Below are 53,281 nucleotides of genomic sequence, written 5' to 3' on the forward strand. Positions count from 1 at the left end.
CATCGGTTCTTTTAGAACTAACGGAAGTCCTACTTGAATAATAAAGCTGAACTAAAGGATCATTAGACATATACAATACTGAACTGAAATTTTGAGGCACAAGGTTCTTGTTTAATCTAGGTTGATGTTATATAAGTGTAAAAACAAAAGGAAATACCTTTATGTTCGTTTTTCCAAACAATACAAATAACATCTTATATTTCATAAGTTTTTTTCTTGAACGACAATATTTCATAAGATTTTAAAAAAAATCCTTTTCATGATTAATTTTGGAGATAAGATAATCGAATTTTATATTTCCTTTCTTCTATTGGGAACCGACTCTCAGTGGCTAGGGCAGGCTCATCATAGTCTCTATAAATAGAGAACCTCTCAACTATCTATAGCTTACAAAAGCAAACAACGAGAAAGAAACACAGCGTCAAGGAGAAATCAAATATATTTTTAATCAAAGAAGAAGAAGAAGCTATGGGTCTCTCTAAGGCACGCAAGCTACTCTTAGTCCTCGTCATCACTTCTTACGTCTTTTCCGGGACTGCTCATGCATGGAGCTGGAGCTGGGGTTCTGGCCAATCCGGTTCGAGCTGGGGATGGGGTTGGGGCTCCGACAATAACTCTGGCTCAGGTTCAGGAGGTTCAAACTCGAACACAGGTGGTGGTTCAAGCTGGGGTTGGGGATGGAGCTCGAACGGAACAGACACAAACTGGGGTTGGGGTAGCAGTTCTGGCTCAAGTGGCACCGGGTCTACACATAAAAGCCACCACAACCACACGGCCCCATCAAACCACTCGAACGGCTCTGTCTCTACACACAACAATCACAGCTCTGGTTCAAACCAGACACGCGGTAGTAGTATTGGCTCTTCACACAAAAACCACACGGCTATAAGAAAGATTGAGGTTAATGTGTGGAAGAACGGATTCGACTACCAAGAATGGGCTTCAAAGCGTGCACCCTTCCACACCAACGATGTCCTTTCTTTCAAGTACAACGATAAAAGTCAATCCAAGATGAAGCACAACAACAAGAACGATGTCTACTTGCTTCCAGATTTGAAGAGCTACCAGAGATGCGATGTGAGCAGAGGCAAGAAGCTAGTCGCGAGAGGAGGCTCATCATCAGGGTTTAAGTTGCTTCTCCGCAAGACTCATGAGACTTACTTCTTCGCTAGTGGAGACCACAACGGCTGCAACCACAACATGAAGTTCTCTATCTCCCCGATTCCTCGCTCTTCTTCACGCACTAAACCCTAAATATCACTTCATTACTTTGTTTCCTTGTTAGATTCTGTTTAGTTTCCTTTTTTTTCTTTTGTTTCTTGTGCTTCAAGTAAATGATGGATTGATTTATTACAAATTTATTTGGAGATAATATGATTTATCTTATATATTTAAATAGAAATCATGACTTTTTTCATGTGTGATTTTTTAATTTGTACCATCACTTAGAAATCTTATTAAATATATTTTACTAAGACTTATAATACATAAAATCTTTAAAATACTTTAATCATAATATCTTTTAATATCTTTTAATTTTAATTTATAATTTTAAAAAATCTGTTTTAAAGGATTTTTACAAGATCTTCATTTTCGAAATTATATTTAAATATTTTCACTAATTTTGAAATTATTTTGAAATATTATTATACATTAATATATTCAGTTATCGTTTATAAAATGAAAAATAAAAAATTCTATAATATTTTATCTATTATATAATCATAATCAATCATATTAAAAGAAAATTATTATATTGAGCTAAATATAATAAAATTGTATTAAATTTATAAATTTATATATTTATATATTTTATTTTCGTAGGTATAAAATATTTATGTTGAGAAATAAAATCTAATACATTGGTAAGATGGGCTAACATTAGAAAACTATATAATACATGTATAAAAGATAACATGTCTTTCTTTAAAGCTAATAATATAAAATCTTTGTAACTTTTTTTAATCATAATATATTTTCATTTTAAATATAATATATATTTATATATTATATTTTAAAAATTCTAATAAATTTGTGTATAAATATTTTAACAATAACTTAATGTATTTTAAGTTATCGTTTATAAAATGAAAAATACATAAATTTTATCATATTTTATGTACTTTATAGTCATGATTATGTTCAAATACAATTATTATACTTAAATAAATATGATAAAAGTATATTCAATTGATAAATTTAAATTTTTTATTTTCATAAATATAAATTATTTATTTTAAAAATAAGATATGATGATAGAACAATTTAAATTAGCAAACTATATAATACATGTCTACAAATTAACACATCTTATACTTTTGTATATACAATAATATATTATCTAAAATGAATAACCATAAAAATATTGGTAAAAATAAATCCAGCTTCGAAAGACGGATCAAAATTTAGCATAAATTAAATACAAAATAATTTTCAAATATGTTTTCTCATGAATATATTAATTTTTTTAATAACTAAATGCAAATACAATAAGATAAATATATAATAAGAAGTGACAAATACATACGATTTTAACCAATTGATTAATTATAACATGTAAATTATAAAATTATTGTATTTGAAATAGTTATATAAACATTTAAGTATATGATTAACATTAAAAATATATACGACTTATGTTCTAAAACAATAATTTATGTATAGAAAAGTGAAAACAAACATTGTGCGGGTCAAAATCTAATTCTAATATTAATACACATACAAAAGAGGATCAACGAAAATATATAATTACATATCGACTAATAAAAAATCTTTTGAAGCCAATCCTTTTGCGGTTTACGCACGGGAAAATGGCTTATTCATGTCCGCATTATGAAACCAGGAAAAATACATACCGAAACAATATTAACGTGCCAAAACATTCTTAAACTAAATAAGAATTTGAATTGCATACCTAAACTCATAATAAATAGCTAAAACTCATAATAAATAGCTAAAATTTTCAGATTTTAGCTACTCAATAAGAACAAACTAAATAAGAATTTGAATTGCATTACCTAACTGTGTTTAGTATTTCAAAAACTGATGACCTAAGACTTCCTACTTTGTACTTTTGCTTTCTCTCACTAAAGACTTTTCAACAACTTATGATGATCATTGATTTAGAATAACACCATTTTAGGGGAAAAGTCATTCACGTTCATGTGGACAGATGGTAAAGACCTACACGTTTTGTTCTTTATAGGTTCCTCTTGTAATAATTATGGAGATAAGCTAATCATATTAACCTACATCACGCCATAGTAAACATTTTGTCTATTAAAATGCAAAAGTTCTTCTCTCTTTTTTACTCTCACTTAGATCTCTTTACAAAAATTAAATGAGTGATATAATCTTTTAGATGTTGTATCATAAAGTAAAAGCAAACGAAACAAGAAAGGCAGGGTACATTATTTCTTTGTTCAGAAGAAAAGCAAAAACAAAAGACAATGGAGATATTACTTAACAAAATACAAAGGGAGTGGTCCAATTTGGTGGTAGTTGGTGAAAATGCAATTGAAAGGTAAGGTACTAGAGAGAGAAGAATTGAACCACTTGGGACAAACTCATAGGGTTGGGGGGTATTCAATAAGTATCAATCAACTGATCCGACGGCAGATAGTGATTCCATCACCAACCGGGAGCATGCAAATCTCAATCCTAGGGTCAGCAGCAAGAGCCTTGTTAAGCTCAAGAACAAAGTCTCTGTAGTAACGAACGTACTTCCTCATCGGTGCATCAGGAGGAGCCACGACAGAACCGTTCCACAGAGTGTTGTCGTAGCCAATCACTCCTCCAACTTTCACAAGATCAATCAAACGCTTGTGGTAGTTGATATAGTTGTCCTTGTCAGCATCAACGAATATAAAGTCATATGTTCCATGGTTCTTCTCCTGCATCCAACCACACACAATCATAAATTATTTTCTTCCTTGTATGAAAAAGGAAACAAATCTGTTTTCACAATAAAAAAATCTCATCAAAATTATTAAAAATCAAGATACGGTTCTGGGTTGGTTCGATTCCAAATGTTTTGTACCTATAAAATATTAAGATATAAGAATGCTTACGTCAGCAACAAGTTGATCAAGAACAGGTAGAGCAGGGCCTTCCCTGAAATCGATCTTGTGAGCAACGCCGGCTTTCTCGATGATCGGCAAACCCAATTCGTAATTCTCTCTGTTAACATCCATAGCCAGAATCTGAGGGTGAAACAGAACAAAGTGTTTTAGTTCCAGTTCCGACAAAAGAAATTAGATTTGTAATAAAAACAGAGGAAGAAAGATGTTTTACTTTGCCGTCTTCGGGGAGAGCAAGAGCGGTGGCGAGGAGAGAGTAGCCAGTGTAAACACCGATCTCCATTGTGTTCTTGGCGTTAACGAGCTTGATTAGCATGTTGAGAAACTGTCCTTCATCTGCTGACGTGGTCATTATGTTCCAAGGGTGTTTTGCTGTCACTTCCCTGAGTTCCTTCATTGATTCTGGTTCTCTTGGATACACACTTGTCTCCAGAATATACTGCATGTTTTAATTGAGATTAGATTAGGCTACAGAATTTGAATCAAAACACATAACTTTGTAATGAAACGGACCTGGTAGAGATCGTCACTCTGTAAGAGGCTCTTGTGACCGACTTCTTGATGTCGGAGATTCTGAGATTGCTTGTCTTCTCCATTATTAGTAGATGTCTTCGTTGCCTCTGTTGTCGTCGCCATCTCTCTCTCTATTTGTTTTTTGGCTGAGATTGACGATTGTGGTTTTTGGTGATTCACACAGATGGCACGAGGGGTGTATATATAATGAAGTAAGAGAAAATGAAACCGGTTCGAACCGGGTTAGTTATATCCGGTATTCATGATAAAATCCCGGTCCGGGGTTGGTGAAACTCTCCTAACACGCAATTGGTCGGTCGCTGTCTTAATTGGGTCCCAGCCAGTGTGGGCCTTTTAGACGCATTTGGGGTGATAACGCCTCGTGCAATAAATTTTTGCTGATTATTGAAACTCCCCCAAGTTAATGCAGTAGTTTGTGACATTGTGTGGCGTGGTATGTGACAAGTGAATACGTTTTTTTTTGTATTTATGAGTCAATTACATGTTTGCTGCCAAAAACTGGTAGTATTTTACGTATTTATTATGTCTGGATTTTCATGCTGAAATTGGATGATGGCTATACAAATACAATGCTCCGAGGTGTGACGTAATGAGAGATATTTACACTGGATAGAGAGTGAGATGTATATTAAACAATTTAAATTTAAAGTAAGTTATTTTCTGTATATAATTAAATTATAAAGATATAAGAATAAGGTGAGACTTGGTGAGTAGAGAAGATGAAGACCAACCCGATGGAATAAAAAGGTGGATCCAACAACTCTGCTTGGTATGTGTGGTAGGTGAACGCACTTTGGTTGAAGAGGACTTCCTTAATAATCATCCTTCTTTCTCTTATGGACAAAAGCGAATTATTGAATATAGCACTACCAATGGAAAAAAAGAAAAAATCTTCTGAAATACAATAACGAGAAATTCGAATTGGTAGGTAGACACTTATGTTACATGGAAACATAAGCGGGTACGTGGAAGCGGAAGCGTATGAAAGTGTAGAGCGAAATTTTTTAAAAATTAGAAAACGGGTACGTGTTGGAAGCGTATCCATATATATATATATACATATGTAAGATTTTTTTTTAAATCTATAACTAAATATTATATGATTTAAATTTAAAATAAAACATTTATTCATTTATAATAATTTTGAAATGATTTTATATTACACTGTGAAAATACACATAAATTAAATTAAAATAAATTATTATATTTATTTTTAATTCTTTATAATTAATTGACATAATATAATTGAATATATGATTTATCTTTAATAAAAACCTCAATGCATAAAGATAATTTATAGTATTAATTTTAATATTTGTATATTTCTATTCTCTCTATTCAATACTATTAAAATTTAGATTTTATATAAATTAAAAACTATAATTTTATATTCTTATTGATATAAGACAATGTGTTTTTTTTTAAGAATGGAAGCGTGATTCCAAAACGGAATCGTAAGCTTCCAACGTGTTTTAAAAAAGAATATTTTAGAAACATTTTGGAAGCGAGATTCCGTAAGTTTCCATAAGCTTCTGATTCCGGTTCCAAAGCGGAAAGCCGGCGATCGATGAAGCTTCCGTGCAACGTCACTCGTATCTTCGAGTAAAAGAAGAAAAAAAGAATGTAAACACTTGTATCCGAGTGACATTTTGTTTTGAGTAATTTATCAATTTATACTTTTTCGCAGATTTTTCTCAAAAGTACATAAAATACATGAAAAGGAAATAACAGATTGAATGTTTTGTTAGGTAAAAAGGTTACACTTGGGAAAGTATCATCAAATTCACCTTTTACAATATTGTATTTTATAATGCACATATATTTGCTTATGTTATACAGTAATTTGTTTTCGGAAGAATTGAATATTGATTTTTTTTTTTCCGTCAAAGTTTTTAATATTAAAAAGATCGGGCCCAGCCCAGAAACCGATTACATAAAAGCCCAGAAAACATATACCAAACCGGCCCAATGATCCACAGTACCCGTTACACGGGCCAACGGCCCAAACCATCTCCGGTGTGACGACGACCGACTCGAGCGTCAAGGAGACTGGACGCCGGACACGTGGATGCATCTCCACCCATCAGAACTGCACGCGTCGCATCCGCCTCGACTTGGCCGTCTCCGCCTCGTCTCACCACCGGAATCACCTCACCACCACAAACTTCAAACGGAGCTCATAACTGAAGAGCCTCCGCCGAACCCATCCAATACTTTCCACTCTATCCACCCATCGGAGAGCCTCATCTCTTTTGGAAAACTCCTCCGACAAAGCGAAAGCTTGAAAACTTTAAACCTAAAGCGACAACCAAGAACCAGACAAACCCCACTCAAACCCAGAACTAAGAAACCATAACTAAAAAAAACCTAAAGCCGGCGGCGGGAAGCTGAGGAAGCCTTCACACCCCGGGGACTTGAGCCGACGACGGCGAAGCCAAAGACGCTTCCACCTCACGGTAACAAAAGCCGGCGACGACGGATCTGTGGAAGCCTCCATCTCCCGGGAACGAGATCCATACTACGCGCGTCCTCACCGCACCATCAACTCACCACCAACCGCGTCTTCACTCCAAGATCCGATACATCACGGATGATGATGAAACCACAGCTCAGACAAGGCGGTCACTGAAAGGAGAGGAGGATGGGACAAGAGCCGGACGAATAAACTGAAAGACGACGAGCTCCGGCGCCGGCACGCGCGTTTACGCGCCGACCGGACACCGAACCTCCAAGATCTACTTTTTCTCTCTCTTTTTCTCTCTCTCTTTTTGAAAATCTTTTAACGTAGTTTCCAACTCGTATCTATTTGAATATTGATTTTGTACTCTATTTATTAAATTTCTTTGTTTGCCGTTAAGAAAATGGATTGGTAAAATATCTAGTCAATTGGTTAAATGTTCACTTGTGCGGCTTTCTCCACCAGAGTTCATTTCATTAAAACGCGTTTTCCCCGCACAGTAAAGTTGGTTCTAGATCATGCTGTCATGCATAACAATTTTTTTATTGAACATTTAATCAAAATTTTCAAACCCTTCAGAGAATGTTTATAATGGAGAAAAATGGTTTAGTGTTGGTGGCAGTTCAAGAAATCCGGAAGTTGGTATATCATACAATGTTATTCTGCAAGTGATTAACAAAATTTTGATAGATAAAAACAAATAACAAAAACATTTTTTTAATAGATAATGTTAAGCATTGACAAATCTAAATTGTTTTCAGTAATTGTATGGATCAAGTATTGCAAAATATGTCAATGACACAGCGTTATTAACAAATGTATCATGTTCTTTCTCTTGTATACATGTCAATAGATTGTATGGTCAGTGAAGCAGATAAGTTAGTGAGCAGAAAGTGATGTTAATTGTTTGATGATCATAAAGTCATTTGTATATCGTTTGCCAGCTAGTTGATTCTCCGCAAAAAGAAAAACGTAATAATATAACACGCCCGGTGGGACTCGAACCCACAATCGTCTGATTAGAAGTCAGACGCCTTATCCATTGGGCCACGGGCGCCCTTCTAAACTTGGAAGCCAATGATAACTGAACAGACAATGTCCACTACCTGTTATTCTGTCAACTAACACTTAGAACCATTTTTCTCCCACTGGTCAGCTAGATTTTGTAGATAATATGGAACTGTAAGTTTCCTTTATTTAACCATATTATTCGAAAGTGGAAGCTGTTTTACATTCTAAAGACACCAAATCGAGTATCTTCTAGAGGACGGTTAGAAGCAGCAGAGAGACAAAGTCCCAAAACCTTTCTAGTATCAGATGGATCAATCACTCCATCATCCCAAAGCCTCGCCGTGGAGAAGTAAGGACTTGCCTCTCTCTCATAAGCATCCACCGTTTTCTTCTTGAACTCGTCTTCCTCTTCCTCTGTCCACTGCATATCACACAAACACACCCATATTCCATCATCTCTCCATCCATGTTGAGAAGCAAAACAGAGTTCAAGAATGTTTGATTTCAGTACCTTTATTCCTTGTCTCTTCTTGGTAGCCCTTTCAATCTGACTTAAAACACCTGCAGCCTGCAAAGATGATCAGATTATAAACTCATCTCGTTTCAGTTTAAACATTTTGGTTCGGTATGGTTTACCTGAGCGCCTCCCATGACGCCTATTCTGGCGTTTGGCCACATGAACAGAAAATCTGGACTATATGCACGGCCACACATGGCATAGTTTCCAGCACCAAAGCTTGCACCCGTTATAATTGTTATCTTTGGTACCTGAACCAAGAGCCAAGCTTAAGTTCTACTCCCTCCATTTTATTTTATGTCGTTTAAGGTTACTCACATATTAAGAAAATCATTAATTTTTCTACTATAATACTACATTGTTTTATTTAATTTTGTTAATTAATTAGTTAAAAAATAAGGATAAAAATGGTAAAAACTATCAAACATATGCATTGAAAATATAAAAGTGAAACTAATAATGAAACATATTTTGAAGTCTACAACAACACTTAAATTGAAACAGATGGAGTGGCATTTACTAAACAAAAAAGTTATCTCTGCAGACTCTATACAAGAACTACAAACATACCTTAGCACAAGATACTGCCATCACCATTTTGGCTCCAGATTTTGCAATGCCATTGGCTTCAGATCTTGAACCCACCTGTAAACAAGCAAAAGAGAGAAAGTAAAGATTAGATCTCCTACATGTTAGAGCACAAACAAAAAAAAGAAACACTTTAGTTACCATAAAGCCTGTGATGTTCTGGAGGAAAACAAGAGGAATTTTACGTTGAGAACACAATTCAATGAAGTGTGCTCCTTTCAATGCAGATTCGTTGAACAGTATGCCATTGTTTCCAATGATTCCTACCGTCTGACCATATATTCTAGCAAAACCAGTCACAAGCGTCTGCACAAAAACAAAAAAGTTCCAGTGAGAAAAGGAAGAAAAGGTAGTCTCAGAAGCTAATAAACGTTTATCTTACAGTGCCGTATTGTTTCTTGAACTCATCAAACTCACTCCCATCAACAATCCGAGCAATGATAGACCGGACATCAAATTGCTGCTTGTGGTCTACAGGAGCAATGGACCTAAGCTCGTTTATGTCATAAAGCGGTTCTTTGTATTCAAGTTTTTCACTACCAAATGTTCCTTTCGTCTCTCGTTTTGCAGCCATGTGCAGATTCTTGACAATGTTTCTTCCAATAGCGAGTCCATGTAGCTCGTCTGCAAGACTAGAGCAACTCCTTAAGGTCTAAACTCCAATATTCAAGAAATATCATAACTAAGACGCTTTGTAGAGATGATTGATTGTTGAACCATGCTAAACTCTAATAGATGATTGATTGTTGTTTATCAATACATACTACAGAAACATACCTTGAGCAAAATAATCCGACACACCAGACACATTACAATGAACTGAAGCGCCTCCTAGATCCTCAGCTGAGACTTCCTCTCCTGTGGCAGCCTGTTCATTCATTTTAGCTTTCATTGTAACTAACTAAAACAAGAAAAAGAGAGTTTAGTTTTTGAAATAACAAACCTTCACAAGAGGAGGTCCTGCCAAAAAAATAGTACCATTCCCTTTCACCATCACACTTTCATCAGCCATGGCAGGGATATAAGCACCACCAGCAGTGCAAGACCCCAACACAATGGCTACTTGTGGAATCCCATCCGATGACATCACAGACTCGTTGTAGAAAACCCTGCCGAAATTCTCCTTGTCAGGGAAAACCTCTGCCTGTTTCGGAAGGAAAGCGCCGCCGCTGTCAACAAGGTATATGCAAGGGAGCCTGCAGCGAGCAGCAATCTCTTGTGCCCTGAGATGTTTCTTGATAGTAATGGGATAATAAGTCCCTCCTTTCACTGTGGGATCATTAGCCATGAACATACAGAGATGGCCATGGATTGGTCCTATGCCTGTGATTATGCCGCCTGATGGTAAAGGCTCCTCGTACAGTTCATGTCCTGCAAGCTTCAAGCATATGATCCAACAAGCTTTAAATTCTACTCTTATACTATTCTCACTCAAGATTGCAAAGAACTGAGTCAAAACCTGAGAGAGCTCCAAGAAGGAAGAGCCAGGGTCAAGGAGGCGGTCGATTCTTTCTCTAGGCAAAAGCTTGTTTCTACTTGTGTTCCTCTTCACAGCCTCCTCTCCACCTCCAACCAACACCTAACAACACACTTACACTTGTAAGAAAGTCATCGTCTCTGCAAAACAATTAGACATCAAAGTGATTACCTTTTTGATGTGGGAGCGAAGGTCCGATAAGATCCCTTCCATGGCGACCGAGTTGCTGGAGAAAGCTTCCGAATTTCTGTCGACGCCGTCCGGGAGAACGCCGACGCAGAAACCCTTTTGTAGGCCAGGGAGAATTCGTAAAGGATCGGGCTTTGGATCCGTTCCGGGTCGGATCCCCCCCGGAGAAGCTCTTCTCCCCAAAAGCCTTAACATTTTCGTCTTTGGAGACTGATCTCTCTTTAAGACATATATATACAAACAGTGAAAGGTTACGTGTTTTTTTAGAAAGAGTAGTTGATTGTCTGTAATTCATATCCTTAAGAGATAAGATGAAGGAAAGCAAAAAAAGCTCAGATATTGTATCTTTATCTTCTATCCAACAAGACAAATGATGATACGACTGCGTTTCGTTTCGGCCTCACTAATAAGTATGGAAGCAACGCCTTATATCGATGTTGACGTTGTGTCTATTTTTCTACAAAGGTTTCTACTCTCGTTATATTCACCTTCTAATCTTCTATAGAGTATTAGTTGTTGTGTTAGTTGATGTTCTACAGCGAGCCGGGTGCAGAGGTCACTATGAAGCTAGAGATTGAATCATCCTCAGGGACTAGATTGCTTTCTGATGTTGATAATCTCGAACTGTGTGCTGAACAAGTTTTTTGATCTAGTGGCTTTGTTTGTAATTTCCTTTTTTTTTGGGAATTAGACTAGTACAAATCTTCTTCTGCTTTGTTGGCTGATTCATTAACTGGTTCTGTATTGTTCTCATGGGCTGATCTGAAATGAAAATTGTGAAGGGAGGCATGATACGAAATTGAATCTTATTGCAGGAGAAGATAGCAGCTGTATACCCTTCAGACACCGAGGGGCCTATAAGTGACCAAATGATCAAAGACGTGGAAGTTGTTATTGAATAAAAGGGGGGCCTCGCTTTTTCTCTTCTCTCTCTCTTCTCTTCTCCTCAAAAGCTCTCTGAACTTTGGCCTCGCTTCTTGGCTCCAGCGGTCGTCCTCGGCGCGCGTGACCGTCGGGAGCCTCCTCTCCTCCTCCTCCTCTTTTCTCTTTGCTCCGTTTTGCCTCTTTGCGTCTCTCCGTCGATATGTGTGATATTGTGGTCGGAGCTCTGTCAAGGATTCATCTAGATCTGCTCCGGGGGGGGGTTTAGATCCGAGGCTTGTGACTCTTGACTGGAGTATCAGCGAGGCGGTGGGGGTCTGGGGCGATTCGGAGTCGGCGTTTTGGTGTTCAGATCCGGATCTCAGTTTTGCCTTTGTAGATCTGTGGTGTGAACGGAGATTGCGGCGGGTGTTGTTGCGGCGGTCTGGCTCCGGGGCTTCTCGTGTTGTTTTCCGAAGTGTATCTTGCTTCGTTGTGGAGTGGGGTTCCAAGCTTTCCCAAGACGGAGACTTGGTGTCTCGTTTCTGTCAAAGATTATGTCTTGTGCTCAGGGGTGATGATGGCGGCTCTGCCATGTCAACGCGTGCACGTTGGATATTGTGGCTGTGTGGTCGTTGTATCTCCGTGGTTTGCGCTTGCAATCGAAGTTTGGAGGTTCAGGATCTGTCGTCTATGGCTGCTCTCTTCTCCCTCTCTGGTATTGCTTTCTCCTTGTTTCGTCGTCGTCACTTGCAGGTTCGTGTTGCTCGGGTCTTTGTGTCTGGAGCCTTTAGTATCGCATTGTTCGCTGTTCTCCGTCTATATGGCGTGGTGGTTACAGCACAGTGCGCAGGTATGAGCGGGTCCATGTTCTGTGTACCCGGAGTGAGTGTTCGGTTCGAGTTCCCGATTGGGTCAATTGGATTTCTCGGATCGTTGTGGCGACTTACTTGAGACCGGTCATCCCAGTGCGTGGTGGTTCTCTTGGACTTCTGCGTAGGCCGTTCTCCTCTTTCTGCAGGTGCTGATGTTCACGGTCTTTGCTTGCCTCTCTCTCAGCCGTTTTGGCCCGTGTCCTTTTGGGTTCGCGGTCCGGTGTGGCGGTCTCCGGAGTCGAGTCGGGTCTATGGCTTGTTTGGCTCTTGGTTTCTTGTTACATGAATAAAAGCTCGACTTGCCTTGCGCTGTGGTTGGCCTCGAGTTCTTGATGTCTGATCGAGTTGTCTCAGCTTTGGAGGTCGCCCGCGAGCTGTTCTTGGTTGAACCTGATCATAAAGAGCAGATCATCGGGAAAGCCAAAATTACTGGGTTCTGTCTCTCGATTTAACTGAGGTTTTTCCTTTTGCGGCAAGCGGGATGTTCTGACTCTGTCTAGTCCAGCGGTTAGATGTCTTTCTTGTTGTGTCTTTCCTGTGTTAGGTTAATCCGAGTATTGTTTTGTTTTTTTGTTTTGTTTTCCGATTCTTGTTTTCTCTGTAATTCTGTCAAAAAAAGAAAATTGATAATAATATCTTAATATTTTTACCAAAAAAAAAAAAAAGTTGTTATTGAATATAAACTTGATTACAAAGTGTGGGGCTCGCAGCTTTTACCAACTTTTCCTTAGCTACTTGTTAGCAAGCTGTTTGGACATGGTAGATCAAGAAGCGTTTCAGAAGAGCGTGTGCAAGACCATCAAGGGGCTGTGAAGAAGGCATTTTCATCTGGATAAAAAATTGTGGAATTTGCCTTATGACTCAAAACTTGATTTTAACTCCAAAAATATTTCAAACTTGAATCAAATGCAAAAATAATCCAAAAAGCTAGTAAAATTACAACCAGTTTTTTATGACCAAACAAAAAACCATAATTTATTTTTACGACCCCGTAAAGTCTTATGAGATTTTGTAAGTTTTCTGAAGTTTTGTAAGTCTTTTAGAAGTCTTCTCATATAATAGATCTTAAAAATATAAATTTGGTAAAAAATATGTTGATAGGAGAAAAATTGAAATCATGTAATTATAAATAGTTTTAAGTGATATAAATTAAAATATAATAAAATTGAAAGTTGTGAGTCATGATATTCTTTGGTTTAGGGTTTAACAACATATGTTAGTATTATATGTATTCTTAGGGTTAGATTTTGGAAACTTAACACTTTTTTGAAAAAAATTAAATTTTGACATATATGTGTTTAATTTTGTGTATATCCTAGACGATTTACCGGGAAGTCTTCTCTAAACTTTTTGAAAACAGAGAAAACCGGAAGACTTCTAGAGAAGTCATCTCTAAAAGACACACATAAAGTCAATTGTGAAACTAATAAATGCATTTCTTAGAAGACTTTCGTGTAAGTCTTCTGACAGACAGATCTGGAAAAAATTGATTTCATAGCTTTATTCAGTGAGATAACTTGTTTAGCTTCTCCAACCACACAATACTTCACCACCAAAGCAACCTACTTGTTAATGACCACAAATCATGAGCTTGAATGGTTCTATGAACCTTAAATTTTTTAAATCAAAATCTTGGATTTTTTGGATGAATATAGAAAAAAAGTGAAAGAAATATTGTTTTTAGTTCATAAGAAATGAGATAAAATGAGTCAAAATCGATTTTTAGGTGCATTAAGAGCTTCAAATGAGTTGTTCATGGTTGTTGGTGTATTGATGGCAATGACAATATTGTTAATACTTGAAGAAGATGAAGATGAGAGAGTAAAAAACTTGTTTTCGAAATAATAAAAATAATAATAATAATGGTATTTTCATAAATAATCTGAATTTTTGAGGTGAATAAGACAAACGGAAGTTTTAAAAAAATCATGGATTAGTTTTGTGTTTGAGTTTTGAGTTATAATGCAATAAGCCCTAGAAAACTAGAAGATGTATCCACAATTAATCTGAAACCAAAAATCTTGTGTTCAATGTTTTGTATCAAACTATCTTAACTATAGATTACTCTATTCTGTATCTGATTTTGTGTACCTAGTTGGAGATTACATATAATGATTATAAACTTTATGTTTCCATCAACCTATTCACTCTATTTAGTGTTTGTACTTACTAAAATGTTGATAAATAGTATCAGATTTTAATATACTTTTGGAGTATGTACTTATTTATGTATTTATCTCATTTATTTGTGTGTAACCTTAATTGTTAAACCAAATAAATGAAGATTGAGTTTTTTTTTTGCCAAGAGTTAATCAAATTCATAAAGTAGATTGATTAATTTATGAAAGAAACAAATAAATATATTACCTAGAGGTGGGCGCAAGACGGGTGCTTGCTTTTTTTACGTATATTTGATATTTGGCTTGCCTTGAACGAGTAATGAATTTTTCGACTTGTACTTGACTTGTCGGAAACGAGTACTTGTTATTTTGAGTATTTGTCCAAAAATATATTACTTGCAAGTTACTTGTTTTGTTCAATTACTTGTTACTTACAAATATTTATTAATTACTTGGATATATTTCCAAGTTTCTAAAAATTACTTGATAGATTACAAGAGAAGGTTATGAAAGTTTGTTTTTTTTATACGACTTGATAAAAACACGAGAGTTATTTTAAATAAAATATTTTCACCTAATATTAAGAAAAAGATAGAATTCGATAAAAAAGTATTGTTTACTTCTTACAACAAAGAAATATTTGTTTAGGACTTTGGTTTTATAGTTTAGTTATTATTTTTTAGTCGTAAAACAAGCAACGAGTAATATCAAGGCGAGTCGTAAGTTTTTTGTGATACTTGTTACTTGCCTTATACTTACAAGTAGCGAGTATTCAACGACTTAATACTTAACTTGGCAACGACGAGTACTTTAAAAAAACGAGACGAATACGGGTCAAGTAATGGATATAAGGCAAGTAACGAGTATTCATGCTCAACCTTAGATTGATTGATCGATTGCTTTGGAAGTTAATCCTAAAACTATATAGATAGTGATTAGAATTTATCATTTGATTATTTTAATTTATTTGTCTCAGATTTCATAATCTTATAAGATTAATAATTATAAATAAATCAAAATTTACAATTATATAAAAACATTCTTTTTTATATAATAAATATCATAAGATAAAGAAAAAGTAAACTCATCAAATCAATAGAAACTAAACTTATATATAACAGAAACCAGATTTTTATTTCCTTCAAAATCTCCACTGATAAGTTTACTTTTATTTTGAAATATAAAATATCTATTATTATTAGACTATTAGTTCTTCACCGCCTTATGCAAATATAAAAACATATCTCACACCATCTATTCTTAATCTCTCTCTCTCATACATCTCTAAACCTATCTAGGTAACGATCTTAAATTAGGGTTTTACTCATGTCTAGACAAAAGGTTAAGCCTATGACCATGGATCAAGGATTTGAACTCATTGATGCGGCTGTTACCAAGCTCAAACGGATTCTTGAAGGAAAGCCTGAACCAGCCTTTGGGTCTCACGAATATATTGAAAACTACACTATAGTTTACAATATGTGCACCCAGAAACCACCTGACGATTTGTCTCAACAGCTTTATGATAAGTATGGTGGCATCTTTGAAGATTATGACAAGCATACGGTGAGTAACGACCGTTTATTAATTAGGGGTTTTCTTATAAATAGTTTTTTAATTTTATTTGTGTGTGGTTAGATGCTGCCCTCTATCATGGAGAAGCATGATGAATACATGCTAAGAGAGCTTTCTCGGATGTGGGATATTAATAAGATTATGGTTAGGTGGCTATCTCACTTCTTCTTCTATCTTGACCGTTACTTCATTACACGGAGAAGCCTTCCAAGCCTAACTGAAGTTGGCATGACTTGTTTCCGCGACCATGTTTACAATAACGTTCACTTCAATGTCAAACAAGTTATTATAGCATTGGTAAGTACATGTATATAGATAAAGAGTTTCATGTTCTGCTTTGTCTAACACGGTTTGGTTTGTGTTTTTCAGATTCATAAAGAGCGAGAAGGCCAACAGGTTGATAGCGCACTACTGAAGAACATATTAGATCTCTTTGTTCAGAGTGGGAAGGGAAGTATGGAGAGATATGAAGACGATTTTGAGAAGTTCTTTCTCCAAGAAACAGCTTCTTACTATTCCCGCAGATCCTCAAGCTGGATCCTAGAGGATTCTTGCCCTGAATACATGATAAAGTCTGAGGAGTCTTTAAAGAAGGAGAAGGAGAGAGTCACTCACTACCTTCATTCAACCACCGAGCCTAAATTAGTTGAGGTTGTTCAAACCCGTTTATTGGTTTTGGTTGCAAAACAGCTTCTAGAAAAGGAGAGCTCAGGTTGCAGTGCACTGCTAAGAGATGACAAGATTGATGATCTCTCTAGGATGTACAGGCTCTACCATGAAATCCCCAAAGGTTTGGAACCTGTTGCGAAAGCATTTAGGCTTCATGTTACTTCAGAAGGTAACGGTCTTATCAAACAAGCTGAAGACGCAGCTACTAGTGGTAGCGTGGAGGAACAGGTGCTTGTCAGAAAGATAATTGACTTGCACGATAAGTACATGGCCTATGTCACGGACTGTTTTCAGAACCACACACTCTTCCATAAGGCGTTGAAAGAAGCCTTTGAAATCTTTTGTAACAAGAAAGTGGCTGGAAGCTCAAGTGCAGAGTTACTTGCAACGTTTTGTGATAATCTTTTCAAGAAGGCAGGGAATGATAAATCGAATGATGACTCTACTATTGAGTCTACCATTGACAATGTAAGATTTCTCTTCTTTTTTTCTTCATATGTTCACTGTCGTTGATTCTAGTCTTGATGCTAATATAGTCTTTTCTTAATGATTACAGGTTGTTAAGTTGCTTGACTACATAAGTGACAAGGATCTTTTCGCCGAGTTCTATAGGTATACTCATCTTTAAATCTTATTGCCTAAGCTGATTCATTTATTCAAGATAGTATTTAGTAGAGTCATCTAATAGCATGTGTAAGTGGTCCATCACGGGTTGAATCTTAAAATTAAATAAATTATGGTCTACATTTTTTAATTTTTGAAAATACATCCAAATTTAGAGCTTATAATTTCCAAAGAAAGTTTTAAAGCTACTTTGTTACATTGTTAAATATACTTGTTGTATGTATGCATGTAGGAAGAAGCAAGCACGTAGGCTATTATTCGGAAGGTTTAATGACGAGCATGAAAGAAGTATACTAACAAAGCTCAAAGGACAATTTGGCGGGCAGTTTACTTCAAAGATGGAGGGAATGGTGACGGATATGCAATTGGCAAAAGACCAGCAAACTGGCTTCGAGGAACATATAAAAAATGGCAATACTGGTAAACCAAAAGGTGTTGATTTCACGGTCAATGTTCTGACCACTGGTTTTTGGCCTAGTTACAAGACTTCAGACCTCAATCTACCACTCGAAATGGTCAACTGTATTGAGAGTTTCAAGGCTTATTATGAAACCAAAACCAAGCACAGGAGACTTATGTGGATTTATTCTCTGGGAATTTGTCATCTTAATGGAAGATTTGATCCTAAACCAATCGAGTTGATTGTTTCTACCTACCAGGTATGTTCATATATATTTTCTTACTTGAGGTGTTTTTGATTTCAACGTTATATATATATATTTTTTTTTTTGTTTTCAGGCTGCTGTGCTTTGTGCTTTCAACAACACAGAAAGATTAACCTACCAGGAGCTCTTTGAACAACTAAACCTTAGCCATGAAGATCTTGTAAGGGTGCTTCATTCACTCTCATGCGCAAAGTACAAGTTTCTTAAAAAGGAACCAGCCTCAAAGACCATCTCTAAAACCGATTCTTTCGAATTCAACTCCAAGTTCACCGATAAAATGCGGAGAATCAAGGTATGTATGCATAAGATTATTGTGTTGTTTTTAATTCAGTAAAGAAAGACTATAGCTGCTATTTTTTTGTTTTGTGAAACAGGTGCCTCTTCCTCCCGTGGATGATCGCAAGAAAGTAGTTGAAGATGTTGATAAAGATAGACGCTATGCGATTGATGCTTCTCTTGTGCGGATCATGAAGAGCCGGAAAGTGTTACCGCATCAACAGTTAGTCTCTGAATGTGTTGAGCAGCTTAGCCGAATGTTCAAGGTAAACTTGTAAAAACAAAAAAAGTATATTCACAAACATTGGTTTCATTATGAATGTTTCTTAATTGTTTTTTGTTTTAATTTGCAGCCGGATATAAAGATGATCAAGAAACGTATTGAGGATTTGATCAGCAGAGATTACTTGGAGAGGGATATTGAAAATCCCAACACTTTCAAGTATGTCGCATAGTCAAAGAGTTACATACCGAGAGCAAAGAAAAATGTTGTTTAGTTTTCGTCTATAATATATTTGTCTTTGGTTTTTTTTCTTCAGAAATATTTGATAATATTTTCTTTGGCAAAATCTCATAAAAAACATGAAATTGTCATCTATTGACATTTTAAACCTTCAATTTTTTTTTACTAACATACCATAAAAAACATTCAATCTATTTTATTTGTTCATCAAGTAAAAAGTTGATATGTTGTACAAGTAAAAATGATAAGCTGAGGTTTTTCCAAAAACAATTTATTTAATTAATAAAATAAAGAACATTAAATAAAAATTAAAAAAAAAACAAAAAAGTATATAAAAATTAGAAAGCTAAATAAAAATTCATAAATTAAATAAAACTCAGAAAATAAATCAAATTAAACTAAAAACATAAGTAATCTTTTAATTAAAAAAAAAGATATTTCGATTTTTTTTTTAATTTTACGATCTGTTGAATTTATTATATGAACAGCAAATCAAAATAATTAGTGCGAGAGATTGAGAAATCATATTATTATGGTTGTTTTTGGGTCAAATTACTATATTTGTTATAATTAAAATTGTACCAGCTGTGGACCCAACTGGCTACCTGTCAGAATCACTTTTTCTCTGTTAATATACTACACATTCCCCTACTTCTACTGCCGTCAACGATGCTGTTACTGGATTTTTGATTATTCTGTTAGAATATCTTTAGTTTCCTCTTTGCTCCTTGACTATTTTTCTTTTCATGCAATCTATACTGACATGGTGACTTTCAAAAGTAAAAGGTTGTTCATGAAAGATTGAAACACCAAGTAATTAAAAACACTTTACTTTGAAAAAATATCTTCGGTGGTTGGCCAAAATACTATTTTTCTATATCATATTTTGAGTTTCAAATCCATAATATATATGATTGTTTTTTCTTTTTTTCTTTTTTTGAAAAAGGGTTTAATATATAGGATTGTTGCAAAATAATTTTCTTTGGAAGGTTTATCACGATTGAAATTTATAATGAATTGGAAGATGAGTTGTTCTATTTCGGATGATTATACCAACCCATCAGTAGATAAATAGTCATTCGAAATTTTTAATGATTCAATGTAACTGAAAAGAAAATCATCAACTCCGTTTTCTGTTTTTTCCTAGTTTTTATTCTTTCTATTTTTAGAGATCATATTATTTAAGTAAATGTGTTGCTGCCTTGCTGCTAGAAGGAAAATAATTCACATTTAATAATGCAATTTCTTCCAATTACGATCATTTATATTTCACTTTGACAAATATACACTACGTCTTTGAGTTTTTTTTTTAAACATTGATTTATTATTCTGTTACATGTTATATAAATTATTAAATTGACAATTTGTTAACCGATGTATTAGTCTATCTGATGATTCGTTCTACTTGTATTTTGCTGAAAATCTTTCATAATATTTTTTTAGAATAAGACCTTTGAGTTTAAAAGAAAAATACTAGGGTAATTTGAAAATATAGTATGAAGTTAGGGGCATATTTCTAATTTCATAATTTAAGAAAATTACTATTATACAATATTTAATGTGTTTACATATAAAGAAGTGCTCCGCACGCGTTTGAGCGTATGGAACTAAATCACCGAAAGGAGGGATTTGCCCCCAGAAAACAAACCTAAAACGCTTCTAATGTCGAAACGCAACGCGCCGCCGTCACAACCGCCGCCTAGACCGCTAATAAAGCAGCACTCGTGGTCACCGGACGCGGATCGCGAAGAGGCGTGGCTTCGTAGGAAAGGCAAACGCCAATCGGATCGACTCGGGAGGAGCAAGAGCGTGACGGACGAAGATCTAGAAGAGCTCAGAGGCTGCATCGAGCTTGGATTCGGATTCGAGCCCGATTCGCAAGATTTGGATCCGAGGCTCAACGAAACTCTCCCAGCTCTGGGGTTGTACTGCGCCGTGAATAAACAGTATAGTAGCAGATTGTCAAGGACTTCGTCTCTTTCGTCGATCGCGTCGGAAGGTGACGTAAGCAATTCGAGCACGACGATTGTTGATCAAGGTATGTGATGAAATGTTCTTTTTGTTTGTTTGTTAGAGTTGTGATCTGAGACTCCTTTTATTTGTTTGGCAGGTGATGATCCGGAGACAATGAAGCTGAGGTTGAAGCAATGGGCGCAGGTGGTTGCTTGTTCGGTGCGACAATTCGCCGGCGAACCAAATTGATGTAATAATAATCATGATTAATTAATGTTTTTGTGGAATTTATTGTTTGTTTGTTCTGTTGTGATTGTACAGAGGAATAGCAGTTTTGTGAAATAGCTGTGATTCTTAGAAATTTGATTTTAGAATGTAATACTATGGTCTTATTAGTTATTACATTTATAATGAATTTAATTTCTTCTTAAATGCGGGTTTCAGTAATTGTTCTTTGTTTGTAATATGAATCAAAGACACTTAGACAGTTCTGTAATCTTGAAATTGAGTAACCATCCTGAGGGCTTTTAGTACATACTCATCGCTAACAATCGCAATTATGTTGCTAATGAACTTTTTAATTCAGTTTTGATGTCACTTTATCATGTTGTATCCAAAACCAGATGTTTATGTGGACACGGTTGGTTTTGCTCTTTAGTGAAGTTCACAAAAACTTACATAATTATGTTAAATCTATGCATGAACATATTAGATAAGAAATTCACAAAATTACTTAATTTCAGGTCATTGTCGCCATATGGTATACATGCATTAGTATTCTAAATGATCTACATAAAATGTAGAGTTGTAGACGGCCGATATTAGAAAACTATTACTATTATGGCTGAGATATTTTCTTGGTTTGTCAAAATATATACGACACTAGAAAACTATTTCTGTTCTGGCAAGATATTTTTCTTGGTTTGGCAAAATAAAAAAGATATTTCTTTGGTAAGGAAAGACGTGTCAGATATTTTGAGGCAACCACTGCCCACGTCAGCAATTACCTCATCTAATACAAAATATCCAATCCATTAGCCAAATCAGAGACTAATTTTAATTTACATTTTTCGTATTTATCCAGTCGACTCCTAACTATTACTCCTAGAATGCAAAAATAATGCTTTGATCCACGAAGATACATGGTGTTCTTAAGATGGTTTGTGACATAAGCTTTATGTTATCTAATCCTAAAGTTTATCCAAAATCTAATGAGATCTAATTTAATTTTTTTTAAATGATATAATAACATAAAGACAAGAAACAGGAATATAAAAAAAAAAGAATTATCGAAATTCTGACGTATGTAATAACTAGGACAAACAAAACACACAACCTCGAACCTCCTCAACTCGAAAAAAATATCTGGCTGATATTTGTGGAATATATTTATCGATGGCAATGACGTGGCAATGCTCAAACACGTGTAAAAGCGAAGCCATGTGGACCTTTTCTTCCTTTCTTCATCTCTCCTCCTCATTCTCCTTCCGAAGGTGAACAAAGTTTTTCGCTCTTTTCCTTAAGCGACGCATCGATGGAGAATGAGTATGGTGTGAATATTGTTTCTCTCGAGATGGATCGCGATGCGGAGGCGTCGGGTGAATCTGAGAGCGAGTCGACTCTCTCTAACTCGCCCGAGTCCGGTCTTACGGTCGAGAGCTCTCGTGGTGACGACGCTGACGCGAAGAAGATGGTATAACAAATCTCCTGCTTACTTACTTATGCTATGGTTCTCGAACTTTTTAATGGTGGAAGTTAGCTTTGTTTATATATATATATATATATATGGTAGGAAGCTTCAGATCTGATGCTACGATTAGGTCATATACATTAATTTGAAAAATTGATTGGTTTTGTATTGCATCTGATAATCTCGTAAAAACGAAAACTGATTAGTCGCATTGAAAAGTCATTAGTCATGTTCGTTTGGTTTCCGCAGTTTTCGGCGTTGCGTCAATGAAAATAGTTGTTGTTCGTTTCGTAGACGCCGCCGACGCAGTTTTAATCACAAGACGCAGATTTTTTTGGCGATCGACGCGAGTACTCAGAGTTTAGAACTGAGTGATTAGAATTTTGTGTTTAGTGGTTGCAGTTGTGTTCATTGTGTAGTGATGGTTTGATTTCTTTGACAAGTTTTCATCTTTTGCATTTCTTCCTGCGGGATGTTGTTTCTCATCAAAATGGTCGTTTCTTGTAAAATTGTTTGTGCAGGAGGAGTGTGGTGGATGGACGAATGAGAGACACAACTCGTATCTTGAATATTTAGAGAACTCATTCGTTAAGCAGTTGTATTCCTTACTTGGAGGAGAGGAGAGGAGGAGACTCTCCACAGCTCGTGATCTGCAGTCTAACTCTCACATATCGACTGATGATCAGGTTTTGTACTTTTCTTAATGCTTCCTTTGTAGATCCGTTTCGTAATATGTAGTTGTCTAGTGAAACTTACTACATTTCTCTTTATGCAGTTTACGGTACTACAAAATGGTTGCCGCCAGAAGGTTAACTTCGGAAAGAAACGACCTCATTTAGAGACTTCGTCATCGAGACAGACTCCTTTGGGACATGAGTATCCTGCTCAAAGCACTGCAGGTAACGTTTTGCTTAGCCTAGGTTAGTCGAACTCATGATTTCGAGAAGGCTTTGCTGCACATATATGATTTTGGAGGATCAAAGAAATGATTGTTGCTGCAATGGATATATATATGAGATCTTGTCTGATATCTATTCACCCACTGACCCACACATGAATATGTTTTGTTTAGAACCTGTGTGTTTGTCTGATTGATAAATACTCTATTATCAGTCCAAAAACTAAACTCTGCCTCCTTTTTTTTTTGTTCTTGCAATTCCAGAGGCATCAGGGCAGAATTTCAGAGAAGAAGTAGGAGAGAAAGAATGTAACTCAAGGGCGTCCAGGAAACGCAGAAGAGAAGCTAACTATGATGATAGTTCACTGAATGATCAGGTATAAAATATAAAAAAGAACACATACTAAAACGACCTCTCTTGTATTATGCTGAAGAGGGTACTGCATTTCTCAGGTTGTGCCGTAAGGATGGTGAAGCAGCGCATAGGAAGTGAAGTGTAGATGACTTACTATAAACAGAGAAAAGTAGCAACTGTGAGAGTGGTAAATCAAAATGTGGAGGGCTTTTGTTTGTTGTATAGAATTGAGGCCAAAGAGAGCCTTATTAAGGAATCGAATGGGATGAATTTAGGAGGGTTGTTTGTTAGATTTTGTCTTTGTTATATTATTAGCATGATCGTCATCTTTCAATCTTTAATTCTTTTTGTTTGTTTTCCCTTTTATATATATACCTTCTTTTTGTCTTCATTTTTAGAACAGTATCTATTGTGAATCTTTACAAATGTATGTAACTTTTATAATCTTATCAACTAATATCTTGTTAAAAGTAACGATCTATTATCTGAATGGTATCTTATGCAAATATAGTCAGTGACTCAGTATATTCACTTGTAGGGAAACCTATTTTTAACTGTTTAGTGACAATTTATGCCCTCTATGAACTTCCATGCAAGAAACAATGTATTTACCATTGTTGGTGTCGTGTTTCCTTGGTCTTAGTTTTCACAGCGCCATAACATATAACAATTGTGAGCCCTTATGGGTTGTAACTTACATCCCACGTAAAGTAGTGAGTGATATAAATAGGGTTTGCGTTGTTGCGCCCATGTTCGCCGATGAATCAACTACCACACTTTTTCAAGACTGTCCTATAATAGTGACCGGTTTTGACACAAAGACATTCTAGAGATTCTGCTTAGCTCCATCACTCCTGTTTCCTTTCTTTAACCACAATTTCGATTATTGATAAATGTACCCTCCGGATCTAAAGCAAAATACTTAAAACAGAAGTGTGCCCTAAATATAGACAAATAAATTAAGGAGAACCGTTGCTGATTTTGAAACGTTTGCCTATTAATAATACATCATTATATTGTCTTAGAATCCTCTCTCGCCCTTCTATTAGCAGCCTTGGGCGTTTTTCCATGGCATCTGTTTTAGCCATGGCTAAAACTCCATCCTTGGGCTGCTGTGTCTTCCTCTTGTCCTTCTTCTTTTTATCTTCTTCCTTTGTCGCATACGCCATATCCGAAACAGAAGCTGCCTTCCTCGTGCGGCGACAACTCTTGACGTTACCAGAAAACGGCGAACTCCCTAATGACATTGAATATGAGGTTGATCTCAAGGCTACATTTGCCAACTCAAGGCTTAAAAAAGCTTACATAGCTCTCCAAGCTTGGAAAAAAGCAATATATTCCGACCCGTTTAACACCACAGGAAACTGGCATGGTCCTCACGTGTGCAACTACACTGGTGTGATCTGTGCACCGGCTCTCGATGATCCTAATGTCACGGTTGTAGCTGGTGTTGACCTCAACGGTGCAGATATCGCGGGGCATTTGCCTGCTGAGCTTGGTTTGATGACAGATGTTGCTATGTTTCATTTGAATTCGAACAGGTTTTGCGGTATCATTCCTAATAGCTTTTCGAAGCTGACGCTGATGCATGAGTTTGATGTTAGTAATAACTGTTTCGTTGGATCCTTCCCTTGTGTTATACTCACTTGGCCTGATGTTAAGTACTTCGACGTTAGGTTTAATGATTTTGAAGGTCAAGTCCCTCCAGAGCTTTTCAAGAAGGAGCTAGACGCTATTTTCTTGAACAACAATAGATTCACTTCAACGATTCCTGAATCTCTAGGAGATTCTACGGCCTCGGTTGTGACATTCGCTAACAATAAATTCACCGGATGTATTCCTAAGAGTATTGGAAACATGAAGAGTCTCAACGAGATTGTGTTCATGGACAATGGTTTGGGTGGTTGTTTCCCATCTGAGATCGGAATGTTGTCGAATGTGACGGTTTTTGACGCAAGTAAGAACTCGTTTATCGGTAGGCTACCGACTAGCTTTGCCGGGTTGACCGGTGTGGAGGAGTTGGATATCTCCGGGAATAAACTTACTGGACTATTAGCGGATAGCATTTGCAAGTTACCTAATTTGGTGAACTTCACTTACTCGTACAATTACTTCAATGGACAAGATGGTTCATGTTTTCCCGGTGGTGGTCGAAAGGAGACTGTTTTGGATGACACACGTAATTGTTTACCTGATCGACCTGAACAACGGTCGGCACAGGAATGTGCGGTGGTTATCAACCGTCCGGTTGACTGTAGCAAGGACAAGTGTGCTGGTGGTGGATCTTCAACTCCGTCGAGACCATCGCTGGTTCCTACTGTACCGGTTCAAAAGCCATCACCAGTTCCAAGTCTGCCTGTTCCGGAACCCTCGCCAGTTCACAAACCACAGCCACCGAAAGAGTCACAGCAACCGGATGATCCTTACGATCAGTCTCCGGTGAAGAACCGTCGCAGTCCTCCTCCACCAGCTCCTGTAAACTCTCCGTCCATTCCTCTTCCATCACCTCCTCTACCACCACCGGTTCACTCTCCCCCACCTCCTGTCAACTCTCCTCCACCGCCGGTTCACTCTCCTCCACCGCCAGTCCACTCTCCACCACCACCACCACCACCGCCTGTCTACTCTCCTCCACCACCCGTCTTTTCACCACCTCCTCCTCCGGTTAACTCACCACCACCACCAGTTCTCTCTCCACCGCCACCTGTTCACTCACCGCCGCCACCTGTCAACTCCCCACCACCACCGGTCTTTTCTCCTCCAGCTCATCCGCCTAAGTCCAGTTCACCACCGCAAACACCAAGCGAACCTTCACCATCACCAATGATCTTTTCTCCACAACCGTCGCAATCTCCACCAGCAGTCTCCTCCCCTCCTCCAGGACCGCCAAAGGTCGACTGCCCACCGGCTGCACAAGCACCAGCTCCAAGTGATGAACTCATCACACCAACACCAGCTCCGGTGGAGAACAAACAGACGCCGTCTGCACAAGCACCAGCTCCAAGTGATGAGCTCATCATACCACCCTTCGTCGGCCACCAATACGCATCGCCACCACCTCCAATGTTCGAAGGCTACTAATATCAATCGAAGAGAGAGAGAGAGAGGAACCGACTATATATAAAAAGGCAATTGTATCGTCTTGGACTAGTATTGTAAAACGAAAGAAGAGAAAATTCGAGGAAGAAGAAGAAGAAGAAGACAATGGAAGGGTAATTAAAATTTGAGAAGCGAAACAACTTGTTACCAGAGGTGTGATAAATTTGTACTATTACAACTTCTGATGGTCGATAAAGATTTTTACCTTCTAATCAAAAAGACTTGTTTTCGTTAACTTAGATAGGTTTCAAACATTACAAGGTTAATTATGAAGAGTGTGTGTCTCTTGTTCTTGTGACTTATACAAATAATTCTTTTTGTTAGCATAACTGTCACGATCCTTAACACATAAACGGAGGATACGTATTAATAGTTACTAAACTCAGTTATCAACTAACAAAAACAATATTTCTTCTACCACAAAGACTGAAATTAGATAGGAACAAAAAGAAAAACAAATACTGACTTTGAGACAACTAGACTGTTGAATGATACTTCCTCAGTTTTTAATATAATTGTCTTTTTACAGGTATGCACGTAGATTAAGAAAATCATTAATTTCTTATATTTTATAAACAAAAACATCATTAATCATTTACCTAACCAAAATTCAAGCAATAGAAAAATAGAATATATATTACCATTGGTCATACAACATTAATTATTAATAAATTTTACATACAAAATCGAAAACGACATATAATTTAGAACAAAAAAGTTTCTCTAAAACGACTTATATTAAAAAAACGGAGGGAGTAATCAGCATAAACAAGTATTCGACGTATATCTGAGCTTGATCCAATTAATGTTACTTGAACAACTATTACAGAGAAAGTAGTATTAAGTTTCAGAGCCCGATCTGCTCTGCGGAGAGTGTACCAACTAGCAGTAGGCAGAAAATTAGTTTTAAAATTGAAAATTGTTGATATTTAAGTAGTAAAAAGAAAATTTAGAAGAACTTTAAAGTGTTAAAATTATTACTAGGATTTATTTAATAAAATAAAAATAAAACAAAAAATAGTGAAAATGATGTTTTTTTCTATGTCCAAGTGAAATGAGACTAGATTCTGTAGATAGATAATTAAAAATGATGAATTTTGGTATATTTTTTGTTTAAAGAAAAAAGTTAAACAAAATAATTAAAATTTAATAATTTGGTGGAAATTTAAAAAATACAAATTAGACCACCTTTTATTTTTTTAAGATAAAAAATACCCTTGACAATAATTGACACATTTTATGCTAGTCTGTCTAAAGTCATCTCCAATCAAACTGCAAAACTTCATTTTAGTGTAGTTTTTACACTAAAACTACTACAATCCAACTGTAAAAACCACATTATTTTAGTGTAAAACTACAGTACCGCACCATATTTACTGCGTTATTGTTCACAATGTCAAACACTGTTAACGCACTACTTTTCACAATATTAAACACTATTTACTTTAAAAAAATAAAATATTAGTTTAATAATTATTAATGACAAAATAAATAAATATCAAATAGTAAAATAAATATATAAAATCGGTATATTACATATATTGAAATAATTTATCATAATTAATTATTTTAATATTGGTATATGTTAAAATTGTAAATATTTATTATTTAAAATAACAATTATATGTGATATATTTTTGTTCAATATAATTACATAACAAATTTTGTTTATTATATATATATATATATTAAGTAGTAGTAAATTTTTAATTTAATAATATAAAATAAAAATATTGTTTTGGTGTAAATTTTGGTGCTATGGTTGGAGAATAAAAAAAATTTGGTGTTAAAATTACACCAAAAGTGTATAGTTTTCACACCAGAATGGTGTTATGGGTTGGAGATGCCTAATAGATGAATCTCTTTATAACAATACGCTTCTTTACTCCGAATGGTGACTGCGGTTTGAGCGATGCGGGACAAGCGGTTCAACTGCGGTGCGGTTTTAACAGTTATAAAAACGTATAGATATATGGTATATGTAGAGATTTTTATCAGTGTTAACTGCGGTACAGAGCGGAACAGTTGTAAACATTCGAAGCCTTTTTCTCTCATCCCATTTTTCCTTCTCTCATATATTTAGCATTAAATTTATTATTTTAAAGAGGATAAACTTATTAAGATATTTGCCACTAATGCTGCTCTTACACTTATTTTGTAACAGAAAGATATAAATTGTCATAAAGTAATCATCTACCCAAAACCTGATCTATAGGAGAATTGTCTAGGAAAATTTTCAACGTTTTAAATTCCTAAAATTATCCCACAAGTTTGTTAACCTGTAATAATTGAAAGGAGTAGAGGACCATGTGTAACGCTTTTTGTCTTGACATTGTGAAACTGTATATTGCCCATTTTTCATCTATGTTCACTATCATTAATGTATTGTCGCAAGCACCCTGCTTCTTGTGAAAATTCAGATATGGCTTCGCATCTACATCATACTATATTTATCCTTAATTAAATTACAACTTTAATTACATAATGCAATGTATTTTATTATTCTAAGACTAAAAGACAAAATACTATTTTGTTAGAAATAGGTTATTTAGCAATCTAGCATTACATCCAGACCAATTAGCCAAGGAATTTATTGGCAAACTGAAAACATAATGTGGCTTCCTGATCTCATGTCCTAATTTCAACAATTATTCTCAGGAAATATGAACAAGAAATTTCAAGTGATAACGACAGGAGAGTTTGTGCATGCCAACTCACATACGTACATTACATGAGATCAGGAAGCCACATTATGTTTCATCGGACGTCCGCTTCCCGCTTCGGAATCAGAATCGGAATCGGAACCTTGTGAAAGCTTGCGGAATCTCGCTTCCAAAACGTTTCTAAAATATTCTCTTTAAAAACCTGTCGGAAGCTTATGATTCCGATTTGGAATCACGCTTCCGTTTTAAAAAAAATACAATGTATATCAATAAAATATAAAACCATAGTTTTAATCTATATAAAATAAAAAAATTAATAGTAATGAATATTGAGTTACAAATATACAAATATCAAAAATAATACTATAAATTATTTTTATGCATTGAGATTTTTTATTAAAGATATAGCACATATTGAAACATATTGTGTCAATTATTTATGAAGTATTAAAAATAATTAATATAATATTTTTTTGTAAACATAATTTATGTGTATTTTTACAGTTTTAATATAAAATCATTTCAAAATTATTATAAACGAATAAATGTTTTATTTCAAATTTAAATCATATAATTTTTAGTCTTAATTTTTTAAAAAATTTATATATATTTATATATATATATATATGGATATACGCTTCCAACACATACCCGCTTCCTAATATTTTAAAAAATCTCGCTTCTACGCTTCCTTACGCTTCCGCTTCCACGTACCCGCTTCCGTTTCCATGTAACATAGGTAGAAATTAACTTGGTCTATGCAGTTGCATATTAATCACAAACCAATCGCACACGTCTTATTTTTTGAATAATAGTACGAAAAAAATTGGTTACCGACAAAAAAGGAAAAAGTCAATCTGATCCGATTTAAAATAGTTCAAGTGTAGTCAACCGTTAACCAATATCTCATTTAAATCCTTATATTATAAGCTACCAGATAATTAATATAAATGTTTACATACATTTTATTTTTTTCCACTGAAAGATAAGTAATTTTTTTTTATCAACTAAAGATAAGTAATTTAAAGATTTAAAAAGACATGACAATTGCATTACGTACGTTGCATCTCATCTCCCAACCATTAAATAATTGAGACTGTTCTACCGTTCTAGTTCCGAAATTCTAAAAATACATATATATGTATGTATAAATATATATATATTAATATTAATATTTAATTGTAGGATTTCTTAAATTTAATGGAAATCCAACCTAAAATATATGGTTTCAAATATTTTGGATTGAGTTTTCCGTAAAATTAAACACCGTAATTACATATATATAATATATACATATATACATATATATGTATTTATATAACTCCAAAGCTACAACTCTCCATTAAAAATGTTCTTACTTTTTCCGTTTTAACGTGTAATTACCGAATCTTAATAGCTGAACTGACCAATATTATTGTTTTTACCGAATCTTAATGGTAACTACAGTTAGTTTGAAAATTGTTTCAAAGAGTCCAACATTTTTTTGAACTGGATATCAAGTTTAATATGTGTGCTACATAGTTATGATTTTTATAGTGTATATATCATATATATCTCTACTCATGTAAAAGTTTTCTTTAAGAAAATTAATTTTGAAGATCACAAAGTTTGAAATTCAGCGGTGAAAAGATGAATGAACCCGCAACCATCATCATCCGTGACAACCTTTGGCGTCCTACAACACATGCAATATAATTAGTTTTTCTTCTTGGTCATACATTTCATCATTTGCATGATTCATCACAATATGTGTATTAGTTACTCTTCTCAGGTCATTCTCTCTTTCAAAACGAAACTAGAAGCAGTAGTTACCGAGATCTGACCCTACTATTCTGCCCAGCAGGTTCCATTTGCGTGGAAGAGGCGGAATAAGAGCCAAGATCTTTTGCTCCTGAGGGTTGGTGAGCCTACCTGTAAGGGTAAGTTCATTGTCTTTGATTAGAGCTGAGTTGTCCAGGCGTGGAGCTTTAATTCTCTTGATACTCTTCCGGATTCTTCTCTCATCTGATGCTTTTCTTTTTCAGCTTCTGCAAGTCTTCGAGCCATGGGTTCAGCTGGAGGAGTTTCTTGTCGACTCCTAGCAAAACTAGAGGGACTCTGGAGACTGGAAATCTTCCCTAGAGGGAATTCTTGCAAGCTAGAATGATAAGGCGCGAGATGATAGACATAATTCGAAACTTATTGCAACTTGACCAGGCTTGAGATTGGATCCAGAGATTGAGAAAACTCTTGCGGAGGTGAAGAAATTTTCCTGGAGGACGCTTCTTTTAGTAAAAGACTAGGACTTTCACTTGGTTGCTTGTTAGCGTCCAATGGAAGAAGAGAGTAGCCGCTTTCCAAGCAAGAACCGCTGGTCAGAAGGGAATATTCACCTCGAAAACGTGTCTGGGAGACCTTTGTATGGTTTTCTATTCATAGATGTATTTCATATCAGTTAGAAAAATAACAAAATTTAGGAGTTTCCCTAATATATGCTCAGTTGCTATAATAATTTGTACTTCTACTCTATGCCATAAAAACGTTCATATTTTCTCAAGGTGAAAAGGATATATTTATGATAGTGGAAGGTTCATAAATTTTCTTTTTATGATAAAATATAAAAAATAATATAGTTATTTTAAAATTATTGAGATTCCAGTGAGATATTTTGTGTTTGAAATAACTAAGAGAAATACCCCTTCACAATGTTTTCAGAAAAAAAAAACCCCTTAACAATTCAACTACGCTAACTTTGGTTACTTATTATAGAAATATACATTGAACTCGATTTTTTAGAAAAGATTTTTTGTTCTCAACTAAATATGAAAGAATCCAAATTCAAACCCAAAATCCCAAGGCATCTTTAATCAAAACCTTGATGGAATTATTAATTGTATAACTTGCCGTGAGGTACTTGAGTATCATTATGCAGAAAGATGAAATATTTAAACAATTAGGTTGATTCAATCAACTTGATTGTTTCTGCTGCACGTCTTGTTCTGTTAAACTTTTCTTCAACAAATTTGAGCATTTGATTATTATATTTATTCTACAAATTGTTTGATAGCTAGAGATAATCCAAAGAACAGGGGATTAGGAAGAAAAATACTCGACAGAAAACTGCAAATCTTAATGAAAAATGGCAATATACATATAGTTACAAAAATCAACAAAACTACATCTAAAAGCCTACAAGAAAGATAGTAAGAGAAAGAAGCAAATGATATTATAAAAAGAAGAGAAAAGGGTTTTCAAGGGAGAAATCCAAAGAGATATGGAGCATGATAAGAAGGGGAGATGCCTTGGCGGAGGAGAGGAAGAGGAGGCAGAGCAGTACGATGGTTGAGGTGTTGCCGCCAGACAATCTGGACGGCTTCAGCCACCACTGCGACGAACTCCATTCCCATCTTCGTAAGCTCTATACACAGCTCTATCCTTTTTATCATCATGATTTTTTCTTCTTGTTTTTATAGATATTTTTTGTTTTAGTTTCTCGCTTCGTCTTCTTTGTATTTATATCAACAAACTTTAGATTCATCCCCACTACAAATATCCAAAAGCGTTTATAATTAACGTTTATTTGATAGAGACATAAGCACAAGAAATTAAAAAAAACGTTTTTTGAACAAAAATAAATAAAACTCGTTTACCTGTGAAATCAAGAAAAAAAAAACACACACAGAATATAGTTTTATTTTTCTCTTTTCATTTATCTTTGCTTCAAAGTTGTCTTGACTTTTGAGAATTCATCATTGATTGCTACCCGAGAAGAACTTCTCATTGGTGTTTTCTTCTAGAAATGACTTCAAACTTCTTTAACAGAAAGAACAGAGTTTTTTTTTTCTTAATGGGAATTATTTCACCCAGTAATAGTTTGATATGGATTTTGCCTCTTTGGTATTGACAAATTCTAATATGAAAATAACAAAAAGACCATTTAAAATTAAAAATATAACAAAAGACAAATAAGAGATATATTGATCACACGATCAATTTTTGTTTATTTGTAAAACCCGGTGAATATTTAAGTTACCAGATCATTATTTGAATGACTGGTGCAAATGTTACATACATCTAACATATCTATCTATATATTATATGTAGCTATCAGAAAATTGTTCGCCAGCTGTATGAAATTCCATGAAATGTAAAAGAAAATGATATTTTTTTTTGTATCGATTTTTTCAAAATAAAAATCGTTTTCACATTTTCAGCTCAAATATCTGAAATTTCTTTCTTGATCTTAACATATTCAGACTATTTTTTATTTTATTTTTGAAACCTGTTAAAGAATAAAAAACAACCCATGAAGTTGTTTTATTTTTTTATTTTGTTTTGGTCGTTACTCGTCAATCCATGAAGAGAAGAATAACAAAAGAGATAAGATAGAACAAGATTTTCAAAATGTGTTGGTTGAGCAAGACGAAATTTCAAATAGTTATTTCTATTAAATTAAAAAAATTCGTAAAATGACAAATATACATTAATCATTTTGGGGGGTGGGGTAAAATAAACGTTAATCGGATCGGCTTTTGGTCGCTTCCAAAAGACGCGCTCTTTTTAAACTACAGTAGTCGAGAGAGGTGTGTGCATTTGGATAATCACACACCCTAATTATTTACAATAACATTATGTTATAACCCTTGTTTTGGTCGTCAACAATGCATTAACTTGTAAGTTCTAAATACTGACGTTAATTCACTATGCATATAAATACGACATATCTATCATATATGTCCAACTATGTATATTCGATGTATCCCATTCTATGATTCAAATAAGTGCGTTTAGCAAAAAAAATCAACTAGGTGGTTTTAAATAACTAAAAACAATCAAAAACACATGACACACATCTTACGGATATTGGTATAAATTAGATAAAATGTGAATGCCCACCGGAGAAAATCAATTAATCTGACTAGTAACACATATTTGCATTATTCCAATTCAATCACATTAACTTTAAAATATTTTTCTTTTCAAAAAAAAAAAAAAAACTTTAAAATATTTTTCTCGTCTGGGTGAGTTTTTTTTTCTTTCAGGTGCAAAGCTCCCATTTCTTCTCAGCCATTACAGCTTCTGCTTCATCCCGACTTTCATTTGGCGTGGTTGCGGTCTTCCATTCGCGTGTGAAGCTCAGGTACGCCCTTAGTTATTTCGCCACGCTTCAGAGTCTACAGTTACTCGACTAGGAGGAGAGTGAGACTTAGTTCCCTTACCGGATTAACCAGGGCGATGGTGATGAGGGAAGGATCCAGAGTTGCGCCCACAACTTGGTCGTGTGTCCGATGACTCAAAGCTACAATCCCAATGGTTGTACCGTTTTTGATTAAATTTTAGTTCGATTGTAGATGTAATGATGCCCATTTTGGAAAGTATTAATAAAAATTAAGTTATAAAAAAACTATAAAATATTTTTAGACAAAGTGATCGAGAAAATAGTGGCATTTTAATGCCATAAATAACTGAATTAATTGTAAGTTTTCAACATATACTACTACCATATATCACAAATCGGAATATTATAAAAATATTCTTCTCCGAGAAATTAAGTGAAAAGGAAGCTCAACCACTTCGATGTTTGTTAAACTCCAAGTTGACTTACCATAAAAGGAAGAGTATAACATGAACGGGATTAGGTCTCTATTTAGCTTGTCGTTAATCATTATCATATCCATACCCTCAACAGCAAGATGCTTGCTATAAAACGTCACGTCGCATCGCCATCCTCATAATAGAGCGCCCTGTCACGCCCCAACTTTTGAAGAAATAATGGGTCGGGACCGAGAGGTTTAAAACCGACCATACTTAGTATTTTTCTTAAGTTTAAGCTTGTAAAATATCTAAGTATGGATAATATAAAATAAGGATGGAAGTGTGTAGAATACTTTAGGAGGAAGTAGCTTAAGAGTGAAGTACTTCATGTTGAAGTTACTTCATAGGAAGGAAATGATCTGAGCCGTTAGATCGGTTCGATCTCCACCGTCCGTTGAGGAGGTGATTTTGTATAAATAGGGGGTGAAGCCTCATTTGTAAATCATTCACCAAGTTATAAAATCAAGTACTTTCTAAAGCTCTGACTTCTCTCTAAAAGTATTCACACTTTCTCTCTCTAAGTGCTGATCGAGTTTGTCCGAAAGGCTGACTTAGTAACCACAAGGGTGGAAAGGTACTAAGGCCGCACGTCCTGATTGCTGTGAAGAAATCAGTCCGTGACAGTTGGTATCAGAGCCAGGTTACGATCCAGACAAAGGGAGCCTCTGTCCGAGTGAAGAAAATGGCTAAGGGAGATAAACAAAAAGAAGCAAGCTCGCAGTCCGGCGTGGAGGAGCGCGGACGGGAGGCTACGTCCACACGTGCTGGCACCCAGCGGGAAAAGAGTGTTTCTCGTGAGGCTTTGGGTGTGGCTGTGGGCGAGATTGGTGAGAAGCTCGAGAGGGTCGAGCATACCGTCACTGAGCTGGAGAGTGTTGTGTTCGGTGGGCTTGAGGAGGTCAAGCAAAATGCTGCCGACTTGGACTCTCGGTTCATTCGGCTCGAGGAGCTGGTGACGGGATCCATGCAGGCTTTGCGTGATGACATCGAGGGGATGAAGGCACGCTTTACTGCAATGGAGGAGGACGTCGCACTGGTCAAGAGGGCAAGCGCGAACGCTGGAACCGTTGAAGGAACCAGTGTTGGTAAGGTTGAATTTCCGAAGCCAAATCGGTTCAACGGGGCGCGGGATGCCAAGGAGGTCGAGAATTTCCTTTGGCAGATGGAGATATACTTCGACAATCTCAACTTGGTGGCTGAGAATGCGAAGGTGAAGGCTGCGACGTCCTACCTGTCGGACACGGCCATGCTGTGGTGGCGAAGGAAACATTCCGAGATCGAGCAAGGAACATGCCGGATCGATACTTGGGATGATTTCAAGAAGGAGTTAAAGCGGCAGTTCTACCCGGAGAACGTCGTGTATGAGGCCCGTAAGAAGTTAAGGGAACTTCGACAGCGTGGCTCGATCCGGGACTATGTGAAGGAGTTCACAACGCTCATGCTTCAGATTCCGAACATGACTGCAGAGGACCTTGTGTTCTACTTCACCGATGGACTGCAAGCTTGGGCCAAACAAGAGTTACAGCGTCGGGGAGTCAAGACAGTGGACGAAGCCATTGCGGTGGCTGAGTCGCTAACTGACTTCCGCACCTCTGGTCCGTCCGAGTCCTCAAAGAAGAAGGAGCAGGTCGTGGCCAAAGGTGGGGGAGCGAGACGGGATACTTCCCGACCATCCAACTCAAGGAGTTTTGAGAGGGGTGCTCGACGGGAAGACTTCGAGGCAAGGAAAAAGTCCTTCGTTCCTAAGGGAGGGTGCTTTGTGTGCAAGGGGCCACATGCGATGAAGGACTGTCCAAAAATGGGATCCTTGTCCGCAATCATGGAGAGTCGGGACACCGAGTCTCCAGAAGAGGAGCCGGGAAAGATGGGATCGTTGCAGCTTCTCAACGCCCTGAAGGCTAACCCGGTGGTAAAGCCAACGAGCAAGGGGCTCATGTATGTCGAGGCTCGGATCAATGACAAACCGACCCGAGTGATGGTGGACACGGGCGCCACTCACAACTTCATGGCGATAGACGAAGCTGTGAGACTTGGTGTCAAGTGGTCCAAGAAGGACGGTTGGATGAAGACGGTGAACGCCAAGGCTCAACCAGTCCATGGGATAGCCCGAGGGGTCGGGATGAAATTGGGAAGCTGGAATGGTCCGGTGAACTTCTCAGTCATTCCTATGGACGACTTCAAGGTAGTCTTGGGTATGGAATTCATGAGACAAGTCTCAGCCATACCCATGCCTGCGTTGAGCTCGGTATGCATACTCGAGAAGGGATCACCGTGCATGATTCCAGCCTTGGAAGAGAAAACCGATGGGACGAGGCAACTATCGGCGATGCAGCTCACCAAGGGGGTGAAGAAGGGTGAACCCACGTTTTTGGCTATGATGAAGGTGGAGGATCAGCCCAAGAACGTGGAGTCTATCCCACAAGTCGTCGAGGCAGTCCTTGAGGAGAACAAGGACGTGATGCCAGCTAAGTTGCCTGAGAAGTTACCACCGAGGAGGGCGGTGGACCATCAGATCGAGTTGGAGCCGGGAGCCAAACCACCATCTATGGCACCTTATAGGATGGCTCCATCCGAGCTGGAGGAGTTGAGGAAACAACTCGATGAGTTGTTATCGACGGGGAAGCTGAGACCGTCGAAGGCACCTTATGGCGCCCCGGTTTTGTTCCAAAAGAAGCATGATGGTTCGTTGAGGATGTGCGTGGACTACCGGGCCCTTAACAAGGTGACGATCAAGAACCGTTATCCCATTCCGCTGATTGCCGACCTATTCGATAGACTTGGTGGGGCAAAAGTCTATACGAAGATGGACTTGCAGAAGGGTTACTATCAAGTCCGGATAGCGGAAGGGGATGAGCCGAAGACTGCGTGCATAACGCGGTATGGGTCGTTCGAGTGGTTGGTGATGCCCTTCGGGCTTACGAACGCCCCAGCCACGTTTTGCACCCTTATGAACCAGATCCTACAACCCTACTTGGATCGGTTCGTGGTGGCATACTTAGACGACATAGTCATCTACAGCAACTCGATGGAGGAGCATGTAGAGCACCTACGGACAGTTTTCCGGGTTCTCCGAGAAAACGAACTGTTCGTGAAGAGGGAGAAGTGCACGTTTGCCACTGAGGAAGTTCAGTTCCTTGGCCATGTTATCGGCCATGGAAAGCTGAAGATGGATGAACCGAAGGTCAAGGCGATTATGGAGTGGGAGGCCCCGACCAAGGTGACGGAGTTGAGATCTTTCCTTGGTCTGGTCAACTACTATCGTCGGTTCATCGAGGGATATTCAAGGAAGGCAGCACCACTGACGGACCTTCTCAAGAAGGGGAAGACATGGGACTGGTCCGGACGTTGCCAAGAAGCCTTCGAGGAGCTGAAGACTGCAGTAAGCCAGGAACCCGTCCTTGCCTTACCCGACTTCAGTCTCCCTTTCGAGTTACACACGGATGCCTCCGACTTTGCCATCGGGGGAGTGCTGATGCAAAATGGACACCCAATTGCCTTTGAGAGCCGCAAGCTCAATGAGACTGAACGGCGGTACACGGTTCAAGAGAAGGAGATGACCGCGATAGTCCATTGCTTACGAGTTTGGAGACACTATCTTCTGGGATCGCACTTCTCAGTCAAAACGGACAACGTGGCGACGAGCTACTTTCAGACCCAGAAGAAGCTGTCCCCGAAACAGGCAAGATGGCAAGACTTCCTGGCTGAGTTCGATTACACTTTGGAGTACAAGCCAGGAAAGGTGAATGTGGTGGCCGATGCACTAAGTCGGAAAGCAGAGCTAGCAGCAATGAGCCAAGTCGAGGGGACCATTATGGCTCGAATCCGAGAGGGGCTGGAACGCGATCCAGTCGCTAAGGAGCTGGTGAAACTATCCAACGAAGGGAAGGTGCATCGATTTTGGGTAGAGAACGGGCTACTCTATACCAAAGGTCGAAGACTTTATGTGCCTAAGTGGGAAAGTCTTCGACGAGACATCATTCGGGAGTGCCATGATACCCGATGGGCGGGCCATCCGGGACAGAAGAGAACAATGGCACTTATCGAAGCAGGATACTACTGGCCACGGATGAGGGATACCGTGGAACTTTATGTGAAGACTTGTCTTGTTTGCCAGCAAGACAAGACAGAGAACAAGCAGTCCGCGGGTTTGCTACAGCCACTTCCGATTCCAGAGAGACCATGGGACTCGGTTTCCCTAGACTTCATCAGCGCATTGCCTAAGTCCGAAGGGTTCGGATCCATCCTGGTGATTGTGGACCGATTCTCTAAGTATGGGACGTTCGTGGCTTGCGACCGGGACTGCACCGCGGAAGAGGCAGCAAGGGCGTTTTTCAAAAACGTGGTTAAGTTATGGGGACTTCCGCGGAACATCGTGAGTGATCGTGATCCACGATTCACCGGGCGCTTATGGACGGAGCTGTTCAAAATGCTTGGGACAGAACTAAGTTTCTCAACAAGCTTTCACCCGCAATCTGATGGGCAGACCGAAAGGGTGAATGCCTTGCTTGAGAGTTATCTCCGTCACTTTGTAAGCGCCAACCAACGAGACTGGGCGAAGTTGCTGGATATAGCCCAGTTCTCTTACAACCTTCAACGCAGCGAGGCGACAGGACGCAGTCCATTCGAGCTCGCAACGGGACAACAGCCACTAACTCCACATACTTTGGCTGCACCAAGGACTGAGGGGAGAAGTCCAGGGGCGTTTATCATGGTCAAGCAGTGGGAAGAACATGCGGATCAGGCCCGAGCATGTTTGGAGAAGTCCCGTAAGCGTATGAAGAAGTGGGCAGATGAGAAGAGACGGCATTCGGAGTACTCAGTGGGCGACCTTGTACTTGTGAAGTTACTTCCACAACAGTTCAAGGCATTCCGGAGCCTACACAAAGGCTTGATCCAGAGGTACGAAGGGCCGTTCGAGATAGTTGGGAAGGTGGGAAAGGTTTCCTACCGACTTGACCTACCGGATACACTTAAGATCCATCCGGTCTTTCATGTGAGCATGCTGAAGCCGTACCAGGCTGATATGGACGACCAAGACAGAGGCGTCTCGACCAGGGCACCACCAGTCATGACCAAGTCTTATGACAAGGAGATTGGGGAAGTACTGGCGTCCAAAGAAGTCAGGAAGCGAGGAGTCCCAAGACAGACCCATTTTCTCATCAAATGGAAGGGACTGCCGGAGGCGGAAGCAACTTGGGAACCGGAAGAGGACTTGTGGCAATTCCGGGACGCACTGAAGGCATACATGGCGACGAGGGCGTCACCAGCATAGGTGGGGGAGGATGTCACGCCCCAACTTTTGAAGAAATAATGGGTCGGGACCGAGAGGTTTAAAACCGACCATACTTAGTATTTTTCTTAAGTTTAAGCTTGTAAAATATCTAAGTATGGATAATATAAAATAAGGATGGAAGTGTGTAGAATACTTTAGGAGGAAGTAGCTTAAGAGTGAAGTACTTCATGTTGAAGTTACTTCATAGGAAGGAAATGATCTGAGCCGTTAGATCGGTTCGATCTCCACCGTCCGTTGAGGAGGTGATTTTGTATAAATAGGGGGTGAAGCCTCATTTGTAAATCATTCACCAAGTTATAAAATCAAGTACTTTCTAAAGCTCTGACTTCTCTCTAAAAGTATTCACACTTTCTCTCTCTAAGTGCTGATCGAGTTTGTCCGAAAGGCTGACTTAGTAACCACAAGGGTGGAAAGGTACTAAGGCCGCACGTCCTGATTGCTGTGAAGAAATCAGTCCGTGACAGCCCTCTCCCAACAGCACGTTGAGTAAACCAAGGCCATACGATACCATAAAGTATTTGTCCTTATCAAACAAATCTCAATGAACTATCTGGACTGTTGATTTTTATGTATATCAACATCTGAATAGAAGAAACGAACAAAATAACAATTACATGATTAAATTATCATATCGTTCAATAAACGTGTGTTATATAAATTTTAATCTATATATCAAAAAATACGTGAACATCATAAGACTCGGTTTCCCTATTAACTTGATCTTAAGAAAAAAAATTCTAAACGCTATAAGTTTCGTTAAAAATGAAGATGAATTTTAGGAAAAGAAGAAAGAATTGAAAGCACAAATAAAAGATGTTTTTTTTTTTCCAAATATAACTCAAAACTCAAAATCAAACACAAAACTAATTCATGATTTTTTTGGAACTTTCATTTGCTCTATTCATCCAAAAAATTTGAAATATTTACGAAAATACCATTATTATTATTTTTTCGAAAATAAGTTTTTTAAATCTCTCATCTTCTACAAATATTTATAATATTGTCATTGTCATCAATACACCAACCACAATGAACAACCAATTTGAAGCTTTTAAGGCACCTAAAAATCGATTTTAACTCCTTCTATCTCATTTTTTATGAACTAAAAACATCAATTTCACTTTCTCTCTATATTCATCGAAAAAAACCCAAGATTTTGATTCTAAATTTTTTAAGGTACATAGAACCGTTCAAGCTCATGATTCGTGGTCATTAACAAGTAGGTTGCTTTGGTGGTGAAGTATTGTGTGGTTGGAGAAGTTAAACAAGTTATCTCACTGGTTAAAGCTATGAAATCAATTTTTTTTTCAGATCTGTCCGTCAGAAGACTTCCGTATAAGTTTTTTTCGACGAGAAGACTTACACGGAAGTCTTCTGGTCAATGCATAGGTTAGTTTCGCAGTTGACTTTATGTGTGTTTTTTAGAGACGACTTCTCTAGAAGTCTTCCGGTTTTCTTTTTCAAAAAAAAAATTAGAGAAGACTTCTCAATAAATCGTCTAGGATAAACAAATTAGTTTTTCATTTGACCAGATTGTGTAAGAAATTTTACTTTTCTTAGACGACTTACATGGAAGTCGTCCAACAGAAAAATAAAATTAAATATTTAATTTTTACTAGACGACTTCCAAGTAAGTCGTTTCAGGTTACTTTTGCAATTGAAAAACAAAACTTAAATATTTAATTTTATTCGGATGACTTCAATATAATTCTTCCGGTAGACGACTGACACATAAGTCTTCCAGGATTTTATTCCGAGATTCTGGTCAAACTTCGGTTATATACAAAAGACTTCCATATAAGTCGTCTGCCGAAAGACTTATATAGAAGCCGTCCGGATAAAATAAAATTTTTAAATTTTAATTTTCAATTGTAAAAGTAACCTGAAACGACTTACATGGAAGCCGTCTAGAAAAAAATCGATATTTAAATTTTATTTTTATATTGGACGTGTAAGTCATCTAGGAATAATGAAATTTCTGACACAATCCAGTCAAATGCAAAACTAACATGTTTATCTTAAGTTAGTTTTTGTAAAACTTGTATTTTCAACTTTAAGATTTATATTTTTGAACTTTCAAAAGTGTTAAGTAACTTCAAAAATATCAAGTCATATGGTTTAATGTGTCTTCTTAGATCATAAGATATACTTTTTAATTTTCATGAAATTTGAAATTTTAATTTTCACTTAAATTTGAGTTTTCCACTTAAATTTTCCTCTTATATATAAATTTTCCGCGTGAAATTTAAGTCTTATGAGAAGAAGTCTTCCGGAAGACTTCCCAGAAAACTTCTAGTGAAAGAGTTATAAGTAGTTTAGCAAGAAAAAGAAACTGTTATAGGTTTGAACTAATGTAATGTTTGATATTTTGTGAATTTGATTAAGTTTTCTTGAGAAGTTTTCTTGAGAAGATTTCTCTATTAGTTGTAGTAAATTTGACTATTTTTTGTGTTATTGTGTTTTCTATTTAAATTGTATCAATAACTTCAATAATGTCAAATACTTTTGGCAAGACAATATTGTAAACATGAACATATTTACCTAATCTTTTTATTAATAATTTTTCAAATTTACAAAAGAATTCACAACTAAAAGAGTACACATGTAAATTACAAAACATACCATAAACAAAACTATTACTCCATCTGTTTCACAAAGAGTGTCACTTAGACAATTTTCACACATATTAAGGAGTTCATTAAAATGTATTTATGTTTTCATTAATATCACATATTTAACCAATAGTATTTTAGATAAATCAATTTATTTATAAAATCAATGCATTTTGCAATTAATGTTGAGCTGAAAGGTTGTATAAATTGCATTGGTATTGTAGAATGACATTCTTTGTAAAACAAGAAAAACTGAGCTAAAGTGACACTTAATATGAAACAGAGGGAGTATAGTTCATTCCTCCACAAAGACAAGCTTTCCACTTGACATGGAAAAAGACTTTGCCAGAAGACTTCCAGGAAGTCGTCTAGTGCATTAAATGTTAGAAGACTTCCGAGAAGACTTCCTTGAAAGTTTTTCAAGTCTGTCTCAAATGGCTTCAAAACATAGAAAAATTTCAAAAATAAGGTAAGAGCTTAAAACAACCAAAAGAATTTTTCAAAAGTAAGAGTTTTAAGCAACAGTAGGTTACCAAATAAGAAAATATGATTTATAGATCTACCTTTAAAAGAGTGGAAGATGAGAACCATGTAATGAAAAACCTACAAAACAAGATGAATTAGTGAGAATAACATGAGACAAAAAATGATAAATTGATATAAAGTTTGGTGTTTAGAAAAATGATAAATTATGAAAAAGATAAGATCTTTAAGCAACAAGAGGTTACCAAATGAAGAAAAACCAGACATATAAACTTACTAAAACACTCAGATCTGAAATGAAAGAAGAGACATGAAAAGACTTCCGAAAAAACGTGTGTCTCAGATCTGAAAACATGCTTATCGAAAAGCATTCAAATGGCTTCAAAACATAGAAAAACTTCAAAAATAAGGTAAGAGCTTAAAACAACCAAAAGAATTTTCAAAAGATGAGAGTTTTAAGCAACAATATGTTACCAAATAAGAAAATATGATTTATAAATCATATATGTTAACAATATGTTATCTTTAAAAGAGTGGAGGATGAGAACCATGTAATGAAAAACTTGTAAAAACAAAACAAATCAATGAGAAGACATGAAATAACTATAAATTGATATAAGTTTGGTATTTTAAAGTTCAAAGAGATTAGAGAGAGGTTTGAGAGTTTTAGAATGAGAAACGTTACATTTTTGTTGCAATCATTTGAGAAGAAGAAAGAGAATGTGTAAATTTTCTTTATAAAGGGAGACAAAATTTTTAATAAGATTAAATTTTGTCGATTCAAAAAACTTTCAATTAGGTCTTCTAATAGAAGAATTTCAAGTAAGTCTTCTAGTAGAAGACTTCAAGACTTTCAAGTAAGTCTTCTAGTAGAAGATTTCCTAAAAGACTTTCTAGAAACTAAAATATTTTTTGCGGGAGTTAGAAGACTTTCAGGTAAATCTTCTAACTAATGAAATACTAATCACCAGAAGATTTTCTGGAAGTCGTCTATACTCTTAATATAAAACCTAAACTTAAATAGCTAATTAAATATAAATAAACACTTTAACTTAAAAATGTTTAATATACACAAAACTAAACATATATATGTCAAAAATTTAATTTTTCAAAAAAATGTTAAGATTCCAAAATATAACTCTAAGAATACATACAATACTACAACATATGTTGTAAAACCCTAAACCAAAGAATATCATGACTCACTACTTTCACCCACCTATATTGAAAACAATTTAATTTACTATATTTTAATTTATATCACTTGCCACTATTTATAATTACGTGATTTCAATTTTTTTCCTATCAAAATATTTTTTTACAAAATTTATAAATTATTTTACAGAACTTCAGAAGACTTACAAAATCTCAGAAGACTTTACGGGGTTATATTCGTAAAAATGAATTATTGTTTTTTGTTTGGTCAAAAAGACATGGTTGTAATTTTACTAGTCTTTTGGGTTACGTTTGTATTTGATTCAAATTTGAGATATTTTTGGGGTTAAAATCAAGTTTTGAATCATTTTTGGCAAACTTCCTAATAAAAATCACATGTATCTTTACACCTAGGGGTGGGCGTTCGGGTACCCATTCGGGTTCGGTTCAGATCTATTCAGGTTTCAGATTTTCGGAGTCAAAGATTTCAGTCCAATTCGGGTATTTCTAAATTTCGGTTCGGGTTAGATTCAGATCTTTGCGGGTTCGGTTCGAGTTTGGATAACCCATTAAAATTATTTTAAAAATTTTAAAATCCATTATAAACTTTAAATTTCTCAAAATGTATAAACAAAATCATGTATTACATATACATTTGAATAACATATGTCAAAATACCTAAACTTAACATATGAATTGGTTTGGTTTGAATTTTTGGATAGAGAATCAATAGATATTTCAAGCATATTTGATGTTTTGAGTATATTTAGCTATTTTATACATTTACTTTTGATTATTTGTATATATTTTCAAGTATTTTTGGACAACTTAAAAGTATCTTATATATTTTAGATTTTTTAATATACATCAAATCTAAAATAATTAATATATTTAGGTATAAATCTATGTCGGATACATTTGGGTATCCGAAATACTTCGGTCCAGATCAGGTTCGGTTTCGGTTCTTTAAATACCACAATTTTGAACTCATTTGGATATTTATTTAATTTCGGTTTGGGTTTGGTACTACTTTTCTCGATCAGGTTCGGTTCGGTTCTTCAGATTCAGATTTTTTGTCCAGCCCTATTTACACCAAAAAAGAAGAAGATAAAATGAATCAATTACAAAGAGTACCCAGTAACATTGTTGGAAATTCTTAAGCACAAACAAACGTAATTTTCATTTGGCTACAAATCAATTATATATATTAGTATAACTTTAATTTAGGTTTAGGATCATACCAAAAATCATTAGGTTTAGAATCATCGACCACGTGAAAACAAATCATACATACGATTACACCAAAAAAAAAATCATGCATAAGATTTATTCATCGCAACAAAGATTCATGTTTAAGTTGTTTTCAACATACATCGCACAACATACATGTCGTCATAAACCACTACTCGGTTTCTAAGTCTTATGTTTTTGAAACTTGGTTTTTTAAGTCTTGTCACAATCGTTTCTTCCGACATATATGCTGTAGATAGAAATTAATTCAATTTGTTTCTATTCTCTATTGGGTATGTGTAAATATGTCAAATAAATGGTAAAACTATTTGAAGTAAGACAAAAGAGAAGATGACAATAATGACACAGTTGCGAAGGCAGGCAGAGCTAGTCTCAAAATTGTTCAGATAATGTTACAATAAAAATAGGCAGTGAGACACAGTTTCACATAGGTCCATACACGGTGCTTCAATCAATTATATCAAGATAAAGTAACAGTTTTTGCTTAAATATGTAGTTTAATTTTAGTGAAGGATCAATATAAAGTTAGCATGATTATGCTAAAAGAAGAACAGAATAATAAGTTTATTATTGTTTGTAAAAATATTTAGAAAAAGGGGGAAGCTGTGTGAGACCATCTCCAATGGCTTACTCTATTTTTTACTCTAAAATAGAATAACTCTATAATAGAGTAACTCTATAATAGAGTAACTCTATAATAGAGTTTGAGTTTACTCTAATAGTACTATATTTTAGAGTAGAAAATAGAGTAATGAACAAAAAAAACAAATTACTCTATATTTGGAATAAACCTATTTTTTTAATCTATTATAGAGTGAGAAATAGAGTACAATTTGAGCATTTTTTACTCTAAACTCTATTTTAGAGTGAAAAATAGAGTGGGGTTGGAGATACTTAAGCATCATTTTAAAGCGAATTGCCGGACGTACGTCGTTCTAATTAGTTATTTTTATCTACAAATTCAAGTAGGTTTTTTAAAAAATTGTGAAAATATTGAATTACATTTCCAAGGCCCATCTATTTTCTCAACCTTGCTTCAGTGTTCTTTGGTGGTTCTTGCTAGACTTGAAGTTGGTTCATCCTTTATACTTAACCTATTAGCACTGAATCTTTGTTGTTTTGGTTGATCTTGTTGTATTATCTTGTCTCCCATGTGTGGGCTTTAAACTCCAGGAACTTTCATGTTGTTCGCCGGTTTAAGTTTGCGGGGTTTGTTTACCGCCGTTGTTGTAATCTTGTTTCAGTTCATAAGCAAAACCCTTCTGAGGAAAAAAGCATAGTTGTTAGAAAATCAGTTTACTAGTTAGGACTCTTACATTAGAATGAACATCCACTACTTTTTGGAATGTAACTCACCAAAAATATAAAAAGAATTGAAAAAAAATATATGAGGAGAGGTTCTCAACCCAATGAATTTTTTTCTTTTTACCACCTGGAGATTTATGATTATTTTTTTTCTTTAAAATAAAATTTAATTAATCATCTAAGTTATGTTAAAATATTAATATTATCTTGTTGAGAAATTATTTTTGAGTATTTTATGGATGGAGTTGTTCTAAAGACAGCTATACTGTCGTATGTTTGAATAGATTGTAAAATAAGAGAGAGGGACCACCTAACCATTTAGTTGACAGCTGATAGAAAAACGACAAGTATACATTAAAGAGTTGAAGTACACTTGTGCATCTACGAACGATTATTGTCTACTTATTTTATTAAAAACATTTATTTGGATAAATTGTCTTCTTGTTGGATGAATAAATCATGGATTAATTTGATGTATAGCCAAATTCTGAAAAAAATAAAAATATATCAGTATTTGACATAGTTAATTAACTAGCATTTAACACCCTTTTTTTTTGAAAAAAAAGAAGAAGTAGGTTACTCTCTCACTTTTTGCAAGTAGCCGATGAAAGAAGTAGAGAGTGGATGAACTCGTATGTTGTAGATATGGACAAGAATGAAACACCATTATTTACTAACCTCACATAACATTATTCACTTCATACACTTATTTACCGCATACATATATATTGTCGGTAATAAAATAGATGGTTAAAAAACGGATGATGCCATCTCAAATAAAGAATGATGCGAATCACATTATTTGAGATCAAACTAATTGTGCCTTAAACGACCTAGAATGCACAAGCGCTTGGTTTGAAAGTGTATGAGTGTTCTATTTTATATTGCTTATAAGTAGAATAAAACTTAAACCCCACCTCAACCCCTAAATACTAAACTTTATCCTAAACTCTAATTGCTAAACTCTAAATCCAAATATAACTTATATAATATTTTGTAGTATTTTTTTATGAATAAGACATAGTATGCGCCTTCAATAAATAATATAGAAGAAATAATCCATTTCATTTATATTAGTTGAGCATCAATGTAAAATAGTATATAAAAAAATAAAAGTTTTTGTTGATGAAAAAACGTCAATGAACTAGACTCATAACCTTTATCCAACATTTGAACAAAATGAATTTTTTTTTTTTTTTGAATTATACAGAGGTATCCTGGCCTCACAGAAGTGATCCAGACTAGTCACGTGTTGTCACGTGTCGGTCATCTGTCCTTGGCAATGTCGAAATGTTAATTCCCCAATGGCCGGGATTCGAACCCAGGTGGTGATACTCACAGCTATAAGTCCTTTACCACTAGAGCTAGAAGCCCCGATTACAAAATGAATTTCATATCATAGACAATCATACAAAATGACCCTAAATGATAGAGAAGAAAACTATCAAATTTGAAAACATAACGTATTGTTCTATTTAAAAAAAATATAGAAGACTATATGTGATATAGTACCTTACATAAATAGTTGCACTAAAGAATGCATACTATACTATAACTTCCTTTCACCGAATATAGCCGGCTAGTTTATCTTCTCCACCACTTTTTCTTTTTCAGACATGGCAATTTACACATCTTATATATTAAAACAGAAGTCACAACCTTGATTCATGTGTGATTTTTTTAAAAATAGACCTAATGGACCTATTCATAGAAATTCATACTACATTTTAATTCAGACTAATAATAAATAGAATTTTTAAAATATTTTAATCATAATATCTTTTGATATTTTTTCGTTTTAAATATAAATTTTAAAATTCTAACAAATCTGTTTAAAAAGATTTTTACAAGATCTTCATTTTCGAAATTATATTTAAATATTTTCACTAATTTTGAAATTAGTTTAAAATATTATTATACATTAATATATTCAGTTATATAAAATGAAAAATAAAAAATCTATAATATTTTATTTATTATATAATCATGATCAATCATATTAAAATAAAATTATTATATTGAGCTAAATATAATAAAATTGTATTAAATTTATATATTTATAAATTTTATTTTCGTAATTATAAAATATTTATGTTCAAAAATAAAATCTAATATGTTGGTAAGATGGGTTAACATTATCAATCTATATAATACATGTATAAAAATTAACATGTATTTTTTTAAAGTAAATAATATAAAATCTTTGTAACTATTTTAATCATAATATATTTTCATTTTAAATATAATATATATTTATATATTATATTTTAGAAATTCTAATAAATCTGTATAAAAATATTTAAACAATAACTTAATGTATTTTAAGTTATCGTTTAGAAATGAAAATAAATAAATTATATCCTATTTTATCTACTTTTATAGTCATGATCATGTTAAAATATAATTACTATACTAAAATAAATATGATAAAATTACATTCAATTGATAAATTTATAAATTTTATTTTCATAAATATAAACTATTTATTTAAAATATAATATGATGATAGAACGGTTTAAAATTAACAAACTATATAATACATGTCTAAAAATTAACATATCTTACACTTTTATATATATAATAAATTATCTAAAATGAATAAGCATAAAAATATTGGTACAAAAAAATCTAGTTTTTAAATACGGGTCAGAATTTAGCATAAATTAAATACAAAATATTTTTTAAATATATTTTCTCATGAATATATTAATTTGCTTAATAACTAAATGCAAATACAATAAGATAAATATATAATAAGAAGTGGCAAATACATAAGGTTTAAACAATTAATTAATTATAACATGTAAATTATAAAATTATTGTATTTGAAATAGTTATATAAATATTTAAGTATATGATTAACATTAAAAATATATACCACTTATGTTCTATAACAATAATTTATGTATAGAAAAGTGAAAACAAACACCCGTGCGGTTGCACGGATCAAAATCTAGTTCAAGTGTTAAAACATAAAATAGAAAGCGAAGACAATACTAAAGCAACACCAATCATCAATAGTGATAATTAAATGGAGAATCCTATTGGTAGCGACAATAACCATATAGTAAAGAAATTATTGATCAAGAAATTTGTCAACAAATTCGTTGATGAAGAGATTTTTGAAAATAAAATAAAAACAGAAAAATAAAAGTTGAAGAGGTTGAACCCGTAGATGTAAAAAGTGTTTTAGTATTTAAGACACAAAATATGTTGAATATCATGGTTAATTTTTTCAGTTATCCAATAAATTTTTAATTGTTCGACGGTTATACAATGCAATTACCTAAATTCATCTGATTATCTGCAAAATTTCGTCACTTTCTTAGCAGAAATATTATATTCTAAACACCTAACGTGATCATGTATTCATATGTGTTCTCTTATCTGGTTGTAGCTTTATTAAAGAAAGATGAGTTTCCTTTTAGTGTAGTTATCAAAAACATATTCCAAGAAGACAGTAAATCAACTACACTGACAAATAGTATTTTGGTTTTAAAAATATCATTCAATCATTTAAAAATTGTTCAATTTTTTTCTAAAATCAATTACCCGAACGTTATAGAAATGAAGTTAGGCCAATTTCATATCAACAATTCAACTGTGCCCGTTCAGACAAAATTAGGCTAATTTCAATAGCAAACAACACACTGTTCTTCTTTCATCTTCATTTTTGTATCAGAAACCATAGAGTAACAAAGATAGAATCTAAGTGCTTAAAGAAGACAACAGTTTCTAGTTGTTTACTAAGTGCTGTCTATTGGCATTAACTATGATCCTCGACTTACTTGAGAAGCAACCACACGGTTATCATCTGGTGTCAAAATAACACGAATGGCATCATACAAAGCTTGAATAGTGATTTTACCCTCTCTACTTAGGACTTGAAGTCTGAAGAATTTTTGCAATGGTTATGAGGACGTTGTTATGAGGAATCTATGTCTAAGCAAAACAATGCTCAATTTGCAGCACCAGTCTCAACTCTAAAGCTCTGAGTATATGTTGATGGTGAAACGCATGGATGAGCTGAAAGAGGAGTGCATGTTCCTTGATTTGAAACCCGCTAATGTCGATTCTGAAAAGGAGGAGAAACTTCAGGCTACAAGTGCTTGAGCAAGAATTGACTGAGACTGAGACCAAGAAGGTAAGACAACCATAATATAACTAAATCCGAGTTAAAGCATAAGAGAGACAGAACTCACATTTCTGTTAACCCGAAAGCAAGATCCAGCATATCATTCTCTTCATCTGTTGGCTCTTTCAGGTTTGTTGTAGTATTCAGTGTCGTAATTTTCAATCACAGTTTGGTGAAAACACACTTGATGATCAATTTATTGCAAGAAAAAGACCGTTAGCTTTACCAACGATCACATGGCACGTCAAACACGCTAGAGAACCTTCACACGCCCCTGAACATTTAGATTAAAAAATCTGAGACGTTAGTTACTGTCATCAGACCCAAAAAAAATAATCAAATGGAAGAAAATAGTGCCTTCGAGAGTTCTATATCGTTTCTATGAGCAGCTTCAACGATGTTCATTCCAACCCAATGGGGGACCTTAACATGAATTTTCCACTCCATCTTTATGAACAAAGATAACGTTTATCCTGTTTAAACTCTCATCTGTTGTAAATCTATTTATGAGAGTTTGTGTATCTATTTATTTATAAGGGTTTAAAAATGTATTTACAAATGTTTATGAACCTATTTATAAAGGTTTTATAAATTTGATAAAATCATTATAATTAGATTGATGTATTACTCTATCCTCTTAAGTTTACAAGACCATTTGTAAGAATTTATAAATATTTATAAATTATTCATATTGGTTTGTAAATTATTTATACGGATTTATAAATTTATGTGTAATCTTATAAATAAAGGTTTATAAATCATATACAAGGGATACTAAATACTATAAAATTATAAATGTTAAATTAGTTCTGAAGCCAAAAGCTAGGTTATGGAACTAAGTGTAGGACTTGATTTGTTATTTTTAACATATCACAGCCTAAAGAGTACAGTGGAAAGTATTAAAGGGTGGGTTATCTTCTAGCCATAAATAAAACGAAAAACAGAAAGTTTTCATTTACATCTTGCTTTCTATCGTCGCTTGTTGAAGTGTTATTTAAGAGATGTAACCGATAAGAAAAATCCGACTAGTGCTAACTAAGAAATGGAAATGTATCGACATAATAGTATGGTTGATCACTTGATTGAGTTGCGAACATTGATTTACCTTTCTAAATCCCAATACATGCAAACGAGAATATTGAAACTTGTGAGTCTAGATCGACACAAAAACCAATAATACTGATACACAAGCAAATTAAACAAAAGAGCAAAACTATCCAATACGACATGAACAGAACTTGTGATCATTTGCTAAACATCTTGGGTACCTCTTGCAAGGAAAGCACAAATTGTGTAAGAGTATTACCTGGGTAAAAGCACACTGATATGTTGCAAGGCAAGTACTTCTCGTTGGCACGGTTGATAGGGCCTAGATATTTTGTTTGTGTCCGAACATTACATGCAACGTAACGTATGTGTTGTAAGCTCCATAGGTAGATGATGTCTACATCGAAGTTATTGATGGCCATTGGAACAGACTCAAAGCCAATCCCGATAGAAGCCATGTTAATTTCCCAAGCCTTGTCCCATTCCCAAGAATAATCACTCTCGATCAGCCGCCAAACCTTTACATTGTAACCCTCCTCCGCTTGTTTCTTCACATGTTACAAGCGTTTGTTAAATGCTTCCTTTGATCTAATTCTTGGTCCAACTTATGCAGCTGCAAGATGCCTAACCCACTAAACTTGCATATGCTAATACACTGCACTGAAAGATTTAGATCTTTGAAAGCATCACGGGAAGATGCTCATCCGACACCTCAATTGCGCTTGTATGTACCCAACGAAGAAGCCAAACTCGCAGCTAATTGATGTTTTGATAGACTTTAGATACT

The 53,281-nt window shown here is 35.3% G+C and overlaps 8 protein-coding genes, 1 long non-coding RNA gene and 1 other non-coding gene across 10 annotated transcripts; 6 read left to right on the forward strand and 4 right to left on the reverse strand.

The window, feature by feature from the left end:
• The first annotated feature begins 272 nt into the window (after positions 1-272).
• LOC106358945 (hyphally regulated cell wall protein 1) lies at positions 273-1,394 on the forward strand. The gene has a single exon (XM_048738858.1). It carries the CDS (start codon positions 469-471, stop codon positions 1,252-1,254), a length of 786 nt encoding a protein of 261 aa, XP_048594815.1. The 5' UTR covers positions 273-468; the 3' UTR covers positions 1,255-1,394.
• A 1,947-nt stretch (positions 1,395-3,341) lies between these two features.
• LOC106361053 (caffeoyl-CoA O-methyltransferase 1-like) lies at positions 3,342-4,784 on the reverse strand. Its single transcript, XM_013800749.3, has 4 exons — positions 4,593-4,784; positions 4,294-4,518; positions 4,071-4,202; positions 3,342-3,893 (listed from the first exon to the last, which is right to left on the reverse strand). The coding sequence occupies exons 1-4, from the start codon at positions 4,713-4,715 to the stop codon at positions 3,600-3,602; spliced, it is 774 nt and encodes a 257-aa protein (XP_013656203.2). The 5' UTR covers positions 4,716-4,784; the 3' UTR covers positions 3,342-3,599.
• Positions 4,785-8,055: 3,271 nt separating this feature from the next.
• Positions 8,056-8,128, reverse strand: TRNAR-UCU. Its single transcript has one exon. It is a non-coding gene; the product is annotated as a tRNA-Arg (tRNA).
• A 113-nt stretch (positions 8,129-8,241) lies between these two features.
• On the reverse strand, positions 8,242-11,179 carry LOC106361054 (methylcrotonoyl-CoA carboxylase beta chain, mitochondrial-like). The gene is made up of 10 exons (XM_048738859.1): positions 10,836-11,179; positions 10,647-10,766; positions 10,131-10,565; positions 9,965-10,055; positions 9,570-9,811; positions 9,329-9,493; positions 9,170-9,244; positions 8,719-8,850; positions 8,594-8,650; positions 8,242-8,503 (listed from the first exon to the last, which is right to left on the reverse strand). Exons 1-10 carry the CDS (start codon positions 11,046-11,048, stop codon positions 8,300-8,302), a joined length of 1,734 nt encoding a protein of 577 aa, XP_048594816.1. The 5' UTR covers positions 11,049-11,179; the 3' UTR covers positions 8,242-8,299.
• A 3,239-nt stretch (positions 11,180-14,418) lies between these two features.
• On the forward strand, positions 14,419-19,152 carry LOC106359761 (cullin-1-like). The gene is made up of 8 exons (XM_022689985.2): positions 14,419-16,275; positions 16,348-16,581; positions 16,654-17,421; positions 17,510-17,565; positions 17,810-18,236; positions 18,316-18,534; positions 18,617-18,784; positions 18,872-19,152. Exons 1-8 carry the CDS (start codon positions 16,036-16,038, stop codon positions 18,971-18,973), a joined length of 2,214 nt encoding a protein of 737 aa, XP_022545706.2. The 5' UTR covers positions 14,419-16,035; the 3' UTR covers positions 18,974-19,152.
• A 1,403-nt stretch (positions 19,153-20,555) lies between these two features.
• Positions 20,556-21,366, forward strand: LOC106359762. The gene is made up of 2 exons (XM_013799404.3): positions 20,556-21,019; positions 21,092-21,366. Exons 1-2 carry the CDS (start codon positions 20,644-20,646, stop codon positions 21,181-21,183), a joined length of 468 nt encoding a protein of 155 aa, XP_013654858.1. The 5' UTR covers positions 20,556-20,643; the 3' UTR covers positions 21,184-21,366.
• Positions 21,367-22,379: 1,013 nt separating this feature from the next.
• On the forward strand, positions 22,380-24,330 carry LOC106361055 (cold-regulated protein 28-like). Its single transcript, XM_048738860.1, has 5 exons — positions 22,380-22,627; positions 23,146-23,310; positions 23,400-23,523; positions 23,787-23,899; positions 23,976-24,330. The coding sequence occupies exons 1-5, from the start codon at positions 22,469-22,471 to the stop codon at positions 23,985-23,987; spliced, it is 573 nt and encodes a 190-aa protein (XP_048594817.1). The 5' UTR covers positions 22,380-22,468; the 3' UTR covers positions 23,988-24,330.
• A 426-nt stretch (positions 24,331-24,756) lies between these two features.
• On the forward strand, positions 24,757-27,305 carry LOC106361057 (pollen-specific leucine-rich repeat extensin-like protein 4). The gene has a single exon (XM_013800753.3). It carries the CDS (start codon positions 24,946-24,948, stop codon positions 26,956-26,958), a length of 2,013 nt encoding a protein of 670 aa, XP_013656207.2. The 5' UTR covers positions 24,757-24,945; the 3' UTR covers positions 26,959-27,305.
• A 2,990-nt stretch (positions 27,306-30,295) lies between these two features.
• LOC125577394 lies at positions 30,296-32,175 on the forward strand. The gene is made up of 2 exons (XR_007315825.1): positions 30,296-31,558; positions 31,664-32,175. It is a non-coding gene; the product is annotated as an uncharacterized LOC125577394 (long non-coding RNA).
• A 549-nt stretch (positions 32,176-32,724) lies between these two features.
• On the reverse strand, positions 32,725-33,067 carry LOC106359763. Its single transcript, XM_013799405.3, has one exon. The coding sequence runs from the start codon at positions 33,065-33,067 to the stop codon at positions 32,870-32,872; it is 198 nt and encodes a 65-aa protein (XP_013654859.1). The 3' UTR covers positions 32,725-32,869.
• Positions 33,068-53,281: the final 20,214 nt, after the last annotated feature.

This window comes from Brassica napus, chromosome A8, assembly GCF_020379485.1.
Source record: "Brassica napus cultivar Da-Ae chromosome A8, Da-Ae, whole genome shotgun sequence".
NCBI classification, from domain to species: domain Eukaryota; kingdom Viridiplantae; phylum Streptophyta; class Magnoliopsida; order Brassicales; family Brassicaceae; genus Brassica; species Brassica napus.

What these genes read in the sequence shown, in the direction of transcription:
- LOC106361055 (XM_048738860.1), top strand. Translation starts at nt 22,469, where the DNA reads ATGGAGAATGAGTATGGTGTGAATATTGTTTCTCTCGAGATGGATCGC. An exon ending in ACGCTGACGCGAAGAAGATG is followed by an intron (nt 22,628 to 23,145) that starts GTATAACAAATC and finishes TTGTTTGTGCAG; the next exon opens with GAGGAGTGTGGTGGATGGAC. An exon ending in ACATATCGACTGATGATCAG is followed by an intron (nt 23,311 to 23,399) that starts GTTTTGTACTTT and finishes CTCTTTATGCAG; the next exon opens with TTTACGGTACTACAAAATGG.
- LOC106361053 (XM_013800749.3), bottom strand. Translation starts at nt 4,715, where the DNA reads ATGGCGACGACAACAGAGGCAACGAAGACATCTACTAATAATGGAGAA. An exon ending in AGAGTGACGATCTCTACCAG is followed by an intron (nt 4,519 to 4,592) that starts GTCCGTTTCATT and finishes TAAAACATGCAG; the next exon opens with TATATTCTGGAGACAAGTGT. An exon ending in CTCTCCCCGAAGACGGCAAA is followed by an intron (nt 4,203 to 4,293) that starts GTAAAACATCTT and finishes TTTCACCCTCAG; the next exon opens with ATTCTGGCTATGGATGTTAA.
- LOC106359762 (XM_013799404.3), top strand. Translation starts at nt 20,644, where the DNA reads ATGTCGAAACGCAACGCGCCGCCGTCACAACCGCCGCCTAGACCGCTA. An exon ending in CACGACGATTGTTGATCAAG is followed by an intron (nt 21,020 to 21,091) that starts GTATGTGATGAA and finishes TTTGTTTGGCAG; the next exon opens with GTGATGATCCGGAGACAATG.
- LOC106359763 (XM_013799405.3), bottom strand. Translation starts at nt 33,067, where the DNA reads ATGATGATAAAAAGGATAGAGCTGTGTATAGAGCTTACGAAGATGGGA.
- LOC106358945 (XM_048738858.1), top strand. Translation starts at nt 469, where the DNA reads ATGGGTCTCTCTAAGGCACGCAAGCTACTCTTAGTCCTCGTCATCACT.
- LOC106361054 (XM_048738859.1), bottom strand. Translation starts at nt 11,048, where the DNA reads ATGTTAAGGCTTTTGGGGAGAAGAGCTTCTCCGGGGGGGATCCGACCC. An exon ending in TCAAGAAACAATACGGCACT is followed by an intron (nt 9,494 to 9,569) that starts GTAAGATAAACG and finishes GTTTTTGTGCAG; the next exon opens with ACGCTTGTGACTGGTTTTGC. An exon ending in AGAACATCACAGGCTTTATG is followed by an intron (nt 9,245 to 9,328) that starts GTAACTAAAGTG and finishes GCTTGTTTACAG; the next exon opens with GTGGGTTCAAGATCTGAAGC.
- LOC106359761 (XM_022689985.2), top strand. Translation starts at nt 16,036, where the DNA reads ATGTCTAGACAAAAGGTTAAGCCTATGACCATGGATCAAGGATTTGAA. An exon ending in ATAAAATGCGGAGAATCAAG is followed by an intron (nt 18,535 to 18,616) that starts GTATGTATGCAT and finishes TTTGTGAAACAG; the next exon opens with GTGCCTCTTCCTCCCGTGGA. An exon ending in AGCTTAGCCGAATGTTCAAG is followed by an intron (nt 18,785 to 18,871) that starts GTAAACTTGTAA and finishes TTTAATTTGCAG; the next exon opens with CCGGATATAAAGATGATCAA.
- LOC106361057 (XM_013800753.3), top strand. Translation starts at nt 24,946, where the DNA reads ATGGCATCTGTTTTAGCCATGGCTAAAACTCCATCCTTGGGCTGCTGT.